Source organism: Schistocerca gregaria, unplaced genomic scaffold (genome assembly GCF_023897955.1).
Source record: "Schistocerca gregaria isolate iqSchGreg1 unplaced genomic scaffold, iqSchGreg1.2 ptg000404l, whole genome shotgun sequence".
Taxonomy (NCBI): Eukaryota; Metazoa; Arthropoda; class Insecta; order Orthoptera; family Acrididae; genus Schistocerca; species Schistocerca gregaria.
In genome coordinates this window covers 464074-536162 of record NW_026061841.1, presented here as the reverse complement: position 1 = coordinate 536162, position 72089 = coordinate 464074, and positions in this window count along the sequence as shown.

The window sequence follows — 72089 nt, the reverse complement described above, 5'->3', positions numbered from 1 at the left end:
CCTTAAGATTTTGCATGAAAGGAGGACTAGCAGCCGAGTTGCACGGGAGAATGTGAAAAGGGTTCATATGTAGTAAAAACCTGAGAAATCCGTCCGTGTTCAATATTTGTTATCGAATCGACTTAAAGCCAGATCGTCACATTGGCCGCTTTTCTCTCTGAGACGGTTACATTTATCGTCTGCATAGCTATGTCGCGTGTTGCGGAATGCGGAGACACTAAAAGCACCATAGTAGTACACAGAAGAAGCTTCTAAGTCGAAGTAATAGCCAGTAAGAAGAAGAACAATTCAAGTTTTAGTTGTCGATTGTTCACTTTTTAGCCGGCTTTGGTGGCTTGGACATGACCTAGGTCCTTAAGATTTTGCATGAAAGGAGGACTAGCAGCCGCGTTGCACGGTAGAATGTGAAAAGTGTTCATATGTAGTAAAAGCCTGAGAAATCCGTCCGTTTTAGTCATTTGTTATCGAATCGACTTAAAGCCAGATCGTCACATTGGCCGCTTTTCTCTCTGAGACGGTTACATTTATTGTCTCCAAAGCTATGTCGCGTCCTGCGGTATGCGGAGACACTAAAAGCACCACAGTACAACACAGAAGAAGCTTCTAAGTTGAAGTAATAGCCAGTAAGAAGTAGGACAATTCAAGTTTTAGTTGTCGATTACTCACTTTATAGCCGGCTTTGGTGGCTTGGACATGACCTAGGACCTTAAGATTTTGCATGAAAGGAGGACTAGCAGCCGCGTGGCACGGGAGAATGTGAAAAGGTGTCATATGTAGTAAAAACCTCAGGAATCCGTCCGTTTTTGTTATTTGTTATCGAACCGACATAAAGCCAGATCGTTACATTGGCCGCTTTTCTCTCTGAGACGGTTCCATTTATTGTCTGCAAAGCTATGTCGCGTGGTGCGGTATGCGGAGACACTAAAAGCACCATAGTAGAACACAGAAGAAGCTTCTAAGTTGAAGTAATAGCCAGTAAGAAGTAGTACAATTCAAGTTTTAGTTGTCGATTATTCACTTTTTAGCCGGCTTTGATGGCTTGGACATGACCTAGGACCTTAAGATTTTGCATGAAAGGAGGACTAGCAGCCGAGTTGCACGGGAGAATGTGAAAAGGGTTCATAAGTAGTAAAAACCTGAGGAATCCGTCCGTTTTCGTCATTTGTTGTCGAATCGACTTAAAGCCAGATAGTCACATTGGCCGCTTTTCTCTCTGAGACGGTTACATTTATTGTCTCCAAAGCTATGTCACGTCCTGCGGTATGCGGAGACACTAAAAGCACCATAGTAGAAAACAGAAGAAGCTTCTAAAGTGAAGTAATAGCCAGTAAGAAGTAGTACAATTCAAGTTTAATTGTCGATTATTCACTTTTTAGCCGGCTTTGATGGCTTGGACATGACCTAGGACCTTAAGATTTTGCATGAAAGGAGGACTAGCAGCCGCGTTGCACGGGAGAATGTGAAAAGTGTTCATATGTAGAAAAAACCTGACAAATCCGTCCGTTTTCGTCATTTGTTATCGAATCGACTTAAAGCGAGATCGTCACATTGGCCGCTTTTCTCTCTGAGACGGTTACATTTATCGTCTGCAAAGCTATGTCGCGTGCTGCGGTATGCGGAGACACTAAAAGCACCATAGTAGAACACAGAAGAAGCTTCTAAGTCGAAGTAATAGCCTGTAAGAAGTAGTACAATTCAAGTATTAGTTTTCGATTATTCACTTTTTAGCCGGCTTTGGTGGCGTGGACATGACCTAGGTCCTTAAGATTTTGCATAAAAGGAGGACTAGCAGCCGCGTTGCACGGGAGAATGTGAAAAGTGTTCATATGTAGTAAAAACCTGAGAAATCCGTCCGTTTTCGTCATTTGTTATCGAATCAAATTAAAGCCAGATCGTCACATTGGCCGCTTTTCTCTCTGAGACGGTTACATTTATCGTCTGCAAATCTATGTCGCATGCTGCGGTATGCGGAGACACTAAAAGCACCATAGTAGAACACAGAAGAAGCTTCTAAGTTGAAGTAATAGCCAGTAAGAAGTAGTACAATTCAAGTTTTTGTTGTCTATTATTCACTTTTAAGCGGGCTTTGGTGGCTTGGACATGACCTAGGACCTTAAGATTTTGCAAGAAAGGAGGACTAGCAGCCGCGTTGCACGGGTGAATGTGAAAAGTGTTCACATGTAGTAAAAACCTGAGGAATCCGTCCGTTTTCGTCATTTGTTATCGAATCGACTTAAAAGCCAGATCGTCACATTGGCCGCTTTTCTCTCTGAGACGGTTACATTTATTGTCTCCAAAGCTATGTCGCGTACTGCGGTATGCGAAGACACTAAAAGCACCATAGTAGAACACAGAAGAAGCTTCTAAGTTGAAGTAATAGCCAGTAAGAAGTAGTACAAATCAAGTTTTAGTTGTCGATTATTCACTTTTTAGGCGGCTTTGGTGGCTTGGACATGACCTAGGACCTTAAGATTTTGCATGAAAGGAGGACTAGCAGCCGAGTTGCACGGGAGAATGTGAAAAGGGTTCATATGTAGTAAAAACCTGAGAAATCCGTCCGTGTTCAACATTTGTTATCGAATCGACTTAAAGCCAGATCGTCACATTGGCCGCTTTTCTCTCTGAGACGGTTACATTTATCGTCTGCATAGCTATGTCGCGTGTTGCGGAATGCGGAGTCACTAAAAGCACCGTAGTAGTACACAGAAGAAGCTTCTAAGTCGAAGTAATAGCCAGTAAGAAGTAGTACAATTCAAGTTTTAGTTGTCGATTATTCACTTTTTGCCGGCTTTGGTGGCTTGGACATGACCTAGGTCCTTAAGATTTTGCTTAAATTAGGACTAGCAGCCGCGTTGCACTTGAGAATGTGAAAAGTGTTCATATGTAGTAAAAGCCTGAGAAATCCGTCCGTGTTCGTCATTTGTTATCCAATCGACTTAAAGCGAGATCGTCACATTGGCCGCTTTTCTCTCTGAGACGGTTACATTTATTGTCTCCAAAGCTATGTCGCGTCCTGCGGTATGCGGAGACACTAAAAGCACCACAGTACAACACAGAAGAAGCTTCTAAGTTGAAGTAATAGCCAGTAAGAAGTAGGACAATTCAAGTTTTAGTTGTCGATTACTCACTTTATAGCCGGCTTTGGTGGCTTGGACATGACCTAGGACCTTAAGATTTTGCATGAAAGGAGGACTAGCAGCCGCGTGGCACGGGAGAATGTGAAAAGGTTTCATATGTAGTAAAAACCTCAGGAATCCGTCCGTTTTTGTTATTTGTTACCGAACCGACATAAAGCCAGATCGTTACATTGGCCGCTTTTCTCTCTGAGACGGTTACATTTATTGTCTGCAAAGCTATGTCGCGTGGTGCGGTATGCGGAGACACTAAAAGCACCATAGTAGAACACAGAAGAAGCTTCTAAGTTGAAGTAATAGCCAGTAAGAAGTAGTACAATTCAAGTTTAATTGTCGATTATTCACTTTTTAGCCGGCTTTGATGGCTTGGACATGACCTAGGACCTTAAGATTTTGCATGAAAGGAGGACTAGCAGCCGCGTTGCACGGGAGAATGTGAAAAGTGTTCATATGTAGAAAAAACCTGACAAATCCGTCCGTTTTCGTCATTTGTTATCGAATCGACTTAAAGCCAGATCGTCACATTGGCCGCTTTTCTCTCTGAGACGGTTACATTTATCGTCTGCAAAGCTATGTCGCGTGCTGCGGTATGCGGAGACACTAAAAGCACCATAGTAGAACACAGAAGAAGCTTGTAAGGCGAAGTAATAGCCAGTAAGAAGTAGTACAATTCAAGTATTAGTTTTCGATTATTCACTTTTTAGCCGGCTTTGGTGGCTTGGACATGACCTAGGTCCTTAAGATTTTGCATAAAAGGAGGACTAGCAGCCGCGTTGCACGGGAGAATGTGAAAAGTGTTCATATGTAGTAAAAACCTGAGAAATCCGTCCGTTTTCGTCATTTGTTATCGAATCAAATTAAAGCCAGATCGTCACATTGGCCGCTTTTCTCTCTGAGACGGTTACATTTATCGTCTGCAAATCTATGTCGCATGCTGCGGTATGCGGAGACACTAAAAGCACCATAGTAGAACACAGAAGAAGCTTCTAAGTTGAAGTAATAGCCAGTAAGAAGTAGTAGAATTCAAGTTTTTGTTGTCGATTATTCACTTTTAAGCGGGCTTTGGTGGCTTGGACATGACCTAGGACCTTAAGATTTTGCAAGAAAGGAGGACTAGCAGCCGCGTTGCACGGGTGAATGTGAAAAGTGTTCACATGTAGTAAAAACCTGAGGAATCCGTCCGTTTTCGTCATTTGTTATCGAATCGACTTAAAAGCCAGATCGTCACATTGGCCGCTTTTCTCTCTGAGACGGTTACATTTATTGTCTCCAAAGCTATGTCGCGTACTGCGGTATGCGAAGACACTACAAGCACCATAGTAGAACACAGAAGAAGCTTCTAAGTTGAAGTAATAGCCAGTAAGAAGTAGTACAAATCAAGTTTTAGTTGTCGATTATTCACTTTTTAGGCGGCTTTGGTGGCTTGGACATGACCTAGGACCTTAGGATTTTGCATGAAAGGAGGACTAGCAGCCGCGTTGCACGGGAGAATGTGAAAAGTGTTCATATGTAGTAAAAACCTGAGAAATCCGTCCGTTTTCGTCATTTGTTATCGAATCGACTTAAAGCCAGATCGTCACATTGGCCGCTTTTCTCTCTGAGACGGTTACATTTATCGTCTGCATAGCTATGTCGCGTGCTGCGGAATGCGGAGACACTAAAAGCACCGTAGTAGTACACAGAAGAAGCTTCTAAGTCGAAGTAATAGCCAGTAAGAAGTAGTACAATTCAAGTTTTAGTTGTCGATTATTCACTTTTTAGCCGGCTTTGGTGGCTTGGACATGACCTATGTCCTTAAGATTTTGCATAAAAGGAGGACTAGCAGCCGCGTTGCACGGGAGAATGTGAAAAGTGTTCATATGTAGTAAAAGCCTGAGAAATCCGTCCGTTTTCGTCATTTGTTATCGATTCGACTTAAAGCGAGATCGTCACATTGGCCGCTTTTCTCTCTGAGACGGTTACATTTATTGTCTCCAAAGCTATGTCGCGTCATGCGGTATGCGGAGACACTAAAAGCACCACAGTACAACACAGAAGAAGCTTCTAAGTTGAAGTAATAGCCAGTAAGAAGTAGTACAATTCAAGTTTTAGTTGTCGATTATTCACTTTTTAGCTGGCTTTGATGGCTTGGACATGACCTAGGACCTTAAGATTTTGCATGAAAGGAGGACTAGCAGCCGAGTTGCACGGGAGAATGTGAAAAGGGTTCATATGTAGTAAAAACCTGAGGAATCCGTCCGTTTTCGTCATTTGTTGTCGAATCGACTTAAAGCCAGATAGTCACATTGGCCGCTTTTCTCTCTGAGACGGTTACATTTATTGTCTCCAAAGCTATGTCGCGTCCTGCGGTATGCGGAGACACTAAAAGCACCATAGTAGAAAAAAGAAGAAGCTTCTAAGTTGAAGTAATAGCCAGTAAGAAGTAGTACAATTCAAGTTTAATTGTCGATTATTCACTTTTTAGCCGGCTTTGGTGGCTTGGACATGACCTAGGACCCTAAGATTTTGCATGAAAGGAGGACTAGCAGCCGTGTTGCACGGGAGAATGTGAAAAGTGTTCATACGTAGAAAAAACCTGAGAAAACCGTCCGTTTTCGTCATTTGTTATCGAATCGACTTAAAGCCAGATCGTCACATTGGCCGCTTTTCTCTCTGAGACGGTTACATTTATCGTCTGCAAAGCTATGTCGCGTGCAGCGGTATGCGGAGACACTAAAAGCACCATAGTAGGACACAGAAGAATCTTCTAAGTTGAAGTAATAGCCAGTAAGAAGTAGTACAATTCAAGTTTTTGTTGTCTATTATTCACTTTTAAGCCGGCTTTGGTGGCTTGGACATGACCTAGGACCTTAAGATTTTGCATGAAAGGAGGACTAGCAGCCGCGTTGCACGGGTGAATGTGAAAAGTGTTCACATGTAGTAAAAACCTGACAAATCCGTCCGTTTTCGTCATTTGTCATCGAAACGACTTAAAGCCAGATCGTCACATTGGCCGCTTTTCTCTCTGAGACGGTTACACTTATCGTCTGCAAAGCTATGTCGCGTGCTGCGGTATGCGGAGACACTAAAAGCACCACAGTACAACACAGAAGAAGCTTCTAAGTTGAAGTAATAGCCAGTAAGAAGTAGTACAATTCAAGTTTTAGATGTCGATTATTCACTTTATAGCCGGCTTTGGTGGCTTGGACATGACCTAGGACCTTAGGATTTTGCATGAAAGGAGGACTAGCAGCCGCGTTGCACGGGAGAATGTGAAAAGTGTTCATATGTAGTAAAAACCTGAGAAATCCGTCCGTTTTCGTCATTTGTTATCGAATCAAATTAAAGCCAGGTCGTCACATTGGCCGCTTTTCATTCTGAGACGGTTACATTTATCGTCTGCATAGCTATGTCGCGTGCTGCGGAATGCGGAGTCACTAAAAGCACCGTAGTAGTACACAGAAGAAGCTTCTAAGTCGAAGTAATAGCCAGTAAGAAGTAGTACAATTCAAGTTTTAGTTGTCGATTATTCACTTTTTGCCGGCTTTGGTGGCTTGGACATGACCTAGGTCCTTAAGATTTTGCTTAAATTAGGACTAGCAGCCGCGTTGCACTTGAGAATGTGAAAAGTGTTCATATGTAGTAAAAGCCTGAGAAATCCGTCCGTGTTCGTCATTTGTTATCCAATCGACTTAAAGCGAGATCGTCACATTGGCCGCTTTTCTCTCTGAGACGGTTACATTTATTGTCTCCAAAGCTATGTCGCGTCCTGCGGTATGCGGAGACACTAAAAGCACCACAGTACAACACAGAAGAAGCTTCTAAGTTGAAGTAATAGCCAGTAAGAAGTAGGACAATTCAAGTTTTAGTTGTCGATTACTCACTTTATAGCCGGCTTTGGTGGCTTGGACATGACCTAGGACCTTAAGATTTTGCATGAAAGGAGGACTAGCAGCCGCGTGGCACGGGAGAATGTGGAAAGGTTTCATATGTAGTAAAAACCTCAGGAATCCGTCCGTTTTCGTTATTTGTTATCGAATCGACATAGAGCCAGATCGTTACATTGGCCGCTTTTCTCTCTGAGACGGTTACATTTATTGTCTGCAAAGCTATGTCGTGTGGTGCGGTATGCGGAGACACTAAAAGCACCATAGTAGAACACAGAAGAAGCTTCTAAGGTGAAGTAATAGCCAGTAAGAAGTAGAACAATTCAAGTTTTAGTTGTCGATTATTCACTTTTTAGCCGGCTGTGATGGCTTGGACATGACCTAGGACCTTAAGATTTTGCATGAAAGGAGGACTAGCAGCCGAGTTGCACGGGAGAATGTGAAAAGGGTTCATATGTAGTAAAAACCTGTGAAATCCGTCCGTTTTCGTCGTTTGTTGTCGAATCGACTTAAAGCCAGATAGTCACATTGGCCGCTTTTCTCTCTGAGACGGTTACATTTATTGTCTCCAAAGCTATGTCGCGTCCTGCGGTATGCGGAGACACTAAAAGCACCATAGTAGAAAACAGAAGAAGCTTCTAAGTTGAAGTAATAGCCAGTAAGAAGTAGTACAATTCAAGTTTAATTGTCGATTATTCACTTTTTAGCCGGCTTTGGTGGCTTGGACATGACCTAGGACCCTAAGATTTTGCATGAAAGGAGGACTAGCAGCCGCGTTGCACGGGAGAATGTGAAAAGTGTTCTTATGTAGAAAAAACCTGAGAAAACCGTCCGTTTTCGTCATTTGTTATCGAATCGACTTAAAGCCAGATCGTCACATTGGCCGCTTTTCTCTCTGAGACGGCTACATTTATCGTCTGCAAAGCTATGTCGCGTGCTGCGGTATGCGGAGACACTAAAAGCACCATAGTAGGACACAGAAGAATCTTCTAAGTTGAAGTAATAGCCAGTAAGAAGTAGTACTATTCAAGTTTTAGTTGTCGATTATGCACTTTTTAGCCGGCTTTGGTGGCTTGGACATGACCTAGGACCTTAAGATTTTGCATGCAAGGAGTACTTGCAGCCGGGTTGCACGGGAGAATGTGAAAAGTGTTCTTATGTAGAAAAAACCTGAGAAAACCGTCCGTTTTCGTCATTTGTTATCGAATCGACTTAAAGCCAGATCGTCACATTGGCCGCTTTTCTCTCTGAGACGGTTACATTTATCGTCTCCAAAGCTATGTCGCGTGCTGCGGTATGCGGAGACACTAAAAGCACCATAGTAGAACACAGAAGTAGCTTTTAAGTTGAAGTAATAGCCAGTAAGAAGTAGTACAATTCAAGTTTTAGTTGTCGATTATTCACTTTTTAGCCGGCTGTGGTTGCTTGGACATGACCTAGGACCTTAAGATTTTGCATGAAAGGAGGACTAGCAGCCGCGTTGCACGGGAGAATGTGAAAAGTGTTCATATGTAGTAAAAACCTGAGAGATTAGTCCGTTTTCGTCATTTGTTATCGAATCGACTTAAAGCCAGGTCGTCACATTGGCCGCTTTTCTCTCTGAGACGGTTACATTTATTGTCTCCAAAGCTATGTTGCGTGCTGCGGTATGCGGAGATACTAAAAGCACCATATTAGAACACAGAAGAAGCTTCTAAGTTGAAGTAATAGCAAGTAAGAAGTAGTACAAATCAAGTTTTAGTTGTCTATTATTCACTTTTTAGCCGGCTTTGGTGGCTTGGACATGACCTAGGACCTTAAGATTTTGCATGAAAGGAGGACTAGCAGCCGCGTTGCACGGGAGAATGTGAAAAGTGTTCATATGTAGTAAAAACCTGAGAGATTAGTCCGTTTTCGTCATTTGTTATCGAATCGACTTAAAGCCAGATCGTCGCATTGGCCGCTTTTCTCTCTGAAACAGTTACATTTATCGTCTGCAACCCTATGTGGCATGCTGCGGTATGCGCAGACACTAAAAACACCACAGTACAACACAGAAGAAGCTTCTTAAATGAAGTAATAGCCAGTAAGAAGTAGTACAATTCAAGTTTTAGTTGTCGATTACTCACATTATAGCCGGCTTTGGTGGCTTGGACATGACCTAGGACCTTAAGATTTTGCATGAAAGGAGGACTAGCAGCCGCGTTGCACGGGAGAATGTGAAAAGGGTTCATATGTAGTAAAAACCTGAGGAATCCGTCCGTTTTCGTCATTTGTTATCGAATCGACTTAAAGCCAGATCGTCATATTGGCCGCTTTTCTCTCTGAGACGGTTACATTTATTGTCTCCAAAGCTATGTTGCGTGCTGCGGTATGCGGAGACACTAAAAGCATGGTAGTAGAACACAGAAGAAGCTTCTAAGTTTAAGTAATAGCCAGTAAGAAGTAGTACAATTCAAGTTTTAGTTGTCGATTATTTACTTTTTAGCCGGCTTTGGTAGCTTGGACATGACCTAGGACCTTAAGATTTTGCATGAAAGGAAGACTAGCAGCCGTGTTGCACGGGAGAATGTGAAAAGTGTTCATATGTAGATTAAACCTGAGAAAACCGTCCGTTTTCGTCATTTGTTATCGAATCGACTTAAAGCCAGATCGTCACATTGGCCGCTTTTCTCTCTGAGACGGTTACATTTATCTTCTGCAAAGCTATGTCGCGTGCTGCGGTATGCGGAGACACTAAAAGCACCATATTAGAACACAGAAGAAGCTTCTAAGTTGAAGTAATAGCTAGTAAGAAGTATTACAAATCAAGTTTTAGTTGTCTATTATTCACTTTTTAGCCGGTTTTGGTGGCTTGGACATGACCTAGGACCTTACGATTTTGCATGAGAGGAGGACTAGCAGCCGCGTTGCACGGGAGAATGTGAAAAGTGCTCATATGTAGTAAAGACCTGAGAAATCCGTCCGTTTTCGTCATTTGGTATCGAATCGACTTAAAGCCAGATCGTCACATTGGCCGCTCTTCTCTCTGAGACGGTTACATTTATCGTCTGCAAACCTATGTCGCGTGGTGCGGTATGCTGAAACACAAAATGCACCATAGTAGAACACAGAAGTAGCTTCAGGGGTTGAAGTAATAGCCAGAAAGAAGTAGTACAATTCAAGTTTTAGTTGTCGATTATTCACTTTTTAGCCGGCTGTGGTGGCTTGGACATGACCTAGGACCTTAAGATTTTGCATGAAAGGAGGACTAGCAGCCGCGTTGCACGGGTGAATGTGAAAAGTGTTCACATGTAGTAAAAACCTGAGAAATCCGTGCGTTTTCGTCATTTGTTATCGAATCGACTTAAAGCCAGATCGTCACATTGACCGCTCTTCTCTCTGAAACGGTTACATTTATCGTCTGCAAACCTATGTCGCGTGCTGCGAAATGCGGAGACACTAAAAGCACCATAGTAGTACACAGAAGAAGCTTCTAAGTCGAAGTAATAGCCAGTAAGAAGTAGTACAATTCAAGTTTTAGTTGTAGATTATTCAATTTTTAGCCGGCTTTGGTGTCTTGGACATGACCTAGGTCCTTAAGATTTTGCATAAAAGGAGGACTAGCGGCCGCGTTGCACGGGAGAATGTGGAAAGTGTTCATATGTAGTAAAAGCCTGAGAAATCCGTCCGTTTTCGTCATTTGTCATCGAATCGACTTAAAGCCAGATCGTCACATTGGCCGCTTTTCTCTCTGAGACGGTTACATTTATTGTCTCCAAAGCTATGTCGCGTCCTGCGGAATGCGGAGACGCTAAAAGCACCACAGTACAACACAGAAGAAGCTTCTAAGTTGAAGTAATAGCCAGTAAGAAGTAGGACAAATCATGTTTTAGTTGTCGATTACTCACTTTATAGGTGGCTTTGGTGGCTTGGACATGACCTAAGACCTTAAGATTTTGCATGAAAGGAGGACTAGCAGCCGCGTGGCACGGGAAATTGTGAAAAGCTTTCATAAGTAGTAAAAACCTCAGGAATCCGTCCGTTTTCGTTATTTGTTATCGAATCGACATAAAGCCAGATCGTTACATTGGCCGCTTTTCTCTCTGAGACGGTTACATTTATCGTCTCCAAAGCTATGTCGCGTCCTGCGGTATGCGGAGACACTAAAAGCACCATAGTAGAAAACAGAAGAAGCTTCTAATTTGAAGTAATAGCCAGTAAGAAGTAGTACAATTCAAGTTTAATTGTCGATTATTCACTTTTTAGCCGGCTTTGGTGGCTTGGACATGACCTAGGACCTTAAGATTTTGCATGAAAGGAGGACTAGCAGCCGCGTTGCACGGGAGAATGTGAAAAGTGTTCACATGTAGTAAAAGCCTGAGAAATCCGTCCGTTTTCGTCATTTGTTATCGAATCGACTTAAAGCCAGATCGTCACATTGGCCGCTCTTCTCTCTGAAACGGTGACATTTATCGTCAGCAAAGCTATGTCGCGTGCTGCGGTATGCGGTGACACTAGAAGCACCATATTAGAACACAGAAGTAGCTTCTAAGTTGAAGTAATAGCCAGTAAGAAGTAGTACAATTCAAGTTTTAGTTGTCGATTATTCACTTTTTAGCCGGCTGTGGTTGCTTGGACATGACCTAGGACCTTAAGATTTTGCATGAAAGGCGGATTAGCAGCTGCGTTGCACGGGAGAATGTGAAAAGGGTTCATATGTAGTAAAAACCTGAGGAATCCGTCCGTTTTCGTCATTTGTTATCGAATCGACTTAAAGCCAGATCGTCACATTGGCTGCTTTTCTCTCTGAGACGGTTACATTTATTGTCTCCAAAGCTATGTTGCGTGCTGCGGTATGCGGAGACACTAAAAGCACCATATTAGAACACAGAAGAAGCTTCTAAGTTGAAGTAACAGCCAGTAAGAAGTAGTACAAATCAAGTTTTAGTTGTCTATTATTCACTTTTTAGCCGGCTTTGGTGGCTTGGACATGACCTAGGACCTTAAGATTTTGCATGAAAGGAGGACTAGCAGCCGCGTTGCACGGGAGAATGTGAAAAGGGTTCATATGTAGTAAAAACCTGAGGAATCCGTCCGTTTTCGTCATTTGTTATCGAATCGACTTAAAGCCAGATCGTCACATTGGCGGCTTTTCTCTCTGAAACAGTTACATTTATCGTCTGCAAACCTATGTGGCGTGCTGCGGTATGCGCAGACACTAAAAGCACCACAGTACAACACAGAAGAAGCTTCTAAGTAGAAGTAATAGCCAGTAAGAAGTGGGACAATTCAAGTTTTAGTTGTCGATTACTCACTTTATAGCCGGCTTTGGTGGCTTGGACATGACCTAGGACCTTAAGATTTTGCATGAAAGGAAGACTAGCAGCTGCGTTGCACGGGAGAATGTGAAAAGTGTTCATATGTAGATTAAACCTGAGAAAACCGTCCGTTTTCGTCATTTGTTATCGAATCGACTTAAAGCCAGATCGTCACATTGGCCGCTCTTCTCTCTGAGACGGTTACATTTATCGTCTGCAAAGCTATGTCACGTGCTGCGGTATGCGGAGACACTAAAAGCACCATAGTAGAACACAGAAGAAGCTTCTAAGTTGAAGTAATAGCCAGTAAGAAGTAGTACAATTCAAGTTTTAGTTGTCGATTATTTACTTTTTAGCCGGCTTTGATGGCTTGGACATGACCTAGGACCTTAAGATTTTGCATGAAAGGAGGACTAGCAGCCGCGTTGCACGGGTGAATGTGAAAAGTGTTCACATGTAGTAAAAGCCTGAGAAATCCGTCCGTTTTTGTCATTTGTTATCGAATCGACTTAAAGCCAGATCGTCACATTGGCCGCTCTTCTCTCTGAAACGGTTACATTTATCGTCAGCAAAACTATGTCGCGTGCTGCGGTATGCGGTGACACAAAAAGCACCATATTAGAACACATAAGTAGCTTCTAAGTTGAAGTAATAGCCAGTAAGAAGTAGTACAATTCAAGTTTTAGTTGTCGATTATTCACTTTTTAGCCGGCTGTGGTTGCTTGGACATGACCTAGGACCTTAAGATTTTGCATGAAAGGAGGATTAGCAGCTGCGTTGCACGGGAGAATGTGAAAAGGGTTCATATGTAGTAAAAACCTGAGGAATCCGTCCGTTTTCGTCATTTGTTATCGAATCGACTTAAAGCCAGATCGTCACATTGGCTGCTTTTCTCTCTGAGACGGTTACATTTATTGTCTCCAAAGCTATGTTGCGTGCTGCGGTATGCGGAGACACTAAAAGCACCATATTAGAACACAGAAGAAGCTTCTAAGTTGAAGTAACAGCCAGTAAGAAGTAGTACAAATCAAGTTTTTGTTGACTATTATTCACTTTTTAGCCGGCTTTGGTGGCTTGGACATGACCTAGGACCTTAAGATTTTGCATGAAAGGAGGACTAGCAGCCGCGTTGCACGGGAGAATGTGAAAAGTGTTCATATGTAGTAAAAACCTGAGAGATTAGTCCGTTTTCGTCATTTGTTATCGAATCGACTTAAAGCCAGATCGTCACATTGGCCGCTTTTCTCTCTGAAACAGTTACATTTATCGTCTGCAAACCTATGTGGCATGCTGCGGTATGCGCAGACACTAAAACCACCACAGTACAACACAGAAGAAGCTTCTAAGTTGAAGTAATAGCCAGTAAGAAGTAGGACAATTAAAGTTTTAGTTGTCGATTACTCACATTATAGCCGGCTTTGGTGGCTTGGACATGACCTAGGACCTTAAGATTTTGCATGAAAATAGGACTAGCAGCCGCTTTGAAGGGGGAGAATGTGAAAAGTGTTCATAAGTAGTAAAAACCTGAGAAATCCGTCCGTTTTCGTCATTTGTTATCGAATCGACTTAAAGCAAGATCGTCACATTGGCCGCTTTTCTCTCTGAGACGGTTACATTTATCTTCTGCAAAGCTATGTCGCGTGCTGCGGTATGCGGAGACACTAAAAGCACCATATTAGAACACAGAAGAAGCTTCTAAGTTGAAGTAATAGCCAGTAAGAAGTAGTACAAATCAAGTTTTAGTTGTCTATTATTCACTTTTTAGCCGGCTTTGGTGGCTTGGACATGACCTAGGACCTTAAGATTTTGCATGAAAGGAGGACTAGCAGCCGCGTTGCACGGGAGAATGTGAAAAGTGTTCATATGTAGTAAAGACCTGAGAAATCCGTCCGTTATCGTCATTTGGTATCGAATCGACTTAAGGCCAGATCGCCACATTGGCCGCTTTTCTCTCTGAAACAGTTACATTTATCGTCTGCAAACCTATGTGGCATGCTGCGGTATGCGCAGACACTAAAAGCACCACAGTACAACACAGAAGAAGCTTCTAAGTTGAAGTAATAGCCAGTAAGAAGTAGGACAATTCAAGTTTTAGTTGTCGATTACTCACATTATAGCCGGCTTTGGTGGCTTGGCCATGACCTAGGACCTTAAGATTTTGCATGAAAGGAGGACTAGCAGCCGCGTTGCACGGGAGAATGTGAAAAGTGTTCATATGTAGTAAAAACCTGAGAGATTAGTCCGTTTTCGTCATTTGTTATCGAATTGACTTAAAGCCAGATCGTCACATTGGCCGCTCTTCTCTCTGAGACGGTTACATTTATCGTCTGTAAAGCTATGTCACGTGCTGCGGTATGCGGAGACACTAAGAGCATGGTAGTAGAACACAGAAGAAGCTTCTAAGTTGAAGTAATAGCCAGTAAGAAGTAGTACAATTCAAGTTTTAGTTGTCGATTATTTACTTTTTAGCCGGCTTTGATGGCTTGGACATGACCTAGGACCTTAAGATTTTGCATGAAAATAGGACTTGCAGCCGCTTTGAAGGGGGAGAATGTGAAAAGTGTTCATATGTAGTTAAAACCTGAGAAATCCGTCCGTTTTCGTCATTTGTTATCGAATCGACTTAAAGCCAGATCGTCACATTGGCCGCTTTTCTCTTTGAGACGGTTACATTAATTGTCTCCAGAGCTATGTTGCGTGCTGCGGTATGCGGAGACACTAAAAGCATGGTAGTAGAACACAGAAGAAGCTTCTAAGTTGAAGTAATAGCCAGTAAGAAGTAGTACAATTCAAGTTTTAGTTGTCGATTATTTACTTTTTAGCCGGCTTTGATGGCTTGGACATGACCTAGGACCTTAAGATTTTGCATGAAAATAGGACTAGCAGCCGCTTTGAAGGGGGAGAATGTGAAAAGTGTTCATATGTAGTAAAAACCTGAGAAATCCGTCCGTTTTCGTCATTTGTTATCGAATCGACTTAAAGCCAGATCGTCACATTGGCCGCTTTTCTCTCTGAGACGGTTACATGTATCTTCTGCAAAGCTATGTCGCGTGCTGCGGTATGCGGAGACACTAAAAGCACCATATTAGAACACAGAAGAAGCTTCTAAGTTGAAGTAAAAGCCAGTAAGAAGTAGTACAAATCAAGTTATAGTTGTCTATTATTCACTTTTTAGCCGGCTTTGGTGGCTTGGACATGACCTAGGACCTTAAGATTTTGCATGAAAGGAGGACAAGCAGCCGCGTTGCACGGGAGAATGTGAAAAGTGTTCATATGTAGTAAAGACCTGAGAAATCTGTCCGTTTTCGTCATTTGGTATCGAATCGACTTAAAGCCAGATCGTCACATTGGCCGCTTTTCTCTCTGAGACGGTTACATTTATCGTCTACAAACCTATGTCGCGTGGTGCGGTATGCTGAAACACTAAAAGCACCATAGTAGAACACAGAAGTAGCTTTTAAGTTGAAGTACTAGCCAGTAAGAAGTAGTACAATTCAAGTTTTAGTTATCGATTATTCACTTTTTAGCCGGCTGTGGTGGCTTGGACATGACCTAGGACCTTAAGATTTTGCATGAAAGGAGGACTAGCAGCCGCGTTGCACGGGTGAATGTGAAAAGTGTTCACATGTAGTAAAGACCTGAGAAATCCGTCCGTTTTCGTCATTTGGTATCGAATCGACTTAAGGCCAGATCGCCACATTGGCCGCTTTTCTCTCTGAAACAGTTACATTTATCGTCTGCAAACCTATGTGGCATGCTGCGGTATGCGCAGACACTAAAAGCACCACAGTACAACACAGAAGAAGCTTCTAAGTTGAAGTAATAGCCAGTAAGAAGTAGGACAATTCAAGTTTTAGTTGTCGATTACTCACATTATAGCCGGCTTTGGTGGCTTGGCCATGACCTAGGACCTTAAGATTTTGCATGAAAGGAGGACTAGCAGCTGCGTTGCACGGGAGAATGTGAAAAGGGTTCATATGTGGTAAAAACCTGAGGAATCCGTCCGTTTTCGTCATTTGTTATCGAATCGACTTAAAGCCAGATCGTCACATTGGCCGCTCTTCTCTCTGAGACGGTTACATTTATCGTCTGTAAAGCTATGTCACGTGCTGCGGTATGCGGAGACACTAAAAGCACCATAGTAGAACACAGAAGAAGCTTCTAAGTTGAAGTAATAGCCAGTAAGAAGTAGTACAATTCAAGTTTTAGTTGTCGATTATTTACTTTTTAGCCGGCTTTGATGGCTTGGACATGACCTAGGACCTTAAGATTTTGCATGAAAATAGGACTTGCAGCCGCTTTGAAGGGGGAGAATGTGAAAAGTGTTCATATGTAGTTAAAAGCTGAGAAATCCGTCCGTTTTCGTCATTTGTTATCGAATCGACTTAAAGCCAGATCGTCACATTGGCCGCTTTTCTCTTTGAGACGGTTACATTAATTGTCTCCAGAGCTATGTTGCGTGCTGCGGTATGCGGAGACACTAAAAGCATGGTAGTAGAACACAGAAGAAGCTTCTAAGTTGAAGTAATAGCCAGTAAGAAGTAGTACAATTCAAGTTTTAGTTGTCGATTATTTACTTTTTAGCCGGCTTTGATGGCTTGGACATGACCTAGGACCTTAAGATTTTGCATGAAAATAGGACTAGCAGCCGCTTTGAAGGGGGAGAATGTGAAAAGTGTTCATATGTAGTAAAAACCTGAGAAATCCGTCCGTTTTCGTCATTTGTTATCGAATCGACTTAAAACCAGATCGTCACATTGGCCGCTTTTCTCTCTGAGACGGTTACATTTATCTTCTGCAAAGCTATGTCGCGTGCTGCGATATGCGGAGACACTAAAAGCACCATATTAGAACACAGAAGCAGCTTCTAAGTTGAAGTAATAGCCAGTAAGAAGTAGTACAATTCAAGTTTTAGTTGTCGATTATGCACTTTTTAGCCGGCTTTGGTGGCTTGGACATGACCTAGGACCTTAAGATTTTGCATGAAAGGAGGACTAGCAGCCGCGTTGCACGGGAGAATGTCAAAAGTGTTCATATGTAGAAAAAACCTGAGAAAACCGTCCGTTTTCGTCATTTGTTATCGAATCGACTTAAAGCCAGATCGTCACATTGGCCGCTTTTCTCTCTGAGACGGTTACATTTATCTTCTGCAACGCTATGTCGCGTGCTGCGGTATGCGGAGACACTAAAAGCACCATAGTAGAACACAGAAGAAGCTTCTAAGTCGAAGTAATAGCCAGTAAGAAGTAGTACAATTCAAGTTTTAGTTGTCGATTTTTCACTTTTTAGCTGGCTTTGGTGGCTTGGACATGACATAGGTGCTTAAGATTTTGCATAAAAGGAGGACTAGCAGCCGCGTTGCACGGGAGAATGTGAAAAGTGTTCATATGTAGTAAAAACCTGAGAGATTAGTCCGTTTTCGTCATTTGTTATCGAATCGACTTAAAGCCAGATCGTCACATTGGCCGCTTTTCTCTCTGAAACAGTTACATTTATCGTCTGCAAACCTATGTGGCATGCTGCGGTATGCGCAGACACTAAAACCACCACAGTACAACACAGAAGAAGCTTCTAAGTTGAAGTAATAGCCAGTAAGAAGTAGGACAATTAAAGTTTTAGTTGTCGATTACTCACATTATAGCCGGCTTTGGTGGCTTGGACATGACCTAGGACCTTAAGATTTTGCATGAAAATAGGACTAGCAGCCGCTTTGAAGGGGGAGAATGTGAAAAGTGTTCATAAGTAGTAAAAACCTGAGAAATCCGTCCGTTTTCGTCATTTGTTATCGAATCGACTTAAAGCAAGATCGTCACATTGGCCGCTTTTCTCTCTGAGACGGTTACATTTATCTTCTGCAAAGCTATGTCGCGTGCTGCGGTATGCGGAGACACTAAAAGCACCATATTAGAACACAGAAGAAGCTTCTAAGTTGAAGTAATAGCCAGTAAGAAGTAGTACAAATCAAGTTTTAGTTGTCTATTATTCACTTTTTAGCCGGCTTTGGTGGCTTGGACATGACCTAGGACCTTAAGATTTTGCATGAAAGGAGGACTAGCAGCCGCGTTGCACGGGAGAATGTGAAAAGTGTTCATATGTAGTAAAGACCTGAGAAATCCGTCCGTTATCGTCATTTGGTATCGAATCGACTTAAGGCCAGATCGCCACATTGGCCGCTTTTCTCTCTGAAACAGTTACATTTATCGTCTGCAAACCTATGTGGCATGCTGCGGTATGCGCAGACACTAAAAGCACCACAGTACAACACAGAAGAAGCTTCTAAGTTGAAGTAATAGCCAGTAAGAAGTAGGACAATTCAAGTTTTAGTTGTCGATTACTCACATTATAGCCGGCTTTGGTGGCTTGGCCATGACCTAGGACCTTAAGATTTTGCATGAAAGGAGGACTAGCAGCCGCGTTGCACGGGAGAATGTGAAAAGTGTTCATATGTAGTAAAAACCTGAGAGATTAGTCCGTTTTCGTCATTTGTTATCGAATCGACTTAAAGCCAGATCGTCACATTGGCCGCTCTTCTCTCTGAGACGGTTACATTTATCGTCTGTAAAGCTATGTCACGTGCTGCGGTATGCGGAGACACTAAAAGCATGGTAGTAGAACACAGAAGAAGCTTCTAAGTTGAAGTAATAGCCAGTAAGAAGTAGTACAATTCAAGTTTTAGTTGTCGATTATTTACTTTTTAGCCGGCTTTGATGGCTTGGACATGACCTAGGACCTTAAGATTTTGCATGAAAATAGGACTTGCAGCCGCTTTGAAGGGGGAGAATGTGAAAAGTGTTCATATGTAGTTAAAACCTGAGAAATCCGTCCGTTTTCGTCATTTGTTATCGAATCGACTTAAAGCCAGATCGTCACATTGGCCGCTTTTCTCTTTGAGACGGTTACATTAATTGTCTCCAGAGCTATGTTGCGTGCTGCGGTATGCGGAGACACTAAAAGCATGGTAGTAGAACACAGAAGAAGCTTCTAAGTTGAAGTAATAGCCAGTAAGAAGTAGTACAATTCAAGTTTTAGTTGTCGATTATTTACTTTTTAGCCGGCTTTGATGGCTTGGACATGACCTAGGACCTTAAGATTTTGCATGAAAATAGGACTAGCAGCCGCTTTGAAGGGGGAGAATGTGAAAAGTGTTCATATGTAGTAAAAACCTGAGAAATCCGTCCGTTTTCGTCATTTGTTATCGAATCGACTTAAAGCCAGATCGTCACATTGGCCGCTTTTCTCTCTGAGACGGTTACATGTATCTTCTGCAAAGCTATGTCGCGTGCTGCGGTATGCGGAGACACTAAAAGCACCATATTAGAACACAGAAGAAGCTTCTAAGTTGAAGTAAAAGCCAGTAAGAAGTAGTACAAATCAAGTTATAGTTGTCTATTATTCACTTTTTAGCCGGCTTTGGTGGCTTGGACATGACCTAGGACCTTAAGATTTTGCATGAAAGGAGGACAAGCAGCCGCGTTGCACGGGAGAATGTGAAAAGTGTTCATATGTAGTAAAGACCTGAGAAATCTGTCCGTTTTCGTCATTTGGTATCGAATCGACTTAAAGCCAGATCGTCACATTGGCCGCTTTTCTCTCTGAGACGGTTACATTTATCGTCTACAAACCTATGTCGCGTGGTGCGGTATGCTGAAACACTAAAAGCACCATAGTAGAACACAGAAGTAGCTTTTAAGTTGAAGTACTAGCCAGTAAGAAGTAGTACAATTCAAGTTTTAGTTATCGATTATTCACTTTTTAGCCGGCTGTGGTGGCTTGGACATGACCTAGGACCTTAAGATTTTGCATGAAAGGAGGACTAGCAGCCGCGTTGCACGGGTGAATGTGAAAAGTGTTCACATGTAGTAAAGACCTGAGAAATCCGTCCGTTTTCGTCATTTGGTATCGAATCGACTTAAGGCCAGATCGCCACATTGGCCGCTTTTCTCTCTGAAACAGTTACATTTATCGTCTGCAAACCTATGTGGCATGCTGCGGTATGCGCAGACACTAAAAGCACCACAGTACAACACAGAAGAAGCTTCTAAGTTGAAGTAATAGCCAGTAAGAAGTAGGACAATTCAAGTTTTAGTTGTCGATTACTCACATTATAGCCGGCTTTGGTGGCTTGGCCATGACCTAGGACCTTAAGATTTTGCATGAAAGGAGGACTAGCAGCTGCGTTGCACGGGAGAATGTGAAAAGGGTTCATATGTGGTAAAAACCTGAGGAATCCGTCCGTTTTCGTCATTTGTTATCGAATCGACTTAAAGCCAGATCGTCACATTGGCCGCTCTTCTCTCTGAGACGGTTACATTTATCGTCTGTAAAGCTATGTCACGTGCTGCGGTATGCGGAGACACTAAAAGCACCATAGTAGAACACAGAAGAAGCTTCTAAGTTGAAGTAATAGCCAGTAAGAAGTAGTACAATTCAAGTTTTAGTTGTCGATTATTTACTTTTTAGCCGGCTTTGATGGCTTGGACATGACCTAGGACCTTAAGATTTTGCATGAAAATAGGACTTGCAGCCGCTTTGAAGGGGGAGAATGTGAAAAGTGTTCATATGTAGTTAAAAGCTGAGAAATCCGTCCGTTTTCGTCATTTGTTATCGAATCGACTTAAAGCCAGATCGTCACATTGGCCGCTTTTCTCTTTGAGACGGTTACATTAATTGTCTCCAGAGCTATGTTGCGTGCTGCGGTATGCGGAGACACTAAAAGCATGGTAGTAGAACACAGAAGAAGCTTCTAAGTTGAAGTAATAGCCAGTAAGAAGTAGTACAATTCAAGTTTTAGTTGTCGATTATTTACTTTTTAGCCGGCTTTGATGGCTTGGACATGACCTAGGACCTTAAGATTTTGCATGAAAATAGGACTAGCAGCCGCTTTGAAGGGGGAGAATGTGAAAAGTGTTCATATGTAGTAAAAACCTGAGAAATCCGTCCGTTTTCGTCATTTGTTATCGAATCGACTTAAAGCCAGATCGTCACATTGGCCGCTTTTCTCTCTGAGACGGTTACATTTATCTTCTGCAAAGCTATGTCGCGTGCTGCGATATGCGGAGACACTAAAAGCACCATATTAGAACACAGAAGCAGCTTCTAAGTTGAAGTAATAGCCAGTAAGAAGTAGTACAATTCAAGTTTTAGTTGTCGATTATGCACTTTTTAGCCGGCTTTGGTGGCTTGGACATGACCTAGGACCTTAAGATTTTGCATGAAAGGAGGACTAGCAGCCGCGTTGCACGGGAGAATGTCAAAAGTGTTCATATGTAGAAAAAACCTGAGAAAACCGTCCGTTTTCGTCATTTGTTATCGAATCGACTTAAAGCCAGATCGTCACATTGGCCGCTTTTCTCTCTGAGACGGTTACATTTATCTTCTGCAACGCTATGTCGCGTGCTGCGGTATGCGGAGACACTAAAAGCACCATAGTAGAACACAGAAGAAGCTTCTAAGTCGAAGTAATAGCCAGTAAGAAGTAGTACAATTCAAGTTTTAGTTGTCGATTTTTCACTTTTTAGCCGGCTTTGGTGGCTTGGACATGACATAGGTGCTTAAGATTTTGCATAAAAGGAGGACTAGCAGCCGCGTTGCACGGGAGAATGTGAGAAGTGTTCATATGTAGTAAAATCTGAGAAATCCGTCCGTTTTCGTCATTTGTTATCGAATCGACTTAAAGCAAGATCGTCACATTGGCCGCTTTTCTCTCTGAGACGGTTACATTTATCTTCTGCAAAGCTATGTCGCGTGCTGCGGTATGCGGAGACACTAAAAGCACCATATTAGAACACAGAAGAAGCTTCTAAGTTGAAGTAATAGCCAGTAAGAAGTAGTACAAATCAAGTTTTAGTTGTCTATTATTCACTTTTTAGCCGGCTTTGGTGGCTTGGACATGACCTAGGACCTTAAGATTTTGCATGAAAGGAGGACTAGCAGCCGCGTTGCACGGGAGAATGTGAAAAGTGTTCATATGTAGTAAAGACCTGAGAAATCCGTCCGTTATCGTCATTTGGTATCGAATCGACTTAAGGCCAGATCGCCACATTGGCCGCTTTTCTCTCTGAAACAGTTACATTTATCGTCTGCAAACCTATGTGGCATGCTGCGGTATGCGCAGACACTAAAAGCACCACAGTACAACACAGAAGAAGCTTCTAAGTTGAAGTAATAGCCAGTAAGAAGTAGGACAATTCAAGTTTTAGTTGTCGATTACTCACATTATAGCCGGCTTTGGTGGCTTGGCCATGACCTAGGACCTTAAGATTTTGCATGAAAGGAGCACTAGCAGCCGCGTTGCACGGGAGAATGTGAAAAGTGTTCATATGTAGTAAAAACCTGAGAGATTAGTCCGTTTTCGTCATTTGTTATCGAATCGACTTAAAGCCAGATCGTCACATTGGCCGCTCTTCTCTCTGAGACGGTTACATTTATCGTCTGTAAAGCTATGTCACGTGCTGCGGTATGCGGAGACACTAAAAGCACCATAGTAGAACACAGAAGAAGCTTCTAAGTTGAAGTAATAGCCAGTAAGAAGTAGTACAATTCAAGTTTTAGTTGTCGATTATTTACTTTTTAGCCGGCTTTGATGGCTTGGACATGACCTAGGACCTTAAGATTTTGCATGAAAATAGGACTTGCAGCCGCTTTGAAGGGGGAGAATGTGAAAAGTGTTCATATGTAGTTAAAACCTGAGAAATCCGTCCGTTTTCGTCATTTGTTATCGAATCGACTTAAAGCCAGATCGTCACATTGGCCGCTTTTCTCTTTGAGACGGTTACATTAATTGTCTCCAGAGCTATGTTGCGTGCTGCGGTATGCGGAGACACTAAAAGCATGGTAGTAGAACACAGAAGAAGCTTCTAAGTTGAAGTAATAGCCAGTAAGAAGTAGTACAATTCAAGTTTTAGTTGTCGATTATTTACTTTTTAGCCGGCTTTGATGGCTTGGACATGACCTAGGACCTTAAGATTTTGCATGAAAATAGGACTAGCAGCCGCTTTGAAGGGGGAGAATGTGAAAAGTGTTCATATGTAGTAAAAACCTGAGAAATCCGTCCGTTTTCGTCATTTGTTATCGAATCGACTTAAAGCCAGATCGTCACATTGGCCGCTTTTCTCTCTGAGACGGTTACATTTATCTTCTGCAAAGCTATGTCGCGTGCTGCGGTATGCGGAGACACTAAAAGCACCATATTAGAACACAGAAGAAGCTTCTAAGTTGAAGTAATAGCCAGTAAGAAGTAGTACAAATCAAGTTATAGTTGTCTATTATTCACTTTTTAGCCGGCTTTGGTGGCTTGGACATGACCTAGGACCTTAAGATTTTGCATGAAAGGAGGACAAGCAGCCGCGTTGCACGGGAGAATGTGAAAAGTGTTCATATGTAGTAAAGACCTGAGAAATCCGTCCGTTTTCGTCATTTGGTATCGAATCGACTTAAAGCCAGATCGTCACATTGGCCGCTTTTCTCTCTGAGACGGTTACATTTATCGTCTGCAAACCTATGTCGCGTGGTGCGGTATGCTGAAACACTAAAAGCACCATAGTAGAACACAGAAGTAGCTTTTAAGTTGAAGTACTAGCCAGTAAGAAGTAGTACAATTCAAGTTTTAGTTATCGATTATTCACTTTTTAGCCGGCTGTGGTGGCTTGGACATGACCTAGGACCTTAAGATTTTGCATGAAAGGAGGACTAGCAGCCGCGTTGCACGGGTGAATGTGAAAAGTGTTCACATGTAGTAAAGACCTGAGAAATCCGTCCGTTTTCGTCATTTGGTATCGAATCGACTTAAGGCCAGATCGCCACATTGGCCGCTTTTCTCTCTGAAACAGTTACATTTATCGTTGCAAACCTATGTGGCATGCTGCGGTATGCGCAGACACTAAAAGCACCACAGTACAACACAGAAGAAGCTTCTAAGTTGAAGTAATAGCCAGTAAGAAGTAGGACAATTCAAGTTTTAGTTGTCGATTACTCACATTATAGCCGGCTTTGGTGGCTTGGCCATGACCTAGGACCTTAAGATTTTGCATGAAAGGAGGACTAGCAGCTGCGTTGCACGGGAGAATGTGAAAAGGGTTCATATGTGGTAAAAACCTGAGGAATCCGTCCGTTTTCGTCATTTGTTATCGAATCGACTTAAAGCCAGATCGTCACATTGGCCGCTCTTCTCTCTGAGACGGTTACATTTATCGTCTGTAAAGCTATGTCACGTGCTGCGGTATGCGGAGACACTAAAAGCACCATAGTAGAACACAGAAGAAGCTTCTAAGTTGAAGTAATAGCCAGTAAGAAGTAGTACAATTCAAGTTTTAGTTGTCGATTATTTACTTTTTAGCCGGCTTTGATGGCTTGGACATGACCTAGGACCTTAAGATTTTGCATGAAAATAGGACTTGCAGCCGCTTTGAAGGGGGAGAATGTGAAAAGTGTTCATATGTAGTTAAAACCTGAGAAATCCGTCCGTTTTCGTCATTTGTTATCGAATCGACTTAAAGCCAGATCGTCACATTGGCCGCTTTTCTCTTTGAGACGGTTACATTAATTGTCTCCAGAGCTATGTCGCGTGCTGCGGTATGCGGAGACACTAAAAGCACCATAGTAGAACACAGAAGAAGCTTCTAAGTTGAAGTAATAGCCAGTAATAAGTAGTACAATTCAAGTTTTAGTTGTCGATTATTCACTTTTTAGCCGGCTGTGGTTGCTTGGACATGACCTAGGACCTTAAGATTTTGCATGAAAGGAGGACTAGCAGCTGCGTTGCACGGGAGAATGTGAAAAGTGTTCATATGTAGTAAAAACCTGAGAGATTAGTCCGTTTTCGTCATTTGTTATCGAATCGACTTAAAGCCAGATCGTCACATTGGCCGCTTTTCTCTCTGAAACAGTTACATTTATCGTCAGCAAAACTATGTAGCGTGCTGCGGTATGCGGAGACACTAAAAGCACCATATTAGAACACAGAAGTAGCTTCTAAGTTGAAGTAATAGCCAGTAAGAAGTAGTACAATTCAAGTTTTAGTTGTCGATTATTCACTTTTTAGCCGGCTGTGGTTGCTTGGACATGACCTAGGACCTTAAGATTTTGCATGAAAGGAGGACTAGCAGCTGCGTTGCACGGGAGAATGTGAGAAGGGTTCATATGTAGTAAAAACCTGAGGAATCCGTCCGTTTTCGTCATTTGTTATCGAATCTACTTAAAGCCAGATCGTCACATTGGCCGCTTTTCTCTCTGAGACAGTTACATTTATTGTCTCCAAAAATATGTCGCGTGCTGCGGTATGCGGAGACACTAAAAGCACCATAGTAGAACACAGAAGAAGCTTCTAAGTTGAAGTAATAGCCAGTAAGAAGTAGTACAATTCAAGTTTTAGTTGTCGATTATTTACTTTTTAGCCGGCTGTGGTGGCTTGGACATGACCTAGGACCTTAAGATTTTGCATGAAAGGAAGACTAGCAGCCGCGTTGCACGGGAGAATGTGAAAAGTGTTCATATGTAGATTAAGCCTGAGAAAACCGTCCGTTTTCGTCATTTGTTATCGAATCGACTTAAAGCCAGATCGTCACATTGGCCGCTCTTCTCTCTGAGACGGTTACATTTATCGTCTATAAAGCTATGTCACGTGCTGCGGTATGCGGAGACACTAAAAGCACCATAGTAGAACACAGAAGAAGCTTCTAAGTTGAAGTAATAGCCAGTAAGAAGTAGTACAATTCAAGTTTTAGTTGTCGATTATTTACTTTTTAGCCGGCTTTGATGGCTTGGACATGACCTAGGACCTTAAGATTTTGCATGAAAATAGGACTTGCAGCCGCTTTGAAGGGGGAGAATGTGAAAAGTGTTCATATGTAGTTAAAACCTGAGAAATCCGTCCGTTTTCGTCATTTGTTATCGAATCGACTTAAAGCCAGATCGTCACATTGGCCGCTTTTCTCTTTGAGACGGTTACATTAATTGTCTCCAGAGCTATGTTGCGTGCTGCGGTATGCGGAGACACTAAAAGCATGGTAGTAGAACACAGAAGAAGCTTCTAAGTTGAAGTAATAGCCAGTAAGAAGTAGTACAATTCAAGTTTTAGTTGTCGATTATTTACTTTTTAGCTGGCTTTGGTGGCTTGGACATGACCTAGGACCTTAAGATTTTGCATGAAAGGAAGACTAGCAGCCGCGTTGCACGGGAGAATGTGAAAAGTGTTCATATGTAGATTAAACCTGGGAAAACCGTCCGTTGTCGTCATTTGTTATCGAATCGACTTAAAGCCAGATCGTCACATTGGCCGCTCTTCTCTCTGAGACGGTTACATTTATCGTCTGCAAAGCTATGTCACGTGCTGCGGTATGCGGAGACACTAAAAGCACCATAGTAAAACACAGAAGAAGCTTCTAAGTTGAAGTAATAGCCAGTAAGAAGTAGTACAATTCAAGTTTTAGTTGTCGATTATTTACTTTTTAGCTGGCTTTGATGGCTTGGACATGACCTAGGACCTTAAGATTTTGCATGAAAATAGGACTAGCAGCCGCTTTGAAGGGGGAGAATGTGAAAAGTGTTCATATGTAGTAAAAACCTGAGAAATCCGTCCGTTTTCGTCATTTGTTATCGAATCGACTTAAAGCCAGATCGTCACATTGGCCGCTTTTCTCTCTGAGACGGTTACATTTACCTTCTGCAAAGCTATGTCGCGTGCTGCGGTATGTGGAGACACTAAAAGCACCATATTAGAACACAGAAGAAGCTTCTAAGTTGAAGTAATAGCCAGTAAGAAGTAGTACAAATCAAGCTTTAGTTGTCTATTATTCAATTTGTAGCCGGCTTTGGTGGCTTGGACATGACCTAGGACCTTAAAATTTGCATGAAAGGAGGACTAGCAGCCGAGTTGCACGGGAGAATGTGAAAAGTGTTCATATGTAGTAAAGACCTGAGAAATCCGTCCGTTTTCGTCATTTGGTATCGAATCGACTTAAAGCCAGATCGTCACATTGGCCGCTTTTCTCTCTGAGACGGTTACATTTATCGTCTGCAAACCTATGTCGCGTGGTGCGGTATGCTGAAACACTAAAAGCACCATAGTAGAACACAGAAGTAGCTTCTAAGTTGAAGTAATAGCCAGTAAGAAGTAGTACAATTCAAGTTTTAGTTGTCGATTATTCACTTTTTAGCCGGCTGTGGTGGCTTGGACATGACCTGGGACCTTAAGATTTTGCATGAAAGGAGGACTAGCAGCCGCGTTGCACGGGTGAATGTGAAAAGTGTTCACATGTAGTAAAAACCTGAGAAATCCGTCCGTTTTCGTCATTTGTTATCGAATCGACTTAAAGCCAGATCGTCACATTGGCCGCTCTTCTCTCTGAAACGGTTACATTTATCGTCAGCAAAACTATGTAGCGTGCTGCGGTATGCGGAGACACTAAAAGCACCATATTAGAACACAGAAGTAGCTTCTAAGTTGAAGTAATAGCCAGTAAGAAGTAGTACAATTCAAGTTTTAGTTGTCGATTATTCACTTTTTAGCCGGCTGTGGCTGCTTGGACATGACCTAGGATCTTAAGATTTTGCATGAAAGGAGGACTAGCAGCTGCGTTGCACGGGAGAATGTGAGAAGGGTTCATATGTAGTAAAAACCTGAGGAATCCGTCCGTTTTCGTCATTTGTTATCGAATCTACATAAAGCCAGATCGTCACATTGGCCGCTTTTCTCTCTGAGACAGTTACATTTATTGTCTCCAAAAATATGTCGCGTGCTGCGGTATGCGGAGACACTAAAAGCACCATAGTAGAACACAGAAGAAGCTTCTAAGTTGAAGTAATAGCCAGTAAGAAGTAGTACAATTCAAGTTTTAGTTGTCGATTATTTACTTTTTAGCCGGCTGTGGTGGCTTGGACATGACCTAGGACCTTAAGATTTTGCATGAAAGGAAGACTAGCAGCCGAGTTGCACGGGAGAATGTGAAAAGTGTTCATATGTAGAAAAAACCTGAGAAAACCGTCCGTTTTCGTCATTTGTTATCGAATCGAGTTAAAGCCAGATCGTCACATTGGCCGCTTTTCTCTCTGACACGGTTACATTTATCGTCAGCAAACCTATGTCACGTGCTGCGGTATGCGGAGACACTAAAAGCACCATAGTAGAACACAGAAGAAGCTTCTAAGTTGAAGTAATAGCCAGTAAGAAGTAGTACAATTCAAGTTTTAGTTGTCGATTATTTACTTTTTAGCCGGCTTTGATGGCTTGGACATGACCTAGGACCTTAAGATTCTGCATGAAAATAGGACTAGCAGCCGCTTTGCATGGGAGAATGTGAAAAGTGTTCATATGTAGTAAACCTGAGAATTCCGTCCGTTTCCGTCATTTGTTATCGAATCGACTTAAAGCCAGATCGTCACATTGGCCGCTTTTCTCTCTGAGACGGTTACATTTATCTTCTGCAAAGCTATGTCGCTTGCTGCGGTATGCGGAGACACTAAAAGCACCATATTAGAACACAGAAGAAGCTTCTAAGTTGAAGTAATAGCCAGTAAGAAGTAGTACAAATCAAGTTTTAGTTGTCTATTATTCACTTTTTAGCCGGCTTTGGTGGCTTGGACATGACCTAGGACCTTAAGGTTTTGCATGAAAGGAGGACTAGCAGCCGCGTTTAACGGGTGAATGTGAAAAGTGTTCACATGTAGTAAAAACCTGACAAATCCGTCCGTTTTCGTCATTTGTTGTCGAAACGACTTAAAGCCAGATCGTCACATTGGCCGCTTTTCTCTCTGAGACGGTTACACTTATCGTCTGCAAAGCTATGTCGCGTGCTGCGGTATGCGGAGACACTAAAAGCACCATAGTACAACACAGAAGAAGCTTCTAAGTTGAAGTAATAGCCATTAAGAAGTAGTACAATTCAAGTTTTAGATGTCGATTATTCACTTTATAGCCGGATATGGTGGCTTGGACATGACCTAGGACCTTAAGATTTTGCATGAAAGGAGGACTAGCAGCCGCGTTGCACGGGAGAATGTGAAAAGTGTTCATATGTAGTAAAAACCTGAGAAATCCGTCCGTTTTCGTCATTTGTTATCGAATCGACTTAAAGCCAGATCGTCACATTGGCCGCTTTTCTCTCTGAGACGGTTACATTTATCTTCTGCAAAGCTATGTCGCTAGCTGCGGTATGCGGAGACACTAAAAGCACCATATTAGAACACAGAAGAAGCTTATAAGTTGAAGTAATAGCCAGTAAGAAGTAGTACAAATCAAGTTTTAGTTGTCTATTATTCACTTTTTAGCCGGCTTTGGTGGCTTGGACATGATATAGGACCTTAAGATTTTGCATGAAAGGAGGACTAGCAGCCGCGTTGCACGGGTGAATGTGAAAAGTGTTCACATGTAGTAAAAACCTGAGAAATCCGTCCGTTTTTGTCATTTGTTATCGAATCGACTTAAAGCCAGATCGTCACATTGGCCGCTTTTCTCTCTGAGAAGGGTACACTTATCGTCTGCATAGCTATGTCGCGTGCTGCGGAATGCGGAGACACTAAAAGCACCATAGTAGTACACAGAAGAAGCTTCTAAGTCGAAGTAATAGCCAGTAAGAAGTATTACAATTTAAGTTTTAGTTGTCGATTATTCACTTTTTAGCCGGCTTTGGTGGCTTGGACATGACCTAGGTCCTTAAGATTTTGCATAAAAGGGGAACTAGCAGCCGCGTTGCACGGGAGAATGTGAAAAGTGTTCATATGTAGTAAAAGCCTGAGAAATCCGTCCGTTTTCGTCATTTGTTATCGAATCGACTTAAAGCCAGATCGTCACATTGGCCGCTTTTCTCTCTGAGACGGTTCCATTTATTGTCTGCAAAGCTATGTCGCGTGGTGCGGTATGCGGAGACACTAAAAGCACCATAGTAGAACACAGAAGAAGCTTCTAAGTTGAAGTAATAGCCAGTAAGAAGTAGTACAATTCAAGTTTTAGTAGTCGATTATTCACTTTTTAGACGGCTTTGATGGCTTGGACATGACCTAGGACCTTGAGATTTTGCATGAAAGGAGGACTAGCAGCCGAGTTGCACGGGAGAATGGGAAAAGGGTTCATATGTAGTAAAAACCTGAGAAATCCGTCCGTTTTCGTCATTTGTTATCGAATCGACTTAAAGCCAGATCACCACATTGGCCGCTTTTCTCTCTGAGACGGTTACATTTATCTTCTGCAAAGCTATGTCGCGTGCTGCGGTAGGCGGAGACACTAAAAGCACCATAGTAGAACACAGAAGAAGCTTCTAAGTCCAAGTAATAGCCAGTAAGAAGTAGTACAATTCAAGTTTTAGTTGTCGATTATTCACTTTTTAGCCGGCTTTGGTGGCTTGGACATGACATAGGTGCTTAAGATTTTGCATAAAAGGAGGACTAGCAGCCGCGTTGCACGGGAGAATGTGAAAAGTGTTCATATGTAGTAAAAACCTGAAGAATCCGTCCGTTTTCGTCATTTGTTATCGAATCGACTTAAAGCCAGATCGTCACATTGGCCGCTTTTCTCTCTGAGACGGTTACATTTATCTTCTGCAAAGCTATGTCGCATGCTGCGGTATGCGGAGACACTAAAAGCACCATAGTAGAACACAGAAGAAGCTTCTAAGTTGAAGTAATAGCCAGTAAGAAGTAGTACAATTCAAGTTTAAGTTGTCGATTATTCACTTTTTAGCCGGCTTTGGTGGTTTGGACATGACCTAGGACCTTAAGATTTTGCATGAAAGGAGGACTAGCAGCCGCGTTGCACGGGTGAATGTGAAAAGTGTTCACTTGTAGTAAAAACCTGAGAAATCCGTCCGTTTTCGTCATTTCTTATCGAATCGACTTAAAGCCAGATCGTCACATTGGCCGCTTTTCTCTCTGAGACGGTTACATTTATCGTCTGCAAACCTATGTCGCGTGGTGCGGTATGCTGAAACACTAAATGCACCATAGTAGAACACAGGAGTAGCTTCTAAGTTGAAGTAATAGCCAGTAAGATGTAGTACAATTCAAGTTTTAGTTGTCGATTATTCACTTTTTAGCCGGCTGTGGTGGCTTGGACATGACCTAGGACCTTAAGATTTTGCATGAAAGGAGGACTAGCAGCCGCGTTGCACGGGTGAATGTGAAAAGTGTTCACATGTAGTAAAAACCTGAGAAATCCGTCCGTTTTCGTCATTTGTTATCGAATCGACTTAAAGCCAGATCGTCACATTGGCCGCTCTTCTCTCTGAAACGGTTACATTTACCGTCAGCAAAGCTATGTCGCGTGCTGCGGTATGCGGAGACACTAAAAGCACCATATTAGAACACAGAAGAAGCTTCTAAGTTGAAGTAATAGCCAGTAAGAAGTAGTACAATTCAAGTTTTAGTTGTCGATTATTCACTTTTTAGCCGGCTTTGGTGGCTTGGACATGACCTAGAACCTTAAGATTTTGCATGAAAGGAGGACTAGCAGCCGAGTTGCATGGGAGAATGTGAAAAGGGTTCATATGTAGTAAAAACCTGAGGAATCCGTCCGTTTTCGTCATTTGTTATCGAATCGACTTAAAGCCAGATAGTCACATTGGCCGCTTTTCTCTCTGAGACGGTTACATTTATTGTCTCCAAAGCTATGTCGCGTCCTGCGTTATGCGGAGACACTAAAAGCACCATAGTAGAAAACAGAAGAAGCTTCTAAGTTGAAGTAATAGCCAGTAAGAAGTAGTACAATTTAAGATTAATTGTCGATTATTCAGTTTTTAGCCGGCTTTGGTGGCTTGGACATGACCTAGGACCTTAAGATTTTGCATGAAAGGAGGACTAGCAGCCGCGTTGCACGGGAGAATGTCAAAAGTGTTCATATGTAGAAAAAACCTGAGAAAACCGTCCGTTTTCGTCATTTGTTATCGAATCGACTTAAAGCCAGATCGTCACATTGGCCGCTTTTCTCTCTGAGACGGTTACATTTATCTTCTGCAACGCTATGTCGCGTGCTGCGGTATGCGGAGACACTAAAAGCACCATAGTAGAACACAGAAGAAGTTTCTAAGTCGAAGTAATAGCCAGTAAGAAGTAGTACAATTCAAGTTTTAGTTGTCGATTATTCACTTTTTAGCCGGCTTTGGTGGCTTGGACATGACATAGGTGCTTAAGATTTTGCATAAAAGGAGGACTAGCAGCCGCGTTGCACGGGAGAATGTGAGAAGTGTTCATATGTAGTAAAAACCTGAGGAATCCGTCCGTTTTCGTCTTTTGTTATCGAATCGACTTAAAGCCAGATCGTCACATTTGCCGCTTTTCTCTCTGAGACGGTTACATTTATCTTCTGCAAAGCTATGTCGCATGCTGCGGTATGCGGAGACACTAAAAGCACCACAGTAGAACACAGAAGAAGCTTCTAAGTTGAAGTAATAGCCAGTAAGTAGTAGTACAATTCAAGTTTTAGTTGTCGATTATTCACTTTTTAGCCGGCTTTGGTGGTTTGGACATGACCTAGGACCTTAAGATTTTGCATGAAAGGAGGACTACCAGCCTAGTTGCATGGGAGAATGTGAAAAGGGTTCATATGTAGTAAAAACCTGAGGAATCCGTCCGTTTTCGTCATTTGTTATCGAATCGACTTAAAGCCAGATAGTCACATTGGCCGCTTTTCTCTCTGAGACGGTTACATTTATTGTCTCCAAAGCTATGTCGCGTCCTGCGTTATGCGGAGACACTAAAAGCACCATAGTAGAAAACAGAAGAAGCTTCTAAGTTGAAGTAATAGCCAGTAAGAAGTAGTACAATTCAAGTTTTAGTTGTCGATTATTTACTTTTTAGCTGGCTTTGGTGGCTTGGACATGACCTAGGACCTTAAGATTTTGCATGAAAGGAAGACTAGCAGCCGCGTTGCACGGGAGAATGTGAAAAGTGTTCATATGTAGATTAAACCTGGGAAAACCGTCCGTTTTCGTCATTTGTTATCGAATCGACTTAAAGCCAGAACGTCACATTGGCCGCTCTTCTCTCTGAGACGGTTACATTTATCGTCTGCAAAGCTATGTCACGTGCTGCGGTATGCGGAGACACTATAAGCACCATAGTAAAACACAGAAGAAGCTTCTAAGTTGAAGTAATAGCCAGTAAGAAGTAGTACAATTCAAGTTTTAGTTGTCGATTATTTACTTTTTAGCCGGCTTTGATGGCTTGGACATGACCTAGGACCTTAAGATTTTGCATGAAAATAGGACTAGCAGCCGCTTTGAAGGGTGAGAATGTGAAAAGTGTTCATATGTAGTAAAAACCTGAGAAATCCGTCCGTTTTCGTCATTTGTTATCGAATCGACTTAAAGCCAGATCGTCACATTGGCCGCTTTTCTCTCTGAGACGGTTACATTTACCTTCTGCAAAGCTATGTCGCGTGCTGCGGTATGTAGAGACACTAAAAGCACCATATTAGAACACAGAAGAAGCTTCTAAGTTGAAGTAATAGCCAGTAAGAAGTAGTACAAATCAAGCTTTAGTTGTCTATTATTCAATTTGTAGCAGGCTTTGGTGGCTTGGACATGACCTAGGACCTTAAAATTTGCATGAAAGGAGGACTAGCAGCCGAGTTGCACGGGAGAATGTGAAAAGTGTTCATATGTAGTAAAGACCTGAGAAATCCGTCCGTTTTCGTCATTTGGTATCGAATCGACTTAAAGCCAGATCGTCACATTGGCCGCTTTTCTCTCTGAGACGGTTACATTTATCGTCTGCAAACCTATGTCGCGTGGTGCGGTATGCTGAAACACTAAAAGCACCATAGTAGAACACAGAAGTAGCTTCTAAGTTGAAGTAATAGCCAGTAAGAAGTAGTACAATTCAAGTTTTAGTTGTCGATTATTCACTTTTTAGCCGGCTGTGGTGGCTTGGACATGACCTGGGACCTTAAGATTTTGCATGAAAGGAGGACTAGCAGCCGCGTTGCACGGGTGAATGTGAAAAGTGTTCACATGTAGTAAAAACCTGAGAAATCCGTCCGTTTTCGTCATTTGTTATCGAATCGACTTAAAGCCAGATCGTCACATTGGCCGCTCTTCTCTCTGAAACGGTTACATTTATCGTCAGCAAAACTATGTCGCGTGCTGCGGTATGCGGAGACACTAAAAGCACCATATTAGAACACAGAAGTAGCTTCTAAGTTGAAGTAATAGCCAGTAAGAAGTAGTACAATTCAAGTTTTAGTTGTCGATTATTCACTTTTTAGCCGGCTGTGGTTGCTCTGACATGACCTAGGACCTTAAGATTTTGCATGAAAGGAGGACTAGCAGCTGCGTTGCACGGGAGAATGTCAAAAGGGTTCATATGTAGTAAAAACCTGAGGAATCCGTCCGTTTTCGTCATTTGTTATCGAATCGACTTAAAGCCAGATCGTCACATTGGCCGCTTTTCTCTCTGAGACAGTTACATTTATTGTCTCCAAAAATATGTCGCGTGCTGCGGTATGCGGGGACACTAAAAGCACCATAGTAGAACACAGAAGAAGCTTCTAAGTTGAAGTAATAGCCAGTAAGAAGTAGTACAATTCAAGTTTTAGTTGTCGATTATTTACTTTTTAGCCGGCTGTGGTGGCTTGGACATGACCTAGGACCTTAAGATTTTGCATGAAAATAGGACTAGCAGCCGCTTTGCATGGGAGAATGTGAAAAGTGTTCATATGTAGTAAACCTGAGAATTCCGTCCGTTTTCGTCATTTGTTATCGAATCGACTTAAAGCCAGATCGTCACATTGGCCGCTTTTCTCTCTGACACGGTTACATTTATCGTCAGCAAACCTATGTCACGTGCTGCGGTATGCGGAGACACTAAAAGCACCATAGTAGAACACAGAAGAAGCTTCTAAGTTGAAGTAATAGCCAGTAAGAAGTAGTACAATTCAAGTTTTAGTTGTCGATTATTTACTTCTTAGCCGGCTTTGATGGCTTGGACATGACCTAGGACCTTAAGATTCTGCATGAAAATAGGACTAGCAGCCGCTTTGCATGGGAGAATGTGAAAAGTGTTCATATGTAGTAAACCTGAGAATTCCGTCCGTTTCCGTCATTTGTTATCGAATCGACTTAAAGCCAGATCGTCACATTGGCCGCTTTTCTCTCTGAGACGGTTACATTTATCTTCTGCAAAGCTATGTCGCTTGCTGCGGTATGCGGAGACACTAAAAGCACCATATTAGAACACAGAAGAAGCTTCTAAGTTGAAGTAATAGCCAGTAAGAAGTAGTACAAATCAAGTTTTAGTTGTCTATTATTCACTTTTTAGCCGGCTTTGGTGGCTTGGACATGACCTAGGACCTTAAGGTTTTGCATGGAAGGAGGACTAGCAGCCACGTTGCACGGGTGAATGTGAAAAGTGTTCACATGTAGTAAAAACCTGACAAATCCTTCCGTTTTCGTCATTTGTTGTCGAAACGACTTAAAGCCAGATCGTCACATTGGCCGCTTTTCTCTCTGAGACGGTTACACTTATCGTCTGCAAAGCTATGTCGCGTGCTGCGGTATGCGGAGACACTAAAAGCACCATAGTACAACACAGAAGAAGCTTCTAAGTTGAAGTAATAGCCATTAAGAAGTAGTACAATTCAAGTTTTAGATGTCGATTATTCACTTTATAGCCGGATATGGTGGCTTGGACATGACCTAGGACCTTAAGATTTTGCATGAAAGGAGGACTAGCAGCCGCGTTGCACGGGAGAATGTGAAAAGTGTTCATATGTAGTAAAAACCTGAGAAATCCGTCCGTTTTCGTCATTTGTTATCGAATCGATTTAAGGCCAGATCGTCACATTGGCCGCTTTTCTCTCTGAGACGGTTACATTTATCTTCTGCAAAGCTATGTCGCTAGCTGCGGTATGCGGAGACACTAAAAGCACCATATTAGAACACAGAAGAAGCTTCTAAGTTGAAGTAATAGCCAGTAAGAAGTAGTACAAATCAAGTTTTAGTTGTCTATTATTCACTTTTTAGCCGGCTTTGGTGGCTTGGACATGACCTAGGACCTTAAGATTTTGCATGAAAGGAGGACTAGCAGCCGCGTTGCACGGGTGAATGTGAAAAGTGTTCACATGTAGTAAAAACCTGAGAAATCCGTCCGTTTTCGTCATTTGTTATCGAATCGACTTAAAGCCAGATCGTCACATTGGCCGCTTTTCTCTCTGAGACGGTTCCATTTATTGTCTGCAAAGCTATGTCGCGTGGTGCGGTATGCGGAGACACTAAAAGCACCATAGTAGAACACAGAAGAAGCTTCTAAGTTGAAGTAATAGCCAGTAAGAAGTAGTACAATTCAAGTTTTAGTAGTCGATTATTCACTTTTTAGCCGGCTTTGATGGCTTGGACATGACCTAGGACCTTGAGATTTTGCATGAAAGGAGGACTAGAAGCCGAGTTGCACGGGAGAATGGGAAAAGGGTTCATATGTAGTAAAAACCTGAGAAATCCGTCCGTTTTCGTCATTTGTTATCGAATCGACTTAAAGCCAGATCGTCACATTGGCCGCTTTTCTCTCTGAGACGGTTACATTTATTGTCTCCAAAGCTATGTCGCGTCCTGCGGTATGCGGAGACACTAAAAGCACCATAGTAGAAAACAGAAGAAGCTTCTAAGTTGAAGTAATAGCCAGTAAGAAGTAGTACAATTCAAGTTTAATTGGCGATTATTCACTTTTTAGCCGGCTTTGGTCGCTTGGACATGACCTAGGACCTTAAGATTTTGCATGAAAGGAGGACTAGCAGCCGCGTTGCATGGGAGAATGTGAAAAGTGTTCATATGTAGAAAAAACCTGAGAAAACCGTCGGTTTTCGTCATTTGTTATCGAATCGACTTAAAGCCAGATCGTCACATTGGCCGCTTTTCTCTCTGAGACGGTTACATTTATCTTCTGCAAAGCTATGTCGCGTGCTGCGGTAGGCGGAGACACTAAAAGCACCATAGTAGAACACAGAAGAAGCTTCTAAGTTGAAGTAATAGCCAGTAAGAAGTAGTACAATTCAAGTTTTAGTTGTCGATTATTCACTTTTTAGCCGGCTTTGGTGGCTTGGACATGACATAGGTGCTTAAGATTTTGCATAAAAGGAGGACTAGCAGCCGCGTTGCACGGGAGAATGTGAAAAGTGTTCATATGTAGTAAAAACCTGAGGAATCCGTCCGCTTTCGTCATTTGTTATCGAATCGACTTAAAGCCAGATCGTCACATTGGCCGCTTTTCTCTCTGAGACGGTTACATTTATCTTCTGCAAAGCTATGTCGCATGCTGCGGTATGCGGAGACACTAAAAGCACCATAGTAGAACACAGAAGAAGCTTCTAAGTTGAAGTAATAGCCAGAAAGAAGTAGTACAATTCAAGTTTAAGTTGTCGATTATTCACTTTTTAGCCGGCTTTGGTGGTTTGGACATGACCTAGGACCTTAAGATTTTGCATGAAAGGAGGACTAGCAGCCGCGTTGCACGGGTGAATGTGAAAAGTGTTCACTTGTAGTAAAAACCTGAGAAATCCGTCCGTTTTCGTCATTTGTTATCGAATCGACTTAAAGCCAGATCGTCACATTGGCCGCTTTTCTCTCTGAGACGGTTACATTTATCGTCTGCAAACCTATGTCGCGTGGTGCGGTATGCTGAAACACTAAATGCACCATAGTAGAACACAGAAGTAGCTTCTAAGTTGAAGTAATAGCCAGTAAGAAGTAGTACAATTCAACTTTTAGTTGTCGATTATTCACTTTTTAGCCGGCTGTGGTGGCTTGGACATGACCTAGGACCTTAAGATTTTGCATGAAAGGAGGACTAGCAGCCGCGTTGCACGGGTGAATGTGAAAAGTGTTCACATGTAGTAAAAACCTGAGAAATCCGTCCGTTTTCGTCATTTGTTATCGAATCGACTTAAAGCCAGATCGTCACATTGGCCGCTCTTCTCTCTGAAACGGTTACATTTACCGTCAGCAAAGCTATGTCGCGTGCTGCGGTATGCGGAGACACTAAAAGCACCATATTAGAACACAGAAGTAGCTTCTAAGTTGAAGTAATAGCCAGTAACAACAGTACAATTCAAGTTTTAGTTGTCGATTATTCACTTTTTAGCCGGCTTTGGTGGCTTGGACATGACCTAGAACCTTAAGATTTTGCATGAAAGGAGGACTACCAGCCTAGTTGCATGGGAGAATGTGAAAAGGGTTCATATGTAGTAAAAACCTGAGGAATCCGTCCGTTTTCGTCATTTGTTATCGAATCGACTTAAAGCCAGATAGTCACATTGGCCGCTTTTCTCTCTGAGACGGTTACATTTATTGTCTCCAAAGCTATGTCGCGTCCTGCGTTATGCGGAGACACTAAAAGCACCATAGTAGAAAACAGAAGAAGCTTCTAAGTTGAAGTAATAGCCAGTAAGAAGTAGTACAATTCAAGTTTAATTTTCGATTATTCACTTTTTAGCCGGCTTTGGTGGCTTGGACATGACCTAGGACCTTAAGATTTTGCATGAAAGGAGGACTAGCCGCCGCGTTGCACGGGAGAATGTTAAATGTGTTCGTATGTAGTAAAAACCTGAGACATCCGTCTGTTTTCGTTATTTGTTATCGAATCGACTTAAAGCCAGATCGTCACATTGGCCGCTCATCTCTCTGAAACGGATGTACTTATCGTCTGCAAAGCTATGTCGCGTGCTGCGGTATGAAGAGACACTAAAAACACCGTAGCAGAGCACAGATGAAGATTCTAAGTTGATGTAATAGCCAGTAAGAAGTAGTACAATTCAAGTTTTAGTCATGGATTATTGACTTTTTCCCTTCTTTGGTGCTTTGGACATGAGCTAGGAACTTAAGATTTTGCATGAAAGGAGGACTAGCAGCCGCGTTGCACGGGAGAATGTGAGAAGTGTTCATATGTAGTAAAAACCTGAGAAATCCTTCCATGTTCGGCATTTGTTTTCGAATCGACTTAAAGCCAGATCGTCACATTGGCCGCTCTTGTGTCTGAAACGGTTGTACTTATCGTCTGTAAAGCTATGTCGCGTGCTGCGGTATGCGGAGACACTAAAAACACCATAGTAGAACAGAGATGAATCTTCTAAGTTGATGTAATAGCCAGTAAGAAGTAGTACAATTCAAGTATTGTGTATCGATTATTGACTTTTTACCCTTCTTCGGTGCCTTGGACATGAGCTAGGAACTTAAGCTTTTGCGTCAAAGGAGGAGTAGCAGCCGCGTTGCACGGGAGAATGTGAAAAGTGTTCATATGTAGTAAAAACCTGACTAATCCGTCCGTTTCCGTCATTTGTTATCGAATCGACTTAAAGCCAGATCGTCACATTGGCCGCACTTCTGTCTGAAACGATTACATTTATCGTCTGCAAAGCTATGTCGCATGCTACGGTATGCGGAGACACTAAAAGCACCACAGTAGAATACAGATGAAACTTCTAAGTTGATGTAATAGTTAGTAAGAAGCAGTACAATTCAAGTTTTAGGTATCGATTATTGACTTTTTACCCTTCTTTGATGCCTTGGACATAAGCTAGGAACTTAAGATTTTGCCTGAAAGGAGGACTAGCACCCGCGTTGTACGGCAGAATGTGAAATGTGTTCGTATGTAGTAAACACCTGAGACATCCGTCCGTTTTCGTCATTTGTTATCGAATCGACTTAAAGCCACATCGTAACATTGGCCGCTCTTCTCTCTTAAACGGTTGTACTTATCGTCTGCAAAGCTATGTCGCGTGCTGCGGTATGCAGACACACTAAAAGCACCATTGTAGAACATAGATGAAGCTTCTAAGTTGATGTAATAGCTAGTAAGAAGTAGTACAACTCAAGTTTTAGATATCGATTATTGACTTTTTACCCTTCTTTGGTGCCTTGGACATGAGCTAGGACCTTAAGATTCTGCATTAAAGGAGGTCTAGCACCCGCGTTGCACGGGGGAATGTGAAAAGTGTTCATATGTACTTAAAACCTGAGAAATCCGTACGTTTTCGTCATTTATTATCGAATCGACTTAAAGCCAGATCGTCACATTGGCCGCTCTTCTGTCTGAAACTGTTACATTTATCGTCTGCAAAGTTATGTCGCGAGCTGCGGTATGCGGAGACATTAAAAGCACCGTAATAGAACACAGTTGGAGGTCCTAAGTTGATGTAATAGCTAGTAAGAAGTAGTACAATTCAAGTTTTAGGTATCGATTATAGATTTTTACCTTTCTTTGGTGCCTTAGACATGTGCTAGGAACTTAAGATTTTGCATGAAAGGAGGACTAGCAGCCGCGTTGCACGGGACATTGTGAGAAGTGTTCATATGTAGTAAAATCCTGAGAAATCCGCCGGATTTCGTCATAACTTTTCGAATCGCCTTAAAGCCAGATCGTCACATTAGCCGCCCTTCTGTCTGAAACGGTTACATTTATCGTCTGCAAAGCTATGTCGCGTGCTGCAGTATGCGGAGACACAAAAAGCACCGTAGTAGAACACAGATGAAGCTTCTAAGTTGATGTAATAGTTAGTAAGAAGCAGTGCAATTCAAGTTTTAGTCATGGATTATTGAGTTTTTACCCTTCTTTGGTGCCTTGGACATGAGCTAGGAACTTAAAATGTTGCATGAAAGGAGGACTATTAGCCGCGTTGAATGGGAGAATGTGAGAAGTGTTCATATGTAGTAAAAACCTGAGCAATCCTTCCATGTACGGCATTTGATTTTGAATCGACTTAAAGCCAGACCGTTACATTGGCCACTTTTCTCTCTGAAACGGTTGTACTTATCGTCTGCAAAGTTATGTCGCGTGCTGCGGTATGCGGAGACACTAAAAGCACCATAGTAGAACACAGATGATGCTTCTAAGTTGATGTTATAGCCAGTAAGAAGTAGTACAATTCAAGTATTGGGTATCGATTATTGACTTTTTACCCTTCTTCGGTGCCTTGGACATGAGCTAGGAACTTAAGCTTTTGCGTCAAAGGAGGAGTAGCAGCCGCGTTCTACGGGAGTATGTGAAAAGTGTTCATATGTAGTAAAAACCTGAGTAATCCGTCCGTTTCCGTCATTTGTTATCGAATCGACTTAAAGCCAGATCGTCACATTGGCCACTCTTCTGTCTGAAACGGTTACATTTATCGTCTGCAAAGCTATGTCGCATGCTACGGTATGCGGAGACACTAAAAGCACCATAGTAGAACACAGATGATGCTTCTAAGTTGATGTAATAGTTAGTAAGAAGCAGTACAATTCAAGTTTTAGGTATCGATTATTGTTTTTTTACCCTTCTTTGGTGCCTTGGACATGAGCTAGGAACTTAAGATTTTGCACGAAAGGAGGACTAGCAGCCGCGTTGTACGGGAGAATGTGAAATGTGTTCGTATGTAGTAAAAACCTGAGACATCCGTCCGTTTTCGTCATTTGTTATCGAATCGACTTAAAGCCAGATCGTCACATTAGCCGCTCTTCTCTCTGAAACGGTTGTACTTATCGTCTGCAAAGCTATGTCGCGTGCTGCGGTATGCGGAGACACTAAAAGCACCATAGTAGAACACAGATGAAGATTCTAAGTCGTTGTAATAGCCAGTAAGAAGTAGTATAATTCAAGTTTTATGTATCGATTATTGACTTTTTACCCTTATTTGGTGCCTTGGACATGAGCTACGAACATAAGATTCTGCATGAAAATAGGACTAGCAGCCGCGTTGCACGGGAGAATGTGAAAAGTGTTCATTTGTAGTAAAAAGCTGAGAAATCCGTCTGTTTTCGTCATTTGTTATCGAATCGACTTAAAGCCAGATCGTCACATTGGCCGCTCTTCTCACTGAAACGGTAGTACTTACCGTCTGCAAAGTTATGTCACGAGCTGCGGTATGAAGAGACACTAAAAGCACCATAGCAGAGCACAGATGAAGATTCTAAGTTGATTTAATAGCCAGTAAGAAGTAGTACAATTCAAGTTTTAGGGATCGATTATTGACTTTTTACCCTTCTTTGGTGCCTTGGACATGAGCTAGGAACTTAAATTTTGCATGAAAAGAGGACTAGCAGCCGCGTTGCACGGAAGCATGTGAAAAGTGTTCATATGTAGTTAAAACCTGAGAAATCCGTCCGTTTTCGTCATTTGTTATCGAATCGACTTAAAGCCAGAACGTCACATTGGCCGCTCTTCTGTCTGAAACGGTTACATTTATCGTCTGCAAAGTTATGACGCGAGCTGCGGTATGCGGACACACTAAAAGCACCATTGTAGAACATAGATGAAGCTTCTAAGTTGATGTAATATCTAGTAAGAAGTAGTACAACTCAAGTTTTAGATATCGATTATTGACTTTTTACCCTTCTATGGTGCCTTGGACATGAGCTAAGACCTTAAGATTCTGCATGAAAGGAGGTCTAGCACCCGCGTTGCAAGGGAGAATGTGAAAAGTGTTCATATGTACTTAAAACCTGAGAAATCGGTACGTTTTCGTCATTTATTATCGAATCGACTTAAAGCCAGATCATCACATTGGCCGCTCTTCTGTCTGAAACTGTTACATTTATCGTCTGCGAAGTTATGTCGCGAGCTGCGGTATGCGGAGACATTAAAAGCACCATAGTAGAACACAAATGAAGCTTCTAAGTTGATGTAATAGCCAGTAAGATGTAGTACAACTTAAGTTTTATATATCGATTATTGACTTATTTGCTGGCTTTGGTGCCTTGGACATGAGCTAGGACCTTAAGATACTGCATGAAAAGAGGACTGGCAGCCGAGTTGCATGGGAGAATGTGAAAAGTGTTCATTTGTAGTAAAAACCTGAGAATTCCGTCCGTTTTCCTCATATTTTATCGAATCGACTTAAAGCCAGATCGTCACATTGGCCGCTCTTCTGTCTGAAACAGTTACATTTATCGTCTGCAAAGCTATGTCGCATGCTGCGGTATGCGGAGACACAAAAAGCACCGTAGTAGAACACAGATGAAGCTTCTAAGTTGATGTAATAGCTAGTAAGAAGTAGTACAACTCAAGTTTTAGATATCGATTATTGACTTTTTACCCTTCTTTGGTGCCTTGGACATGAGCTAGGACCTTAAGATTCTGCATGAAAGGAGGTCTAGCTCCCGCGTTGCACGGGAGAATGTGAAAAGTGTTCATATGTACTTAAAACCTGAGAAATCCGTACGTTTTCGTCATTTATTATCGAATCGACTTAAAGCCAGATCGTCACATTGGCCGCTCTTCTGTCTGAAACTGTTACATTTATCGCCTGCAAACTGATGTCGCGTGCTGCGGTATGCGGAGACACTAAAAACAAAATAGTAGAACACAGTTGAAGCTTCTAAATTGATGTAATAGCCAGTAACTAGTAGTACAATTCAAGTTTTAGGTATCGATTATTGACTTTTTACCTTTCTTTGGTGCCTTGGACATGAGCTAAGAACTTAAGATTTTGCATGAAAGGAGGACTAGCAGCCACGTGGCACGGGACATTGTGAGAAGTGTTCATATGTAGTAAAAACCTGAGAAATCCGCCGGTTTTCGTCATAACTTTTCGAATCGCCTTAAAGCCAGATCGTCACATTGGCCGCCCTTCTGTCTGAAACGGTTACATTTATCGTCTGCAAAGCTATGTCGCGTGCTGCAGTATGCGGAGACACAAAAAGCACCGTAGTAGAACACAGTTGAAGCTTCTAAGTTGATGTAATAGCTAGTAAGAAGTAGTACAATTCAAGTTTTTGGTATCGATTATTGACTTTTTACCTTTCTTTGGTGCCTTAGACATGTGCTAGGAACTTAATATTTTGCATGAAAGGAGGACTAGCAGCCGCGTTGCACGGGAGAACGTGAAAAGTGTTCATATGTAGTAAAAACCTGAGAAATATGTCCGTTTTAGTCATATGTTGTCGAATCGACTTAAAGCCACATCGTCACATTGGCCGCTCTTCTGTCTGAAACGGTTGTACTTATCGTCTGCAAAGTTATGTCACGAGCTGCGGTATGCAGAGACACTAAAAGTACCATAGTAGAACACAGATGAAGCTTCTAAGTTGATATAATAGCCAGTAAGAAGTAGTACAATTCAAGTTTTAGTAATGGATTATTGACTTTTTACCCTTCTTTGGTGCCTTGGACATGAGCTAGGAACTTAAGATTTTGCATGAAAGGAGGACTATTAGCCGCGTTGCACGGGAGAATGTGAGAAGTGTTCATATGTAGTAAAAACCTGAGCAATCCTTCCATGTACGGCATTTGATTTCGAATCGACTTAAAGCCAGACCGTTACATTGGCCACTCTTCTCTCTGAAACGGTTGTACTTATCGTCTGCAAAGTTATGTCGCGTGCTGCGGTATGCGGAGACACTAAAAGCACCATAGTAGAACACACATGAATCTTCTAAGTTGATGTTATAGGCAGTAAGAAGTAGTACAATTCAAGTATTGGGTATCGATTATTGACTTTTTACCCTTCTTCGGTTCCTTGGACATGAGCTAGGAACTTAAGCTTTTGCGTCAAAGGAGGAGTAGCAGCCGCGTTCTACGGGAGTATGTGAAAAGTGTACATATGTAGTAATAACCTGAGTAATCCGTCCGTTTCCGTCATTTGTTATCGAATCGACTTAAAGCCAGATCGTCACATTGGCCACTCTTCTGTCTGAAACGGTTACATTTATCGTCTGCAAAGCTATGTCGCATGCTACGGTATGCGGAGACACTAAAAGCACCATAGTAGAACACAGATGAAGCTTCTAAGTTGATGTAATAGTTAGTAAGAAGCAGTACAATTCAAGTTTTAGGTATCGATTATTGACTTTTTACCCTTCTTTGGTGCCTTGGACATGAGCTAGGAACTTAAGATTTTGCACGAAAGGAGGACTAGCAGCCGCGTTGTACGGGAGAATGTGAAATGTGTTCGTATGTAGTAAAAACCTGAGACATCAGTCCGTTTTCTTCATTTGTTATCGAATCGACTTAAAGCCAGATCGTCACATTGGCCGCTCTTCTCTCTGAAACGGTTGTACTTATCGTCTGCAAAACTATGTCGCGTGCTGCGGTATGCGGAGACACTAAAAGCACCATAGCAGAACACAGATGAAGATTCTAAGTCGTTGTAATAGCCAGTAAGAAGTAGTGTAATTCAAGTTTTAGGTATCGATTATTGACTTTTTACCCTTATTTGGTGCCTTGGACATGAGCTACGAACATAAGATTCTGCATGAAAAGAGGACTAGCAGCCGCGTTGCACGGGAGAATGTGAAAAGTGTTCATTTGTAGTAAAAACCAGAGAATTCCATCCGTTTTCGTCATATGTTATCGAATCGACTTAAAGCCAGATCGTCACATTGGCCGCTCTTCTCTCTGAAACGGTTGTACTTATCGTCTGCAAAGTTATGTCACGAGCTGCGGTATGCAGAGACACTAAAAGTACCATAGTAGAACACAGATGAAGCTTCTAAGTTGATGTAATAGCCAGTAAGAAGTAGTACAATTCAAGTTTTAGTCATGGATTATTGACTTTTTACCCTTCTTTGGTGCCTTGGACATGAGCTACGAACATAAGATTCTGCATGAAAAGAGGACTAGCAGCCGCGTTGCACGGGAGAACGTGAAAAGTGTTCATATGTAGTAAAAACCTGAGAAATATGTCCGTTTTCGTCATATGTTATCGAATCGACTTAAAGCCAGATCGTCACATTAACCGCTCTTCTGTCTGAAACGGTTACATTTATCGCCTGCAAAGCTATGTCGCGTGCTGCGGTATGAAGAGACACTAAAAGCACCATAGCAGAGCACAGATGAAGATTCTAGGTTGATGTAATAGCCAGTAAGAAGTAGTACAATTCAAGTTTTAGTCATGGATTATTGACTTTTTACCCTTCTTTGGTGCCTTGGACATGAGCTAGGAACTTAAGATTTTGCATGAAAGGAGGACTAGCAGCCGCGTTGAACGGGAGAATGTGAGAAGTGTTCATATGTAGTAAAATACCTTAGAAATCCTTCCATGTTCGTCATTTGTTTTCGAATCGACTTAAAGCCAGATCGTCACATGGGCCACGCTTCTCTCTGAAACGGTTGTACTTATCGTCTGCAAAGTTATGTCGCGTGCTGCGGTATGCGGAGACATTAAAAGCACCATAGTAGAACACAGATGAATCTTCTAAGTTGATGTAATAGCCAGTAAGAAGTAGTACAATTCAAGTATTGGGTATCGATTATTGACTTTTTACCCTTCTTTGGTGCCTTAGACATGAGCTAGGAACTTAAGATTTTGCACGAAAGGAGGACTAGCAGCCGCGTTGTACGGGAGAATGTTAAATGTGTTCGTATGTAGTAAAAACCTGATACATCCGTCTGTTTTCGTTATTTGTTATCGAATCGACTTAAAGCCAGATCGTCACATTGGCCGCTCTTCTCTCTGAAACGGTTGTACTTATCGTCTGCAAAGCTATGTCGCGTGTTGCGGTATGCAGAGACACTAAAAACACCATAGTAGAACACAGATGAAGCTTCTAAGTTGAGGTAATAGCCAGTAAGAAGTAGTACAATTCAAGTTTGGTTAATCGATTATTGACTTTTTACTCTTCTTTGATGCATTCGACATGAGCTAGGAACTTAAATTTTGCATGAAAGGAGGACTAGCAGCCGCGTTGCATGGGAGAATGTGAAAAGTGTTCATATGTAGTTAAAACCTGAGAAATCCGTCCGTTTTCGTCATTTGTTATCGAATCGACTTAAAGCCAGATCGTCACATTGGCCGCTCTTCTCTCTGAAACTGTTACATTTATCGTTTGCAAAGTTATGTCGCGAGCTGCGGTATGCGGAGACATTAAAAGCACCATAGTAGAACACAGATGAAGCTTCTAAGTTGATGTAATAGCCAGTAAGATGTAGTACAACTCAAGTTTCATATATCGATTATTGACTTTTTTGCTGGCTTTGGTGCCTTGGACATGAGCTAGGACCTTAAGATACTGCATGAAAATAGGACTGGCAGCCGAGTTGCATGGGAGAATGTGAAAAGTGTTCATATGTAGTAAAAAGCTGAGAAATCCGTCTGTTTTCGTCATTTGTTATCGAATCGACTTAAAGCCAGATCGTCACATTGGCCGCTCTTCTCACTGAAACGGTAGTACTTATCGTCTGCAAAGTTATGTCACGAGCTGCGGTATGCGGAGACACTAAAAGTACCATAGTAGAACACAGATGAAGCTTCTAAGTTGATGTAATAGCCAGTAAGAAGTAGTACAATTCAAGTTTTAAGGATCGATTATTGACTTTTTACCCTTCTTTGGTGCCTCGGACATGAGCTAAGAACTTAAGATATTGCATGAAAGGAGGACTAGCAGCCGCGTGGCACGTGACAATGTGAGAAGTGTTCATTTGTAGTAAAAACCTGAGAAATCCGCCGGTTTTCGTCATATGTTTTCGAATCGACTTAAAGCCAGATCGTCACATTGGCCGCCCTTCTGTCTGAAACGGTTACATTTATCGTCTGCAAAGCTATGTCGCGTGCTGCAGTATGCGGAGACACAAAAAGCTCCGTAGTAGAACACAGATGAAGCTTCTAATTTGAGGTAATAGCCAGTAAGAAGTAGTACAATTCAAGTTTTAGTTATGGATTATTGACTTTTTACCCTCCTTTGGTGCCTTGGACAGGAGCTAGGAACTTGAGATTTTTCATGAAAGGAGGACTAGCAGCAGCGTTGCACGAAAGCATGTGAGAAGTGTTCATATGTAGTAAAAACCTGCGAAATCCGTCAATGATCTTCATTTGTTTCCGAATCGACTTACAGCCAGGTCGTCACATTGGCCGCACTACTGTCTGAAGCGGTTAAATTTATCGACTGCAAAGCTATGTCGCGTCCTGCGGTATGCGGAGACACTAAGAGCACCATAGTAGAACACAGATGAAGCTTCTAGGTTGATGTAATAGCCAGTAAGAAGTAGTACAATTCAAGTTTAGGTATCGATTATTGACTTTTTACCCTTCTTTGGTGCCTTGGACATGAGGTAGGAACATCAGATTCCGCATGATAAGGGGACTAGCAGCCGCGTTGCACGGGAGAATGTGAAAAGTGTTCATATGAAAGAAAAATCTGAGAAATCAGTCTGCTTTCGTCATTTGTTATCCATTCGACTTAAAGCCAGATCGTCACATTGGGCGCTCTTCACTCTGAAACTGTTGTACTTATCGTCTAGAAAGCTATGTCGCGTGCTGCGGTATGTGGAGACACTAAAAGCACCATAGTAGAACACAGATGACACTTCTAAGTTGATGTAAAAGCCAGTAAGAAGTAGTACAATTCAAGTTTTAAGTATCGATTATTGACTTTTTAGCTGGCTTTGGTGCCTTGGACATGAGCTAGGAACTTAAGATTTTGCATTAAAGAAAGGACTAGCAGCCGCGTTGCATGGGAGAATGTAAAAAGTGTTCATATGTAGTAAAAACCTGAGAAATCGGTCCGTTTTCGTCATTTGTTATCGAATCGACTTAAAGCCAGATCGTCACACTGACCGGTCTTCTCTCTATAACGGTTGTACTTATCGTCTACAAAGCTATGTCGAGTGCTGCGGTATGTGGAGACACTAAAAGCACCATAGTAGAACACAGATGAATCTTCTAAGTTGATGTGAAAGCCATTAAGAAGAAGTACAATTCAAGTTTTAGGTATCGATTATTGACTTTTTAGCTGGCTTTGGTGCCTTAGACATGAGCTAGGACCTTAAGATTTTGCATGAAAGGAGGACTAGCAGCCGCCTTGCACGGGAGAATGTGAAAAGTGTTCATATGTACTTAAAACCTGAGAAATCCGTACGTTGTCGTCATTTGTTATCGAATCGACTTAAAGCCAGATCGTCACATTGGCCGCTCTTCTGTCTGAAACAGTTACATTTATCGTCTCCAAAGCGATGTCGCGTGCTGCGGTATGCGGAGACACTAAAAACACCATAGTAGAACACAGTTGAAGCTTCTAAGTTGATGTAATAGCCAGTAAGTAGTAGTACAATTCAAGTTTTAGGTATCGATTATTGACTTTTTACCCTTCTTTGGTGCCTTGGACATGAGCTAGGAACATAAGATTCTGCATTAAAGGAGGACTAGCAGCCGCGTTGCACAAGAGAATGTGAAAAATGTTCATTTGTGGTAAAAACCTGAGAATTCCGTCCGTTTTCGTCATTTGTTATCGAATCGACTTAATGCCAGATCGTCACATTGGCCGCACTTCTGTCTGAAGCGGTTACATTTATCGTCTGCAAAGCTATGTCGCATCCTGCGGTATGCGGAGACACTAAGAGCACCATAGTAGAACACAGATGAAGCTTCTAGGGTGATGTAATAGCCAGTAAGAAGTAGTACAATTCAAGTTTTAGGTATCGATTATTGACTTTTTACGCTACTTTGGTGCCTTGGACATGAGCTAATACCTTAAGATTTTGCATTAAAGAAAGGACTAGCAGCTGCGTTGCATGGGAGAATGTGAAAAGTGTTCATATGTAGTAAAAACCTGAGAAATCCGTCCGTTTTCGTCATTTGTTATCGAATTAACTTAAAGCCAGATCGTCACATTGGCCGCTCTTCTCTCTGAAACGGTTGTACTTATCGTCTGCAAAGCTATGTCGCGTGCTGTGGTATGCGGAGACACTAAAAGAACCATAGTAGAACACATATTAAGCCTCTAAGTTGATGTAACAGCCAATAAGAAGTAGTACAATTCAAGTTTTAGGTATCGATTATTGACTTTTTAGCTGGCTTTGGTGCCTTGGACATGAGCTAGGAACATAAGATTCTGCATGAAAGGAGAACTAGCAGCCGCGTTGCACGGGACAATGTGAAAAGTGTTCATTTGTAGTAAAAACCTGAGAATTCCGTCCGTTTTCCTCATATTTTATCGAATCGACTTAATGCGAGATCGTCACATTGGCCGCTCTTCTGTCTGAAACGGTTACATTTATCGTCTGCAAAGCCATGTCGCGTGCTGCGGTATGTGGAGACACTAAAAGCACCATAGTAGAACACAGATGACACTTCTAAGTTGATGTGAAAGCCATTAAGAAGAAGTACAATTCTAGTTTTAGGTATCGATTATTGACTTTTTAGCTGGCTTTGGTGCCTTAGACATGAGCTAGGACCTTAAGATACTGCATGAAAGCAGGACTGGCAGCCGAGTTGCATGGGAGAATGTGAAAAGTGTTCATATGTTCTTAAAACCTGAGAAATCCGTACGTTGTCGTCATTTGTTATTGAATCGACTTAAAGCCTGATCGTCACATTGTCCGCTCTTGTGTCTGAAACGGTTACATTTATCGTCTGCAAAGTTATGTCGCGAGCTGCGGTATGCGGACACACTAAAAGCACCATTGTAGAACATAGATGTAGCTTCTAAGTAGATGTAATAGCCAGTAAGAAGTAGTACAACTCAAGTTTTAGATATCGATTATTGACTTTTTTGCTAGCTTTGGTGCCTTGGACATGAGCTAGGAACTTGAGATTTTTCATGAAACGAGGACTAGTAGCAGCGTTGCACGGGGGCATGTGAGAAGTATTCATATGTAGTAAAAACCTGCGAAATCCGTCAATGTTCTTCATTAGTTTCCGAATCGACTTAAAGCCAGATCGTCACATTGGCCGCACTTCTGTCTGAAGCGGTTACATTTATCGTCTGCAAAGCTATGTCGCGTCCTGCGGTATGCGGAGACACTAAGAGCACCATAGTAGAACACAGATGAAGCTTCTAGGGTGATGTAATAGCCAGTAAGAAGTAGTACAATTCAAGTTTGGTGTATCGATTATTGACTTTTTACCCTTCGTTGGTGCCTTGGACAAAAGCTAATACCTTAAGATTTTGCATTAATGAAAGGACTAGCAGCCGCGTTGCATGGGAGAATGTAAAAAGTGTTCATATGTAGTAAAAACCTGAGAAATCCGTCCGTTTTCGTCATTTGTTATCGAATCGACTTAAAGCCAGATCGTCACATTGGCCGCTCTTCTCTCTGAAACGGTTGTACTTATTGTCTGCAAAGCTATGTCGCGTGCTGCGGTATGCGGAGACACTAAAAACACCATAGTAGAACATAGATGAAGCTTCTAAGTTGAGGTAATAGCCAGTAAGAAGTAGTACAGTTCAAGTTTGGTGTATCGATTATTGACTTTTTACTCTTCTTTGATGCCTTCGACATGAGCTAGTAACTTAAATTTTGCATGACAGGAGGACTAGCAGCCGCGTTGCATGGGAGAATGTAAAAAGTGTTCATATGTAGTAAAAACATGAGAAATCCGTCCGTTTTCGTCATATGTTATCGAATCGACTTAAAGCCAGATCGTCACATTGGCCGCACTTCTGTCTGAAGCGGTTACATTTATCGTCTGCAAAGATATGTCGCGTCCTGCGGTATGCGGAGACACTAAGGGCACCATAGTAGAACACAGATGAAGCTTCTAGATTGATGTAATAGCCAGTAAGAAGTAGTACAATTCAAGTTTAGGTATCGATTATTGACTTTTTACCCTTATTTGGTGCCTTGGACGTGAGCTAGGAACATAAGATGCTGCATGAAAAGAGGACTAGCAGCCGCGTTGCACGGGAGAATGTGAAAAGTGTTCATTTGTAGTAAAAACCTGAGAAATCCGTCCGTTATCGTCATATGTTATCGAATCGACTTAAAGCCAGATCGTCACATTGGCCGCACTTCTGTCTGAAGCGGTTACATTTATCGTCTGCAAAGATATGTCGCGTCCTGCGGTATGCGGAGACACTAAGAGCACCATAGTAGAACACAGATGAAGCTTCTAGGTTGATGTAATAGCCAGTAAGAAGTAGTACAATTCAAGTTTAGGTATCGATTATTGACTTTTTAGCTGGCTTTGGTGCCTTGGACATGAGGTAGGAACATCAGATTCTGCATGAAAGGGGGACTAGCAGCCGCGTTGCACGGGAGAATGTGAAAAGTGTTCATATGAAAGAAAAACCTGAGAAATCAGTCTGTTTTCGTCATTTGTTATCGATTGGACTTAAAGCCAGATCGTCACATTTGGCGCACTTCACTCTGAAACTGTTGTACTTATCGTCTGCAAAGCTATGTCGTGTGCTGCGGTATGTGGAGACACTAAAACCACCATAGTAGAACACAGATGGCACTTCTAAGTTGATGTAAAAGCCAGTAAGAAGTAGTACAATTCAAGTTTTAAGTATCGATTATTAACTTTTTAGCTGGCTTTGGTGCCTTGGACATGAGCTAGGACCTTAAGATTTTTCATGAAAGGAGGACTAGCAGCCGCGTTGCACGGGAGAATGTGAAAAGTGTTCATATGTAGTAAAAACCTGAGAAATCCGTCCGTTTTCGTCATTTGTTATCGAATCGACTTAAAGCCAGATCGTCACATTGGCCGCTCTTCTCTCTGAAACGGTTGTACTTATCGTCTGCAAAGCTATGTCGCGTGCTGTGGTATGCGGAGACACTAAAAGACCCATAGTAGAACACATATTAAGCCTCTAAGTTGATGTAACAGCCAGTAAGAAGTAGTACAATTCAAGTTTTAGGTATCGATTATTGACTTTTTAGCTGGCTTTGGTGCCTTGGACATCAGCTAGGACCTTAAGATTTTTCGTGAAAGGAGGACTAGCAGCCGCGTTGCACGGGAGAATGTGAGAAGTGTTCATATGTAGTAAAAACCTGAGAAATCCTTCCATGTTCGTCATTTGTTTTCGTATCGACTTAAAGCCAGATCGTCACATTGGCCGCTCTTCTCTCTGAAACGGTTGTACTTATCGTCTGCAAAGCTATGTCGCGTGCTGTGGTATGCGGAGACACTAAAAGAACCATAGTAGAACACATATTAAGCCCCTACGTTGATGTAACAGCCAGTAAGAAGTAGTACAATTCAAGTTTTAGGTATCGATTATTGACTTTTTAGCTGGCTTTGGTGCCTTGGACATGAGCAAGGACCTTAAGATTTTTCATGAAAGGAGGACTACCAGCCGCGTTGCACGGGAGAATGTGAGAAGTGTTCATATGTAGTAAAAACCTGAGAAATCCTTCCATGTTCGTCATTTGTTTTCGAATCGACTTAAAGCCAGATCGTCACATTGGCCGCTCTTCTCTCTGAAACGGTTGTACTTATCGTCTGCAAAGCTATGTCGCGTGCTGTGGTATGCGGAGACACTAAAAGAACCATAGTAGAACACATATTAAGCCTCTAAGTTGATGTAACAGCCAGTAAGAAGTAGTACAATTCAAGTTTTAGGTATCGATTATTGCCTTTTTACCCTTCTTTGGTGCCTTGGACATGAGCTAGGACCTTAAGATACTGCATGAAAGGAGGACTGGCAGCCGAGTTGCATGGGAGAATGTGAAAAATATTCATTTGTAGTAAAATCCTGAGAGTTCCGTCCGTGTTCCTCATATTTTATCGAATCGACTTAAAGCCAGATCGTCACATCGGCCGCTCTTCTGTCTGAAACAGTTACATTTATCGTCTGCAAAGCGGTGTCGCGTGCTGCGGTATGCGGAGACACTAAAAACACCATAGTAGAACACAGTTGCAGCCTCTAAGTTGATGGAATAGCCAGTAAGAAGTAGTACAATTCAAGTTTTAGGTATCGATTATTGACTTTTTACCCTTCTTTGGTGCCTTGGACATGAGCTAGGAACATAAGATTCTGCATTGAAGGAGGACTAGCAGCCGCGTTGCACAAGAGAATGTGAAAAATGTTCATTTGTGGTAAAAACCTGAGAATTCCGTCCGTTTTCGTCATTTGTTATCGAATCGACTTAATGCCAGATCGTCACATTGGCCGCACTTCTGTCTGAAACGGTTACATTTATCGTCTGCAAAGCTATGTCGCGTTCTGCGGTATGCGGAGACACTAAGAGCACCATAGTAGAACACAGATGAAGCTTCTAAGTAGATGTAATAGCCAGTAAGAAGTAGTACAATTCAAGTTTTAGGTATCGATTATTGACTTTTTACCCTTCTTTGGTGCCTTGGACATGAGCTAATACCTTAAGATTTTGCTTTAAAGAAAGGACTAGCAGCCGCGTTGCATGGGAGAATGTAAAAAGTGTACATATGTAGTAAAAACCTGCGAAATCCGTCAATGTTCTTCATTTGTTTCCGAATCGACTTAAAGCCAGATCGTCACATTGGCCGCACTTCTGTCTGAAGCGGTTACATTTATCGTCTGCAAAGATATGTCGCGTCCTGCGGTATGCGGAGACACTAAGAGCACCATTGTAGAACACAGATGAAGCTTCTAGGTTGATGTAATAGCCAGTAAGAAGTAGTACATTTCAAGTTTAGGTATCGATTATTGACTTTTTAGCTGGCTTTGGTGCCTTGGACATGAGGTAGGAACATCAGATTCTGCATGAAAGGGGGACTAGCAGCCGCGTTGCACGGGAGAATGTGAAAAGTGTTCATATGAAAGAGAAACCTGAGAAATCAGTCTGTTTTCGTCATTTGTTATCGATTCGACTTAAAGCCAGATCGTCACATTGGGCGCACTTCACTCTGAAACTGTTGTACCTATCGTCTGCAAAGCTATGTCGTGTGCTGCGGTATGTGGAGACACTAAAAACACCATAGTAGAACACAGATGACACTTCTAAGTTGATGTAAAAGCCAGTAAGTAGTAGTACAATTCAAGTTTTATGTATCGATTATTGACTTTTTAGCTGGCTTTGGTGCCTTGGACATGAGCTAGGACCTTAAGATTTTGCATTAAAGAAAGGACTAGCAGCCGCGTTGCATGCTAGAAGGTAAAAAGTGTTCATATGTAGTAAAAACCTGAGAAATCGGTCCTTTTCGTCATTTGTTATCGAATCGACTTAAAGCCAGATCGTCACACTGACCGGTCTTCTCTCTATAACGGTTGTACTTGTCGTCTGCAAAGCTATGTCGCGTGCTGCGGTATGTGGAGAATAGAAGTAGTACAATTCAAGTTTGGTGTATCGATTATTGACTTTTTACTCTTCTTTGATGCCTTCGACATGAGCTAGTAACTTAAATTTTGCATGAAAGGAGGACTAGCAGCCGCGTTGCATGGGAGAATGTGAAAAGTGTTCATATGTAGTTAAAACCTAAAAAATCCGTCCGTTTTCGTCATTTGTTATCGAATCGACTTAAAGCCAGATCGTCACATTGGCCGCACTTCTGTCTGAAGCGGTTACATTTATCGTCTGCAAAGATATGTCGCGTCCTGCGGTATGCGGAGACACTAAGAGCACCATAGTAGAACACAGATGAAGCTTCTAGATTGACGTAATAGCCAGTAAGAAGTAGTACAATTCAAGTTTTAGGTATCGATTATTGACTTTTTACCCTTCTTTGGTGCTTTGGACATGAGCTAGGAACATCAGATTCTGCATGATAGGGGGACTAGCAGCCGCGTTGCACGGGAGAATGTGAAAAGTGTTCATATGAAAGAGAAACCTGAGAAATCAGTCTGTTTTCGTCATTTGTTATCGATTCGACTTAAAGCCAGATCGTCACATTGGGCGCACTTCACTCTGAAACTGTTGTACCTATCGTCTGCAAAGCTATGTCGTGTGCTGCGGTATGTGGAGACACTAAAAACACCATAGTAGAACACAGATGACACTTCTAAGTTGATGTAAAAGCCAGTAAGTAGTAGTACAATTCAAGTTTTATGTATCGATTATTGACTTTTTAGCTGGCTTTGGTGCCTTGGACATGAGCTAGGACCTTAAGATTTTGCATTAAAGAAAGGACTAGCAGCCGCGTTGCATGCTAGAAGGTAAAAAGTGTTCATATGTAGTAAAAACCTGAGAAATCGGTCCGTTTTCGTCATTTGTTATCGAATCGACTTAAAGCCAGATCGTCACACTGACCGGTCTTCTCTCTATAACGGTTGTACTTGTCGTCTGCAAAGCTATGTCGCGTGCTGCGGTATGTGGAGAATAGAAGTAGTACAATTCAAGTTTGGTGTATCGATTATTGACTTTTTACTCTTCTTTGATGCCTTCGACATGAGCTAGTAACTTAAATTTTGCATGAAAGGAGGACTAGCAGCCGCGTTGCATGGGAGAATGTGAAAAGTGTTCATATGTAGTTAAAACCTAAAAAATCCGTCCGTTTTCGTCATTTGTTATCGAATCGACTTAAAGCCAGATCGTCACATTGGCCGCACTTCTGTCTGAAGCGGTTACATTTATCGTCTGCAAAGATATGTCGCGTCCTGCGGTATGCGGAGACACTAAGAGCACCATTGTAGAACACAGATGAAGCTTCTAGGTTGATGTAATAGCCAGTAAGAAGTAGTACATTTCAAGTTTAGGTATCGATTATTGACTTTTTAGCTGGCTTTGGTGCCTTGGACATGAGGTAGGAACATCAGATTCTGCATGATAGGGGGACTAGCAGCCGCGTTGCACGGGAGAATGTGAAAAGTGTTCATATGAAAGAAAAACCTGAGAAATCAGTCAGTTTTCGTCATTTGTTATCGATTCGACTTAAAGCCAGATCGTCACATTGGGCGCACTTCACTCTGAAACAGTTGTACTTATCGTCTGCAAAGCTATGTCGCGTGCTGCGGTATGTGGAGACACTAAAAGCACCATAGTAGAACACAGATGACACTTCTAAGTTGATGTGAAAGCCATTACGAAGAAGTACAATTCAAGTTTTAGGTATCGATTATTGACATTTTAGCTGGCTTTGGTGCCTTGGACATGAGCTAAGACCTTAAGATTTTGCATGAAAGGATGACTAGCAGCCGCGTTGGACGGGAGAATGTGAAAAGTGTTCATTTGTTGTAAAAACCTGAGAATTCCGTCCGTTTTCCTCATATTTTATCGAATCGACTTAATGCCAGATCGTCACATTGGCCGCTCTTCTGTCTGAATAAGTTACATTTATCGTCTGCAAAGCGATGTTGCGTGCTGCGTATGCGGAGACACTAAGAGCACCATAGTAGAACACAGATGAAGCTTCTAGATTGACGTAATAGCCAGTAAGAAGTAGTACAATTCAAGTTTTAGGTATCGATTATTGACTTTTTACCCTTCTTTGGTGCCTTGGACATGAGCTAATACCTTAAGATTTTGCATTAAAGAAAGGACTAGCAGCCGCGTTGCATGGGAGAATGTAAAAAGTGTTCATATGTAGTAAAAACATGAGAAATCCGTCCGTTTTCGTCATTTGTTATCGAATCGACTTAAAGCCAGATCGTCACATTGGCTGCCCTCCTCTCTGAAACGGTTGTACATATCGTCTGCAAAGCTATGTCGCGTGCTGCGGTATGCGGAGACACTATAAGCACCATAGTAGAACACAGATGAAGCCTCTAATTTGAGGTAATAGCCAGTAAGAAGTAGTACAATTCAAGTTTTAGTTATGGATTATTGACTTTTTACCCTCCTTTGGTCCCTTGGACATGAGCTAGGAACTTGAGATTTTTCATGAATGGGGGACTAGCAGCAGCGTTGCACGGGGGCATGTAAGAAGTGTTCATATGTAGTAAAAACCTGCGAAATCCGTCAATGTTCTTCATTTGTTTCCGAATCGACTTAAAGCCAGATCGTCACATTGGCCGCACTTCTGTCTGAAGCGGTTACATTTATCGTCTGCAAAGCTATGTCGCGTCCTGCGGTATGCGGAGACACTAAGAGCACCATAGTAGAACACAGATGAAGCTTCTAGATTGATGTAATAGCCAGTAAGAAGTAGTACAATTCAAGTTTTAGGTATCGATTATCGACTTTTTACCATTCTTTGGTGCCTTGGACATGAGCTAGGAACATCAGATTCTGCATGAAAGGGGACTAGCAGCCGCGTTGCAAGGGAGAATGTGAAAAGTGTTCATATTAAAGAAAAACCTGAGAAATCAGTCTGTTTTCGTCATTTGTTATCGAATCGACTTAAAGCCAGATCGTCACATTGGCCGCTCTTCTCTCTGAAACGGTTGTACTTATCGTCTGCAAAGCTATGTCGCGTGCTGCGGTATGCGGATACACGAAAAGCACCATAGTAGAACACAGATGAAGCTTCTAAGTTGATGTAATAGAAAGTAAGAAGTAGTACATTTCAAGTTTTGGGTATCGATTATTTACTTTTTATCTTTCTTTGGTGCCTTGGACATGAGCTAGGAACTTACGATTTTGCATGAAAGGAGGACTAGCAGCCGCGTTGCACGGGAGAATGTGAAAAGTGTTCATATGTAGTATAAACCAGAGAAAACCGTCCGTTTTCGTCATTTGTTATCGATTCGACTTAAAGCCAGATCGTCACATTGGCCGCACTACTCTCTGAAACTGCTGTACTTATCGTCTGCAAAGCTATGTCGCGTGCTGCGGTATGTGGAGACACTAAAAGCACCATAGTAGAACACAGATGACACTTCTAAGTTGATGTGAAAGCCATTAAGAAGGAGTACAATTCAAGTTTTAGGTATCGATTATTGACTTTTTAGCTGGCTTTGGTGCCTTGGACATGAGCTAGGACCTTATGATTTTGCATGAAAGGAGGACTAGCAGCCGCGTTGCATGGGAGCATGTGAAAAGTGTTCATATGTACTTAAACCCTGAGAAATCCGTACGTTTTCCTCATTTGTTATCGAATCGACTTAAAGCCAGATCGTCACTTTGGCCGCTCTTCTGTCTGAAACTGTTACATTTATCGTCTGCAAAGTTATGTAGCGAGCTGCGGTATGCGGAGACATTAAAAGCAGCATAGTAGAACACAGATGAAGCTTCTAAGTTGATGTAATAGCCAGTAAGATGAAGTACAACTCAAGTTTTATATATCGATTATTGACTTTTTTGCTGGCTTTGGTGCCTTGGACATGAGCTAGGACCTTAAGATACTGCATGAAAGGATGACTAGCAGCCGCGTTGGACGGGAGAATGTGAAAAGTGTTCATCTGTTGTAAAAACCTGAGAATTCCGTCCGTTTTCCTCATATTTTATCGAATCGACTTAATGCCAGATCGTCACATTGGCCGCTCTTCTGTCTGAATAAGTTACATTTATCGTCTGCAAAGCGATGTTGCGTGCTGCGTATGCGGAGACACTAAGAGCACCATAGTAGAACACAGATGAAGCTTCTAGATTGACGTAATAGCCAGTAAGAAGTAGTACAATTCAAGTTTTAGGTATCGATTATTGACTTTTTACCCTTCTTTGGTGCCTTGGACATGAGCTAATACCTTAAGATTTTGCATTAAAGAAAGGACTAGCAGCCGCGTTGCATGGGAGAATGTAAAAAGTGTTCATATGTAGTAAAAACATGAGAAATCCGTCCGTTTTCGTCATTTGTTATCGAATCGACTTAAAGCCAGATCGTCACATTGGCTGCCCTCCTCTCTGAAACGGTTGTACATATCGTCTGCAAAGCTATGTCGCGTGCTGCGGTATGCGGAGACACTATAAGCACCATAGTAGAACACAGATGAAGCCTCTAATTTGAGGTAATAGCCAGTAAGAAGTAGTACAATTCAAGTTTTAGTTATGGATTATTGACTTTTTACCCTCCTTTGGTCCCTTGGACATGAGCTAGGAACTTGAGATTTTTCATGAATGGGGGACTAGCAGCAGCGTTGCACGGGGGCATGTAAGAAGTGTTCATATGTTGTAAAAACCTGCGAAATCCGTCAATGTTCTTCATTTGTTTCCGAATCGACTTAAAGCCAGATCGTCACATTGGCCGCACTTCTGTCTGAAGCGGTTACATTTATCGTCTGCAAAGCTATGTCGCGTCCTGCGGTATGCGGAGACACTAAGAGCACCATAGTAGAACACAGATGAAGCTTCTAGATTGATGTAATAGCCAGTAAGAAGTAGTACAATTCAAGTTTTAGGTATCGATTATTGACTTTTTACCATTCTTTGGTGCCTTGGACATGAGCTAGGAACATCAGATTCTGCATGAAAGGGGACTAGCAGCCGCGTTGCAAGGGAGAATGTGAAAAGTGTTCATATTAAAGAAAAACCTGAGAAATCAGTCTGTTTTCGTCATTTGTTATCGAATCGACTTAAAGCCAGATCGTCACATTGGCCGCTCTTCTCTCTGAAACGGTTGTACTTATCGTCTGCAAAGCTATGTCGCGTGCTGCGGTATGCGGATACACGAAAAGCACCATAGTAGAACACAGATGAAGCTTCTAAGTTGATGTAATAGAAAGTAAGAAGTAGTACATTTCAAGTTTTGGGTATCGATTATTTACTTTTTATCTTTCTTTGGTGCCTTGGACATGATCTAGGAACTTACGATTTTGCATGAAAGGAGGACTAGCAGCCGCGTTGCACGGGAGAATGTGAAAAGTGTTCATATGTAGTATAAACCAGAGAAAACCGTCCGTTTTCGTCATTTGTTATCGATTCGACTTAAAGCCAGATCGTCACATTGGCCGCACTACTCTCTGAAACTGCTGTACTTATCGTCTGCAAAGCTATGTCGCGTGCTGCGGTATGTGGAGACACTAAAAGCACCATAGTAGAACACAGATGACACTTCTAAGTTGATGTGAAAGCCATTAAGAAGGAGTACAATTCAAGTTTTAGGTATCGATTATTGACTTTTTAGCTGGCTTTGGTGCCTTGGACATGAGCTAGGACCTTATGATTTTGCATGAAAGGAGGACTAGCAGCCGCGTTGCATGGGAGCATGTGAAAAGTGTTCATATGTACTTAAACCCTGAGAAATCCGTACGTTTTCCTCATTTGTTATCGAATCGACTTAAAGCCAGATCGTCACTTTGGCCGCTCTTCTGTCTGAAACTGTTACATTTATCGTCTGCAAAGTTATGTAGCGAGCTGCGGTATGCGGAGACATTAAAAGCAGCATAGTAGAACACAGATGAAGCTTCTAAGTTGATGTAATAGCCAGTAAGATGAAGTACAACTCAAGTTTTATATATCGATTATTGACTTTTTTGCTGGCTTTGGTGCCTTGGACATGAGCTAGGACCTTAAGATACTGCATGAAAGGAGGACTGGCAGCCGAGTTGCATGGGAGAATGTGAAAAGTGTTCATTTGTAGTAAAAACCTGAGAATTCCGTCCGTTTTCCTTATATTTTATCGAATCGACTTAAAGCCAGATCGTCACATTGGCCGCTCTTCTGTCTGAAACAGTTACATTTATCGTCTGCAAAGCGATGTCGCGTGTTGCGGTATGCGGAGACACTAAAACCACCATAGTAGAACACAGTTGAAGCTTCTAAGTTGATGTAATAGCCAGTAAGAAGTAGTACAATTCAAGTTTTAGGTATTGATTATTGACTTTTTACCCTTCTTTGGTGCCTTGGACATGAGCTAGGAACATAAGATTCTGCATGAAAGGAGGACTAGCAGCCGCGTTGCACTGGAGAATGTGAAAAGTGTTCGTTTGTAGTAAAAACCTGAGAATTCCGTCCGTTTTCCTCATATTTTATCGAATCGACTTAAAGTCAGTTCGTCACATTGGCCGCTCTTCTCTCTGAAACGGTAGTACTTATCGTCTGCAAAGTTATGTCACGTGCTGCGGTATGCGGAGACACTAAAAGTACCATAATAGAACACAGGTGAAGCTTCTAACTTGATGTAATAGCCAGTAAGAAGTAATACAATTCAAGTTTTAGGTATCGATTATTGACTTTTTCCCCTTCTTTGGTGCCTTGGACATGAGCTAAGAACATAAGATTCTGCATGAAAGGAGGACTAGCAGCCGCGTTGCACAAGAGAATGTGAAAAATGTTCATTTGTGGTAAAAACCTGAGAATTCCGTCCGTTTTCGTCATTTGTTATCGAATCGACTTAAAGCCAGATCGTCACATTGGCCGCACTTCTGTCTGAAGCGCTTACATTTATCGTCTGCAAAGCTATGACGCGTGCTGCGGTATGCGGAGACACTAAGAGCACCATAGTAGAACACAGATGAAGCTTCTAGGTTGATGTAATAGCAAGTAAGAAGTAGTACAATTCAAGTTTTAGGTATCGATTATTGACTTTTTACCGTTCTTTGGTGCCTTGGACATGAGCTAATACCTTAAGATTTTGCATTAAAGAAAGGACTAGCAGCCGCGTTGCATGGGAGAATGTAAAAAGTGTTCATATGTAGTAAAAACATGAGAAATCGGTCCGTTTTCGTCATTTGTTATCGAATCGACTTAAAGGCAGATCGTCACATTGGCCGCTCACTCTCTGAAACGGTTGTACTTATCGTCAGCAAAGCTATGTCGCGTGCTGCGGTATGCGGAGACACTATAAGCACCATAGTAGAACACAGATGAAGCTTCTAATTTGAGGTAATAGCCAGTAAGAAGTAGTACAATTCAAGTTTTAGTTATGGATTATTGACTTTTTACCCTCCTTTGGTCCCTTGGACATGAGCTAGGAACTTGAGATTTTTCTTGAATGGAGGACTAGCAGCCGCGTTGCACTGGAGAATGTGAAAAGTGTTCATATTAAAGAAAAACCTGAGAAATCAGTCTGTTTTCGTCATTTGTTATCGAATCGACTTAAAGCCAGATCGTCACATTGGCCGCTCTTTTCTCTGAAACGGTTGTACTTATCTTCTGCAAAGCTATGTCGCGTGCTGTGGTTTGCGGAGACACTAAAAGAACCATAGTAGAACACAGATTAAGCCTCTAAGTTGATGTAACAGCCAGTAGAAGTAAGACAATTCCAGTTTTAGGTATCGATTATTGACTTTTTAGCTGGCTTTGGTGCCTTGGACATGGGCTAGGACCATAAGATTTTTCATGAAAGGAGGACTAGCAGCCGCGTTGCACGGGAGAATGTGAAAAGTGTTCATATGTAGTAAAAACCTGAGAAATCCGTCCGTTTTCGTCATTTGTCATCGAATCGACTTAAAGCAAGATCGTCACATTGACCGGTCTTCTCTCTATAACGGTTGTACTTATCGTCTGCAAAGCTATGTCGCGTGCTGCGGTATGCGGATACACGAAAAGCACCATAGTAGAACACAGATGAAGCTTCTAAGTTGATGTAATAGAAAGTAAGAAGTAGTACAATTCAAGTTTTGGGTATCGATTATTTATTTTTTATCTTTCTTTGGTGGCTTGAACATGAGCTAGGAACTTACGATTTTGCATGAAAGGAGGACTAGCAGCCGCGTTGCACGGGAGAATGTGAAAAGTGTTCATATGTAGTATAAACCAGAGAAAAGCGTCCGTTTTCGTCATTTGTTATCGATTCGACTTAAAGCCAGATCGTCACATTGGCCGCACTACTCTCTGAAACTGCTGTACTTATCGTCTGCAAAGCTATGTCGCGTGCTGCGGTATGTGGAGACACTAAAAGCACCATAGTAGAACACAGATGACACTTCTAAGTTGATGTGAAAGCCATTAAGAAGAAGTACAATTCAAGTTTTAGGTATCGATTATTGACTTTTTAGCTGGTTTTGGTGCCTTGGACATGAGCTAGGACCTTATGATTTTGCATGAAAGGAGGACTAGCAGCCGCGTTGCATGGGAGAATGTGAAAAGTGTTCATATGTACTTAAACCCTGAGAAATCCGTACGTTTTCGTCATTTGTTATCGAATCGACTTAAAGCCAGATCGTCACTTTGGCCGCTCTTCTGTCTGAAACTGTTACATTTATCGTCTGCAAAGTTATGTAGGGAGCTGCGGTATGCGGAGACATTAAAAGCAGCATAGTAGAACACAGATGAAGCTTCTAAGTTGATGTATTAGCCAGTAAGATGTAGTACAACTCAAGTTTTATATATCGATTATTGACTTTTTTGCTGGCTTTGGTGCCTTGGACATGAGCTAGGACCTTAAGATACTGCATGAAAGGAGGACTGGCAGCCGAGTTGCATGGGAGAATGTGAAAAGTGTTCATTTGTAGCAAAAACCTGAGAATTCCGTCCGTTTTCCTCATATTTTATCGAATCGACTTAAAGCCAGATCGTCACATTGGCCGCTCTTCTGTCTGAAACAGTTACATTTATCGTCTGCAAAGCGATGTCGCGTGCTGCGGTATGCGGAGACACTAAAACCACCATAGTAGAACACAGTTGAAGCTTCTACGTTGATGTAATAGCCAGTAAGAAGTAGTGCAATTCAAGTTTTAGGTATTGATTATTGACTTTTTACCCTTCTTTGGTGCCTTGGACATGAGCTAGGAACATAAGATTCTGCATGAAAGGAGGACTAGCAGCCGCGTTGCACGGGAGAATGTGAAAAGTGTTCATTTGTAGTAAAAACCTGAGAATTCCGTCCGTTTTCCTCATATTTTATCGAATCGACTTAAAGCCAGATCGTCACATTGGCCGCTCTTCTCTCTGAAACGGTAGTACTTATCGTCTGCAAAGTTATGTCACGTGCTGCGTTATGCGGAGACACTAAAAGTACCATAATAGAACACAGGTGAAGCTTCTAACTTGATATAATAGCCAGTAAGAAGTAATACAATTCAAGTTTTAGGTATCGATTATTGACTTTTTCCCCTTCTTTGGTGCCTTGGACATAAGCTAGGACCTTGAGATTTTGCATGAAAGGAGGACTAGCAGCCACGTTGGACGGGAGAATGTGAGAAGTGTTCATATGTAGTAAAAACGTGAGAAATCCGTCCGTTTTCGTCATTTGTTATCGAATCGACTTAAAGATAGATCGTCACATTGGCCGCTCTTCTCTCTGAAACGGTTACAATTATCGTCTGCAAATCTATGTCGCGTACTGCGGTATGCGGAGGCACTAAAAGCACCATAGTAGAACACAGAAGAAGCTTCTAAGTTGACGTAATAGCCAGTAAGAAGCAGTACAATTCAAGATTTAATTATCGATTATTGACTATTTACTCTTCTTTGGAGCCTTGTGCAAGAGCTAGGACCTTACGATTTTGCATGAAATGAGGACTAGCAGCCGCGTTGCACGAGAGAATGTGAAAAGTGTTCATATGTAGTAAAAACCTGAGAAATCAGTCCGGTTACTTCATTTGTTATCGAATCGACTTAAAGCCAGATCGTCACATTGGCCGCTCTTCTCTCTGAAACGGTTACATTTTTCGTCTACAAAGCTATGTTGCAAGCTGCGGTATGCTGTGACACTAAAAGCCCATAGTAGAACACAGAAGAAGCTTCTAAGTTGATGTAATAGATAGTAAGAAGTACTACAACTCAAGTTTTAGTTATCGATTATTGACTTTTTACCCTTCTTTGGTGCCTTGGACATGAGCTAGGACCTTAAGATTTTGCATGTATGGAGGACTAGCAGCCGCGTTGCAAGGGAGAATGTGAAAAGTGTTCATATGGAGTAAAAACCTGAGAAATCCGTAGGTTTTCTTCATATGTTATCGAATCGACTTAAAGCCAGATCGTCACATTGGCCGCTCTTCTCTCTGAAACGGTTACATTTATCGTCTGGAAATCTATGTCGTGTGCTTCGGTATGCGGAGACACTAAAAGCACCATAGTAGAACACAGAAGAAGCTTCTAAGTTGATGTGATAGCCAGTAAGAAGCAGTACAATTCAAGTTTTTATTAACGATTATTGACTTTTTACCCTTCTTTGGTGCCTTGGACATGAGCTTGGACCTTAAGATTTTGCACGAAAGGAGGATAGGCAGCCACGTTGGACGGGAGAATGTGTAAAGTGTTCATATGTAGTAAAAACCTGAGAAATCCGTCCGTTTTCGTCATTTGTTATGGAATCGATTTAAAGCCAGATCGTCACATTGGCCGCTGTTATCTCTGAAACGGTTACATTTATCGTCTGCATTGCTATGTCGCGTGCTGCAGTATGCAGAGACACTAAAAGCACCACAGTAGAACACAGAAGAAGCTTCTAAGTTGACGTAATAGCCAGTAAGAAGCAGTACAATTCAAGTTTTAGTTATCGATTACTGACTTTTTACCCTTCTTTGGTGCCTTGGACATGAGCTAGGACCTTAAGATTTTGCACGAAAGGAGGATAGGCAGCCGCGTTGGACGGGAGAATGTGAAAAGTGTTCATATGTAGTAAAAACCTGAGAAATCCGTCCGGTTTCTTCATTTGTTATCGAATCGACTTAAGGCCAGATCGTCACATTGGCCGCTCTTCTCTCTGAAACTGTTACATTTTTCGTCTGCAAAGCTATGTTGCACGCTGCGGTATGCGGAGACACTAAAAGCCCATAGTAGAACACAGAAGAAGCTTCTAAGTTGATGTAATAGCCAGTAAGAAGTACTACAACTCAAGTTTTAGTTATCGATTATTGACTTTTTACCATTCTTTGGTGCCTTGGACATAAGCTAGGACCTTAAGATTTTGCATGATGGGAGGACTAGCAGGCGCGTTGGATGGGAGAATGTGAAAAGTGTTCATATGTAGTAAGAACCTGAGAAATCCGTCCGTTTTAGTCATTTGTTATCGAATCGACTTGAAGCCAGATCGTCACATATGACGCGCTTCTCTCTGAATTGGTTACATTTATCGTCTGCAAAGCTATGTCGCGTGCTGCGGTATGCGGAGACACTACAAGCACCATAGTAGAACACAGAAGAAAATTCTAAGTTGACGTAATACCCAGTAAGAAGCAGTACAATTCAAGTTTTTATTAACGATTATTGACTTTTTACCCTTCTTTGGTGCCTTGGACATGAGCTAGGACCTTATGATTTTGCACGAAAGGAGGATAGGCAGCCGCGTTGGACGGGAGAATGTGAGAAGTGTTCATATGTAGTAGAAACCTGAGAAATCCGTCCGTTTTCGTCATTTGTTATGGAATCGACTTAAAGCCAGATCGTCACATTGGCCGCTCTTATCTCTGAAACGGTTACATTTATCGTCTGCAAAGCTATGTCGCGTGCTGCGGTATGCAGAGACACTAAAAGCACCACAGTAGAACACAGAAGAAGCTTCTAAGTTGACGTAATAGCCAGTAAGAAGCAGTACAATTCAAGTTTTAGTTATCGATGATTGACTTTTAACCCTTCTTTGATGCCTTGGACATAAGCTAGGACCTTAAGATTTTGCATGAAAGGAGGATAGGCAGCCGCGTTGGACGGGAGAATGTGAAAAATCTTCATATGTAGTGAAAAACTGCAAAAACCGACCGTTTTCGTCATTTGTTATCGAATCGACTGGAAGCAAGATCGACACCTTGGCCGCTCTTCTTTCTGAAACGGTTACATTTATTGTCTGCAAAGCTATGTCACGTTTTGCGGTATGCGGAGACACTAAAAGCACCATAGTAGAACACAGAAGAAAATTCTAAGTTGATGTAATACCCAGTAAGATGCAGTACAATTCAAGTTTTTATTAACTATCATTGACTTTTTACCCTTCTTTGGTGCCTTGGACATGAGCTAGGACCTTAAGATTTTGCATGAAATGAGGACTAGCAGCCGAGTTGGACGGGAGAATGTGAAAAGTGTTCATATGTAGTAAGAACCTGAGAAATCCGTCCGTTTTAGTCATATGTTATCGAATCGACTTAAAGCCAGATCGTCACATTGGATACTCTTCTCTCTGAAACGGTTACATTTATTGTCTGCAAAGCTTTGTCGCGTGCTGAGGTATGCGGAGACACTAAAAGCACCATAGTAGAACACAGAAGAAGCTTCTAAGTTGATGTAATAGCCAGTAAGAAGCAGTACAATTCAAGTTTTGGTTATCGATTATTGACTATTTACTCTTCTTTGGAGCCTTGTGCAAAAGCTAGGACCTTAAGATTTTGCATGAAATGAGGATTAGCAGCCGCGTTGCACGGGCGAATTTGAAAAGTGTTCATATGTAGTAAAACCCTGAGAAATCCGTGGGGTTACTTCATTTGTTATCGAATCGACTTAAAGCCAGATCGTCACATTGGCCGCTATTCTCTCTGAAACGGTTACATTTTTCGTCTGCAAAGCTATGTTGCACGCTGCGGTATGCGGTGACACTAAAAGCCCATAGTAGAACACAGAAGAAGCTTCTAAGTTGATGTAATAGCCAGTAAGAAGCAGTACAATTCAAGTTTCAGGTATCGATTATTGACTTTTTACCCTTCTTTGGTGCCTTGGACATGAACTAGGAACCTAAGATTTTTCACGAAAGGATGACTAGCAGCAGCGTTACACGGGCGAATGTGGAAAGTTTTCATATGTAGTAAAAAGCTGAGAAATCCGTCCGTTTTCTTAATTTGTTATCGAATCGACTTAAAGTCAGATCGTCACATTGGCCGCTCTTCTCTCTGAAACGGTTACATTTTTCGTCTACAAAGCTATGTTGCACGCTGCGGTATGCGGAGACACTAAAAGCCCATAGTAGAACACAGAAGAAGCTTCTAAGTTGATGTAATAGCCAGTAAGAAGCAGTACAATTCAAGTTTCAGGTATCAATTATTGACTTTTATACCCTTCTTTGGTGCCTTGGACATGAGCTAGGAACATAAGATTTTTGCGAAAGGAGGACTAGCAGCCGCGTTGAACGGGAGAATGTGAAAAGAGTTCATACGTAGTAAAAACCTGAGAAAGCAGTCCGTTTTCTTCATTTGGTATCGAATCACCTTAAAGCCAGATCGTCACATTGGAAGCTCTTCTCTCTGAAACGGTTACATTTATCGTCTTCAAAGCTGTGTGGCGTGGTGCGGTATGTGGAAACACTAAAAGCACCATAGTGGAACACACAAGTAGCTTCGAAGTTGATGTAATAGCCAGTAAGAAGCAGTACAATTGAAGTTTTAGTTATCGATTAATGACTTTTTACCCTTCTTTGGTGCCTTGGACATGAGTTAGGACCTTAAGATTTTGCATGAATGGGGGACTAGCAGCCGCGTTGAACGGGAGCATGTAAAAAGTGTTCATACGTAGTAAAAACCTGAGAAATCAGTACGTTTTCTTCATTTGGTATCGAATCGACTTAAAGCCAGATCGTCACATTGGCCGGTCTTTTCTTTGAAAAGGTCACATTTATGATCTGCAAAGCTCTGTCGCGTGCCGCGGTATGCGGAGTCACTAATAACACAATAGTAGAACACAGAAGAAACTTCAAAGTTGATGTAATAGCCAGTAACAAGCAGTACAATTCAAGTTTTAGTTATCGATTATTGACTGTTTACTCTTCTTTGGTGCCTTGGACAAGAGCTAGGACCTTAAGATTTTGCATGAAATGAGGACTAGCAGCCGCGTTGCACGGGAGAATGTGAAAAGTGTTAATATGTAGTAAAAACCTAAGAAATCCGTCCGTTTTCTTCATTTGTTATCGAATTGACTGAAAGCCAGATCGTCACATTGTTCGCTCTTCTCTCTGAAACGGTTACATTTTTCGTCTACAAAGCTATGTTGCACGCTGCGGTATGCGGTGACACTAAAAGCCCATAGTAGAACACAGAAGAAGCTTCTAAGTTGATGTAATAGCCAGTAAGAAGCAGTACAATTCAAGTTTCAGTTAACGATTATTGACTTTTTTCCCTTCTTTGGTGCCTTGGACATGGGCTAGGACCTTAAGATATTTCATGTAAGGAGGACTAGGAGCCGCGTTGTACGGGAGAATGTGAAAAGTGTTCATACGTAGTAAAAACCTGAGATATCGGACCGTTTTCGTCATTTGTTATCGAGTCGACTTAAAGCCAGATCGTCACTTTGGCCGCTCTTCTCTCTGAAAAGGTCACATTTATAATCTGCAAAGCTCTGTCGATTTCTGCGGAATGCGGATACACTAAAAACACAATAGTAGAACACAAGAAGAAGCTTCTAAGTTGATGTAATAGCCAGTAAGAAGCAGTACTATTCAAGTTATAGTTATTGATTATTGACAGTTTACTCTTCTTTGGTGTCTTGGACAAAAGCTAGGACCTTAAGATTTTTCATGAGAGGAGGACTAGCAGCCGCGTTGAACGGGAGAATGTGAAAAGTTTTCATATGTAGTAAAAACCTGAGAAATCCGTCCGTTTTCGTCATTTGTTATCGAATCGACTTAAAGAAAGATCGTCACATTTGCTGGTCTTCTCTCTGAAACGGTTACATTTATCGTCTGCAAAGCTATGTCGCGTACTGCGGTTTGCGGAGACACTAAAAGCTAAATAGCAGAACACAGAAGAAGCTTCTAAGTTGATGTAATAGCCAGTAAGAAGCAGTACAATTCAAGTTATAGTTATCGATTATTGACAGTTTACTCTTCTTTGGTGTCTTGGACAAAAGCTAGGACCTTAAGATTTTGCATGAAAGGAGGACTACCAGCCGCGTTGAACGGGAGTAAGTGAAAACTGTTCATATGTAGTAAGAACCTGAGAAATCCGTCCGTTTTCGTCATTTGTTATCGAATCGACTTAAAGCCAGGTCGTCACATTGGGCGCTCTTCTCTCTGAAACGGATACATTTATCGTCTGCAAAGCTCTGTCGCGTGCTGCGGTATGCGGAGGCACTAAAACACCATAATATAACTCAGAAGAAACTTCTAAGTTGGTGTAATAGCCAGTACGAAACAGTACAATTCAAGTTTTAGTTATCGATTATTGACTTTTCACCCTTACTTGGTGCCTTGGACATGAGCTAGGACGTTAGGTTTTTGCATGTAAGGAGGACTAGGAGCTGCGTTGTACGGGAGAATGTAAAAAGTGTTCATATGTAGTAAAATCCTGAGAAATCCGTCCGTTTTCTATATTTGGTATCGAATCGACTTAACGCCACATCATCACATTGGCAGCTCTTCTCTCTGAAACGGTTACATTTATCGTCTGCAAATCTATGTCGCACGCTACGATATGCGGACACTCTAAAATCACCATAGTAGAACACACAAGAAGTTTCTAAGTTGATATAATAGCCTGTAAGAAGCAGTATAATACAAGTTTTAGTTTCCGATTATTGACTTTTTACCCTTCGTTGGTGCCATGGACATGAGCTAGGACCTTACGATTTCGCATGAGAGGAGGACTAGCAGCCGCGTTGCACGGGAGAATGTGAAAAGTGTACATATGTAGTATAAACCTGAGAAATCCGTCCGTTTTCGTCATTTGTTATTGAATCGACTTAAAGCCAGAGCGTCACATTGGCCGCTCTTGTCTCTGAAACGGTTACATTTGTCGTCAGCAAAGCTATGTCGCGTGCTGCGGTATGTTGACACACTAAAAGCACCATAGGAGAACACAGATGAAGCGTCTATGTTGATATAATAGCCAGTAAGAAGTAGTACAATTCAAGTTTTAGTTATCGATTATTGACTTTTGAGACGTCTTTGGTGACTTGGACATGAGCTAGGACCTTACGATTTCGCATGAGAGGAGGACTAGCAGCCGCGTTGCACGGGAGTAAGTGAAAGGTGTTTTTTATTTAGTAATAACCTGAAAAATCCGTCAGTTTTCGTCATTTGTTATCGAATCGACTTAAAGCCAGATCGTCACATTGGCCGCTCTTCTCTCTGAAACGGTTATATTTATCGTCTGCAAAGCTTTGTCTCGTGCTGCAGTATGCGGAGACACTAAAAGCAAAATAGTAGAACACAGAAGAAGCTTCTAAGTTGATGTTATAGCCAGTCAGAAGCAGTACAATTCAACTTTTAGTTCTCGATTATTGACTTTTTACCCTTCTTTGGTGCCCTGGACATGAGCTAGGACCCTAAGATTTTCCATGAGAGGAGGACTAGCAGCCGCGTTGCTCGGGAGAATTTGAAAAGTGTTCATATGTAGTATAAACCTGAGAAATCCGTCCGTTTTCGTCATTTGTTATTGAATCGACTTAAAGCCAGAGCGTCACATTGGCCGCTCTTGTCTCTGAAACGGTTACATTTGTCGTCAGCAAAGCTATGTCGCGTGCTGCGTTATGTTGACACACTAAAAGCACCATAGGAGAACACAGATGAAGCGTCTATGTTGATATAATAGCCAGTAAGAAGTAGTACAATTCAAGTTTTAGTTATCGATTATTGACTTTTGAGACGTCTTTGGTGACTTGGACATGAGCTAGGACCTTACGATTTCGCATGAGAGGAGGACTAGCAGCCGCGTTGCACGGGAGTATGTGAAAGG